At 38.9% G+C, this 72,089-nt stretch overlaps 1 protein-coding gene and 1 pseudogene across 5 annotated transcripts; one reads left to right on the forward strand and one right to left on the reverse strand.

Moving 5' to 3' along the window:
• Positions 1 to 8,875: 8,875 nt before the first annotated feature.
• LOC141634232 (protein REDUCED CHLOROPLAST COVERAGE 1-like) lies at positions 8,876 to 11,186 on the reverse strand. 5 transcript variants are annotated; one of them, XM_074446468.1, is made up of 5 exons: positions 10,743 to 11,180; positions 10,331 to 10,375; positions 10,049 to 10,123; positions 9,355 to 9,467; positions 8,897 to 9,179 (listed from the first exon to the last, which is right to left on the reverse strand). In XM_074446468.1, exons 2-5 carry the CDS (start codon positions 10,337 to 10,339, stop codon positions 9,080 to 9,082), a joined length of 297 nt encoding a protein of 98 aa, XP_074302569.1. In that variant the 5' UTR covers positions 10,340 to 10,375; positions 10,743 to 11,180; the 3' UTR covers positions 8,897 to 9,079. The 5 variants fall into 5 exon arrangements, 1 of the variants encoding a protein (XP_074302569.1); XR_012538983.1 differs by having other exon boundaries at positions 8,876 to 9,179; positions 9,355 to 10,123; positions 10,336 to 10,375; positions 10,743 to 11,186; XR_012538985.1 differs by lacking the exon at positions 10,331 to 10,375 and having other exon boundaries at positions 9,355 to 9,673; positions 10,743 to 11,182.
• Positions 11,187 to 27,219: 16,033 nt separating this feature from the next.
• Positions 27,220 to 27,319, forward strand: LOC141636788 (small nucleolar RNA R71; annotated as a pseudogene).
• The last annotated feature ends 44,770 nt before the right edge of the window (positions 27,320 to 72,089 follow it).

Raw genomic sequence — 72,089 nt, forward strand, 5'->3', positions numbered from 1 at the left:
CGGTCACCCGAGGTAGTAGATCAAATAAACAATAAAAGAAAATTCATAATTAATTACTTTAACACTTTAAAATCACGGTATAAAACTGAATACAAGTGATAATTATGACTGCTAAAGAACTCATGCGTCAGAACACCTATGTCGGTAGCGTGGTGACTCGATTCCCTCCATGACCAACAACAACAACCAACTGTACCTGCTAAGCCAACTGCTCACCATCCCCAAATGGATCACCACAGTTTTAAAAACATAACACGGGGTCAGTTACTTAGCAATTAAGATAAGACAAGTACGATAAGTAACCAGCTAGTCATCCTCCAACCCCGGTCTCCCGATCTCACACAGTAACCGACTACACACCGAGGTGTGTAGCCCTGCCAGACTACCCATCGCAACAGGTAGCCCACGCTGCCAGTGGGGGACCGCAGCCAATCCCCACCAAAATCCCGCTCATCAACGAGCGATAAACCTGTCCCTTAATGTGCACATCCCCTCCCGTGACGGGTTCTTCGGAGGGCGAACTAGGGCGTGAAGCCACTCCCGCAAGTGACTCCACCACAACCATTAGAAAACCATCCCAACCACCACCACACCAACACTCTGATGATCAGCAGACAACAATCATACACGATACAATCACAATCTTAAATCAATTAACAGTAAACTGAGTAGGGAAAGCCTTCCTTATCGCCAACCATGAAAATACATCAACAAACAGCCAAGCAAGACTCCGAGATACATCCTACAATGATGACCACATCCTATTATACAACTACTCCTAACAATCTAATGAAGGAAACAATAAAACAGCGACTTACCTAATAACGTGGACCGACGGTGACACGGACGACGACCACGCACACATCCTTCCTATGCAAACCCCGTCCTTTACATGGTTGAGGTGTAGGCTACATATAAGAGAGTGTATGGAGGTAGGGGTGATAGGTGAGAGAGGTAGGCTAGGGTTAGAGGAAGAGGAACTGTCGAAAAATGAGAAAATGAAATGAATCTTGCGAAATTGCGTTTTTATATCGACGCGTCAACAGCAGCCTTACTCGGTCGAGTACTACCATACTCGGCCGAGTAGGCTCTACTCGGTCGAGTACACACAATACTTGGCTGAGTAGTCCCTGCTAGGTCGAGCAAACACTCTCGTAAAGCACATATCCTAACCTAGTCCCCCACCTATCTCTTCCTAAGGTCTTTCCTAGTCAAAGGGTCGGTCAAAAGAGTCCTTAAACATCATGGGTATTACAGTCTTCCCCTTAAAAGGAACTTCGTCCCCGAAGTTCAGCCCACACATCTTAACAACGAGGTTAACCACCTCAACCACCGCAAGACAATACAACGTATACCACCACTAGACACTCAATTCCAACTACCACGATTACGAAACTCACGATCCTATTGGGCACACATATATGTATATATCATTCAATTCTAATTTTCTTGTCAATTATCGTCAATTTTTTTCTTTTAACTCATTACGCAACGTCGGAAAGATGAACATAGAAGATAGGCATATAAGTAAAGAAGGCTAAGCACTCAAAACCTTGTTTTAACTTTTGTACTTTTGTTTATATGGACTTTTGTATCTCGATATGTTATCTACCCCTCTAAAAAGGAACTTCGTCCCTGAAGTTCAGTGCACCCAACGACAATAATTACCCGTAGTTGGACACTATTACAGATCATACATTTAGTATACAACTCAACACAAACTCTACTCATAATCCACAACTATCCTACGACTACTAAGCAAGAGAAGATGTATACATACATTCTACTAAAAGAGCTACACAAGCATGAAAAGTCATGATACCACTGTCATCTCAACCCAAGCACAAGACGTAATAACGTTACCGCTACACCTGAACAAGGTACTCCACGCGGGGACGTGAAGATACAAGCAAGTTAACATAGTACACACATGAGTAAAGAACTAAACATAAGAAACTAAACGAATTACATTACCATATCACACAATACCCTGATACTCGGCCGAGTATGAGAGATCACTCGGTCGATTAAGCTTTACTCGGTCGAGTATAAGAGTCTACTCGGTCGAATATTCTTTATACTCGGTCGAGTTTTCACGGGCAGAGAGCGATTTCAGCAATGAACCACAATTCCACCCACAACCTAACCTGTAACAAGTCACGAGTGCCATACTGAAAGGCATGTCCAAGTCTGCCAAATCACCACCATAGTTTACGAAAACGAGTAATGGCCTTAAGGCCAAGTACAGTCATCCGAAATAAAAGTTTACAACAAGAAACGATAAATATCCATCCACAACTGAAACAAGTCTAGACAAAACAAGAAAATCACTGATATGTACCCCCATCCATCTCATCATCGCCGCCTGCACCTGAAGCTCCGGCTCCCGAAGTACTAGATCCCTGATAACCTGCCGCTGAGTAATCTCCTCCTCCTATATGGCTGCCATAGTTAGCTCCCCACGGTCCCGCGAGGCAGCCAAACTCGGTCTCCTCAGGTGGCCTCTAAAAGCCGGGGTCAACTTCATAGCTGTGGAAGACACCCGTGTCTACTCCGGGTCCTCTCCACCAGACGGGTTATGCTAGCTCAGTCCCTATACCCTGATTATGGGTCATCTCATGCATGTTGCGGAGCACCAAGGTTGTGGAGATCTGCTTAGTCAAGTCGATAACCTGCATCCTAGTGTCATGCACTGTGGAGTAGGGCGAGTATTGCTGTGGGTAGTAGCTCGGCATGGAGTAAGAGGGCTCAGTCTCAACTGGGTCCACTCTAGGCTGTCTAACTTTATGGCGCTCACGAGGTGGGGGAGAAGCCTGATGTCCCTCAGATGCCGCTGAAGCCTCAGGTAAGTCCAGGAGAATGGTGGGGTCGATTAAATAATACTGAGGTCCTGGTCTAGGTATCCCACCCACGGGCTCCCACTCAGCTAAGTGGTCAACCACAGGGAAGCGTGCGGGGTCAGGAAGTGCCATCCACAATGATCCCCTCACCCTCCAGGCATAAGACCCATCATCCATCTTCCGCAACCACCTATTGTTACTAGGGCTGTTAATGAGATGAGACAGCTCGCGAGCAATTCGAGCTCGGCTCGGTCAAAGCTCGATTAAAGCTCGGCTCGTGTGAGTTCGGCTCGGGCTCGGGCTCGGCTCGAGAGCTTAACGAGTCAAGCCAAGCAAACGTTGGCTCGGCTCCAAAAGCTCGTGAGCGGCTCGAACTTATTTAATTAGTCGAGATATTACTCATATTTTATAAAAATATTTTGTCATAGTTATATATTTGTATCACACTTATCAAAAATGTCTTATTAATTTTCCAATATTTGTATATAAAACTTTCGAGCCTTGTTATTAAACATATCGAGAGAGAAAAAACGACAATTCAACAATTATATATAGGCTCGAGTTGAGCTCGAGTTTGGCTCGAGCTCGCATTAAAGCTCGCAAGCTTGATAACGAACATAATTTTTTCAAGCTCGGGTAAACTCGAGATCGGCTCGAACTCGAGTTTTACTTTATGAGCACAAGCCGAGCAAGGCCAAACTCGAGCTCGGCTCGGCTCGTTAACAACCCTAGTTGTTACACCAATATTTGGCGCTCATGGTCGGCACGGCCTCAAATAGCTCATCCCCCGATGGAGGTGGAGCCTCAAAGTCAGTCAGGCGCTGGGCTAAGCGGATCACTATGGCCCTGCAATCAATGTGTCGGTTCGGGGACTGTGCTATATGTTCCAAGCTAGCACAAACCACCCCCGGAGCGCTATAATAAAAGGGCTTCCTACGGTGCAGGTTCAGGTAAGACATCAACAGCATAACCTCATGAGAATTAAGTTTCCTCATATCATCTCTCGAGTACAATAGAAAGGTCATCATCCTAAGGAACATACGGAGGGACACGTGCTGAACATCATTAATCGGCATAGCACTAGCACTAGGAGCAGGTCGGCCAGTCAAGAAAGGAAGGTAAAGAGGTGCACCACTATTCTTAGCTATATCATTCAGATACCCCGTCCCCTCTGCCTCTAGGCCCAGGTGGCCAGCAAACTCATCCAAAGTCAACTCATGGTCTTCGTTCATGAGGCGAAAAGAGACCGTCTTCTCCTTTGCATCATAAACAAATGAGATCAAAAACTCCAGGGTCAAATGAGGGTAGGACTTCTTTCTCAGGTGATACAACCCCTCCATTCCCAAGGTCTCAAAGATATGGGTTATGTCTTCCTTAATCCTGAAGGTCTCCAAAATCTCGGGGTTCACACACCGAGTAGGTCGAAAAGAACGACTCATCAAAGCTATGAAGGCCTTACGCTGCTTGAAATCGAAAAAGATTATCGATGGATAAGCCTCCACCTGTGGAACAACAGGTTCTTGGCTAGATTGACCCGTCTCAAATTGAACATTGGCACGGGTTCTCTTGTTTGTGTTGGCCCTTGTTTTCGGCATACTGCAAAATGATAGGTTTTAACAAAGATACCTCACACAAAATTTTGCCATAGATGGACTGTTTTTCATAATGTATACAATTTTGAGACGAAATTTTCTCACAAAACACAAAGTATTTTACTCAAAGGAGTCATTCTTATCATCAAGAAGCTTTGAAAGAGCATCTTAAAACAAGCTAAAGGACCAAAATTTTAGACTTAAGCAAAACCCTATAAAATTCAAGAAGCTATTTAAGCCATGGAATTGCTCTAGGGACGGCATAGACGATGTTTATAGGCAATTAAATCCAAATTATCAGAGGAAGAAGCTTAATTTAAGTTACACGTGATAGGGATTCGAAGTTTGAGCAATAGCATACCATAACTTTAAGAAAAAAGGAAAGAAATTGATTTAAAACCATACCTTGAATGAAGTTTTGGCAAGAAAAGAGGGAACAATCCACCAACAACCACCTAGAAATCACCCAAGGGTTTGAGAGAGAAGTGATATGGAGTTTTAGAGAATGAAAGAAAAGGATGTTGGAGGCGGAAATGAGAAAGAAAGGAGGAATATAGGGTTTTTAGAACAACCCGGCCGAGTCACGATAAAACCGTACTCGGTCGAGTATTGGGCATACTCGCCCGAGTATGTACTACTCGGTCGAGTATTTAGAATACTCGGCCGAGTGTTCGAGATCAGTAGCGATTCGTAATCTGACAAAATGGGCACTCGATCGAGTGCTAGTATACTCCACCGAGTGTAGCTTACTCGGTCGAGTATGCTTCTATACTCGGTCGAGTGTCAGAGAACAGGAACGGAATTCGAAATTATTGAGCCTGCAAAACAAGTAAAAATGTTCGGAGTTCCGTGCAATCGGGCTCGTCACCGTTAGAACGTATTTCTACCACATAAACACGTATCGTACACGAATTACACATAACCATTACCCAATCAACCAACATTTCACCTAAGTTCCTTACCTCAACCACTGTAACAATTATGTCACAATCCAACCATGGATAATATAAAGGTTACAAGTCTAAACTAGCTATATACCTGCAAAGGTCGGTTTATAATGCTACAACATCACAATTTCCACAATTCATCCTATACTCCCACTAATCAAGACATTCATGTAACATTAACCACCGTATGATGCCACAATTATCAAACAAGCCATTCAACTTAACCTCGCCATACACAAAAGAGTTCCACATTTCATCAATCATAATTTCTACTCACCACTCAGCAACCATTCTAACCAATTCAAGACTTCATCATTACCATCTTTACTGCATGCAAGACTCACATTGGTACATGTGATACGATTAACAAACATACTTAGCAAACACTCTTCAAGCAACTACTCATATCGACTACCCTTTCCCAGTGGCTGGCTTAAGCACGATGGGGCCGTGATTTTGAAATGAGGGCTCCTACTCACCCAAAATCAAGCATCTACTGGGGCTCCCAACGCACATACACCAGGTTCATTTTAATATTGACGACTTATATTCATTTGGTTCATTGCTTGAGGTTCCAAAATAGTCGGCTCTGATACCACTTTGTAACACCCCCGCACACCAGGACGCCTTACCAAGGACCATCCCAGTGTATGACGGTGCTACCATCTCGGTCACCCGGGGTAGTAGATCAAATAGACAATAAAAGAACATTCATAATAAATTAATTTAACACTTTACAACCACGGTATAAAACTGAATACAAGTGATAACTATGACTGATTAAGAACTCATGCGTCTGAACATCTATGCCGGTAGCGTGGTGACTTGATTCCCTACATGACCAACAAAGAACAACCAACTCAGACTCGCTTAAGCCAATCGCTCACCATCCCCGAATGGATCACCACAGTTTTTAAAACATAACACGGGGTCAGTTACTGAGCAATTAAGATAAGACAAGTACGATAAGTAACCAGCTGATCATCCTCCAACCCCGGTCAACCGATCTCACACAGTAACCGACTACACACCGAGGTGTGTAGCCCTGCCAGACTACCCATCGCAATAGGTACCCCACGCCACCAGTGGGGGACCGCAGCCAATCCCCACCAAAATCCCGCTCATCAACGAGCGATAACCCTGTCCCTTAATGTGCACATCCCCTCCCGTGACGGGTTCCACGGAGGGCGAACTTGGGCTTGAAGCCACTCCCGCAAGTGACTCCACCACAATCATCAAAACACCATCCCAACCACCACCACACAACACTCCGATGACAGCAGACAACAATCATACACAATACAATCACAATCTTAAATCAATTAACATTAAACTGAGTAGGGAAACCCTACCTTATCGCCAACCATGAAAATGCATCCACAAACAGCCAAGCAAGACTCCGAGATGCATCCTACAACGATAAACAAATTCTATTGTACAACTAGTCCCAACAATCTACTGAAGGAGACAATAAAACAGCGACTTACCTAATAACGTGGACCGACGGTGACACGGACGACGACCACGCACACATCCTTCCTATGCAAACCCCGTCCTTCACATGGTTGAGGTGTAGACTACATATAAGAGAGTGTATGGAGGTAGGGTTGATAGGTGAGAGAGGTAGGCTAGGGTTAGAGGAAAAGGAACTGTCGGAAAATGAGAAAATGAAATGAATCTTGCGAACATGCGTGTTTATATCTACGCGTCAACAACAGCCTTACTCGGTCGAGTACTACCATACTCGGCCGAGTAGGCTCTACTCGGTCGAGTACACATAATAAAATTTTACGATTCTCAAATTTAGTTTTTTTTCGAAATAAAATTTTGAAATTAAACTTGATCAGCAGGCCCTGACATGCATTCGAGTTCTTCAAATAAAATTTTCTGAACTTGCCTTTTTGCGAAATAAAATTTTGCAATTTTCAAATCAATTGGTCGACAAGCCCTGGCATGCATCTGAGTTCTTAAAATAAAACTTTCTGAACTTGCCTTTTTACGAAATAAAATTTTGCAATTTTCAAATCCATTGGTCGGCAGACCCTGACATGCATTTGATTTCTTAAAATAAAATTTTCTAAACTTGCCTTTTTGTGAAATAAAATTTTGCACCATAGTTTGTGAAATCAGATTATACATTCTAATCCCTTTTCAAAATAAAATTTTGAATTTCTCAGTCGGCAGGACCTAACTCGTATTTAAGCTTGTGAAATCAGATTTGCAGGTTCACTCTTAAGCAAAACAAAGTTTTGCTTTACCATATTCCAGACCAGCTAAACAAAGTTTGGCTATTCCAGATTCCAGTTACAAGATTCCTGACCGGCGTAATAAAGTTTTGTCATGCCAATTTCCAGATTGGTGAAACAAAGTTTTAGCAGCTTCATTCCAGATTAGTGAAACAAAGTTTTGCTAAGTCAGTCTCAGATTTCAGCTACTCCAGACAGGTAATAAAAGAGGCTCAGGTACATTTTATATCTTTTATCAGTCCCGATCGGACTACTTTGACCTTCGTCTTACTCAGACTCGGTCAAACTGGGGGCTTCTGTAGACATCTCAAAGTTGTCTACTAGCCTTACGGGTACCCGATGATGAAGCTAAAATTTCATGACTAAATGAAAATTGACAATGTTAAAATTAATGGTTATTTACGCTTATTTCCTAGTAAATCTTTCAAAATGACCGAAAACCATCTATCAGCCTTCACTTATACAACCCATGTCTATTACTCTTTGGAATAGATTACGTAAGTTAAAGCATTTTGGATGACAACGCATTCCATCGAAACCAAGGTAAGAATATGCATATTTGGGCCTAACACCTCTGCTTAGTTTGATGTACCAAAATATGATTAGGAAAGGAACCCATCCCAGATTCTCGGGTACAAGAACACGACGAAATATGTCCACAGCGTGGTCCGGGTGCGAGTAAGAGACTTAGATTGCCTTATCTATCTATAATTTTATAATTAGTGTACGTCTAAGCAACTACAATATGAAAAGAAAAGAAACAATAAAAAAAGAGAGAAAAAAAACATGTGAAACGAGAAGGACGTGTTGTACAATGAATGGGATTAGAGCATCTTTTGTTTTCATTATTATAATGAGAGTTTTCATTGTCCTAGTAAACTTCCGCCACTCACTACTACAAAACTTGTGATGGACATCGGACTTTTCGCTATATGGACATCGGATACACAACTAATGTAGAGTTTGGTCATGTCCATTGTGGATTAATGGACATCAGATTTTAAACCGATGTCCATTAAAATTTGCACATCGGGTTTTTAGGAAAACCGATGTCTATTTGATCAATGGACATTGGATTTTTAGGAAAACTGATGTCTATTTGATCAATGGGCATCGAATTTTTAGGAAAACCGATGTCTATTTGATCAATGGACATCAGTTTTTTTGCAAAAATCCGATGTCTATAATTATTATTTTTTATAAAAAAAAAAATATTACGCTGTTGCCCATATTAGTCGTACACATGATGACAATGCAAAATGATTCCATAATCAACAAAAAATATCTGTATACAATCAATCGGTTATCCAAAGCCAATTACAAAAAATTTCATCTACATAATGTGTCAAATTTACTTAGACGACTAACCTATACAAAAATATAAACCGATATGTAAACTATACAAAAAAAATTCATCACATAATGTGTCAAATTATTTATAGATCTTCAACTACTTAGTATACCTTCGCCAGATAGCTTTTCCTCTTGGCTATCATTGAATTTCTTCCTTTTGTATCGGTATTTGAATTTATGTAAGCAAGCAAGTCTGATACACTGGCAATATAGAATGAAGATAGAATATTAATCACAAGGCATACCCAGTATCCACATTCAACAAAATTGCAACAAAAGGTACAGGTTCACGTTCTACCTAGTAAATGGAGTAATGGACAAAAGGTCACACCGCTTATGACAAATGACCTATTTAAGTTGAGGTTTTTGGAAATACCTCAGGTGACCTTTGCTGGCAATGGATGCATCAGGTTTTCGAGTCCCATTTCTGGCAGCTTCTTGTTGTTCAAAGGCCTTGGATTCAAAATACTCAAGCCAAGCAGCAGCATCCTGCAGTGAAGATCCAAAACATGAAGCAACATTCACAAGGCTTTTTCAAAAAATCATTGGAAGAGTTAAGCTTAAGAGAGATAATCAAAGCATCTTCATGGAAATTGGTGTTAAACTGTCCGATGAACTCCTTGAAGTGCATTAAAATTTGCAGACCACTGGCTGAATTATGGCAGCAATGGCACAGTAAGCCTTGTTTAGCTTCACTTTTAAACAAACAGGGAAAAAAAATCAATATAATCAGAGACGAACCCAATACAACTAGAATGACTGAATTAATAAAATGAGAGATGAACCCAATAAAAAAGACCCCAATGAGACTAGGGAATATTTGCCTACCGGGTCAGCATAAAGCTCATATATTTTCCCCACTGAACTATGGAACTGAGAAATATGAAGAGAACTTGTAGCTATTTAGTAACCTTCAAGAAATTATTGCTCAAATGATCCTAGGTTGATGAATATTTAAGATGGCTCTTGAACTTTTCTATGTCTCCAAGGACACTTTTTTAGACCACACAATCAACATGCATTTCGTTAAATATTTCACAATTATTTTCATTCAGTATTTCAGCCACTACCTCTTTTTGCTCATCTTCTGCCTTCTGACTGTCGCTTGAAGTGGCATCAATTAGCGTAGCGACACCAAAATACACCTGAGGCATTCACAAAAGAAAACTCATCATATGTAATACTGAATTGTCATATGATCTGTACTAGGAACTTAAGGCTCGACTTTAACTCAGTGGATTTCAAAAGGTAAAATGGCTTAACTTGATAACTACTCAAAGTTTCATATAATACAGATAGGGCCACAATAATCAACAAGGCAAAATATGTCCTTATAGTAATAGACTAAATACCTTACCCATCAAACGAAATGTCTCAGTATCGGTATATAGCTCAATCTGAAAAATCCCAAATTACAAATAAATGAAATGCTGCGAAAAAGCAAAATGCTGACGCTTCAATAAACTTCATCTTATTCAAAATTAAACTACTTTGCATAGAGAGCAACAGGGAAGGGACTTGCGACAAAGCTTATAATAACTGAGAACAATGAGGACTGATTTCACAGTTCACACCTTCATGCCTACCCACCAATCAAAAAGCCAAACAACTTCCAACCATAATAGTTCTGCTATCTCTTTGTTAAATCTTCTTTGCATACTCTTCGAAAATGGACGAACTGTTATAGGCTACTATCCTAGGATAATTAACATAATTTAAACTAAGATTAATAATTTAAAAAGGTAACTAGTAAGAGGAGGTTACCTAATTAACTAAAAGTGAAAATGAGACGGTCACGGTGCAGGCGTGGTGGCAGACCGGTGGTGCAGTCGTGTAGGCATGGTCGGAGGCACCACAAAAGGAAAAGAGAAAAAAGAGCACCAAAGGAAAGAGGAAAGGAGAAGGAGAAGGGCGTGGTCGGAGGCAGGCCTCTTGCGGCAGGCCGGTGGTGGTGGTGGCAGGCCGGTAGTGGTGGTGGTGGTGATGGGCGATGTGGTGGGCGATTTTAGGTTTTAAGTGTGATTGAAATTGATTTGGGGGAAATGAATGAGTATCACGATATTTTTTTCAGAATAAAGAAGCATGTGACGGTCTATCCGTCACAAGTCCGTCACATTTGGGTTGAGGACGAGGTTGGTAGCCGGAGGGAGGGAGAGTGAGTACGGGGTTTTGAGGGTTAGGGTTTGGGAGTGAGAGTGAGGGAGAGGATTTGGGGAAGAATGTATGTAGTCGAAATTATAAGTGTAACACCCCGTAAATTTGAAGACCTTTATTATATTTTAAAAGTAATATTTTAATCTATTTTAATTTAATATTAATTTATTTGAAATAAAATTTATTTGATAAAATATAATCTTATTTTATTTTGAAGAAATGTAATTATTTTTGATAGTTTAGAAATGTTTAAAAGTGATTTAAACTATATTTAAACCTTTTCCTTTGATAAAATAGATTTCGGATAAAAGTCGTAAAATTGGGATTTTCCCATTTCTTACGGTCGTTGGGTAAACGAGTTTGGATATTGGGCATATGAGTACTTAATCTTTTAGTAAAATCGTGTTTAAGAACTTTAATATTCCTGGAAATCGCGTTTGATGAATATTTCTAATTACCGTCGAAGCAAACCCCAAAACGTAAACAAATGATCCATCTCCCCATGCCTTTTGGCTGGCCACCTACCCTCCATTGTCCCCTCTTTCAATTTTCATTTCCTCCATAATTCACTCTCTCTCTTCCTTTCACCAAACACCAAATTCATCTAAAAAATCTTCCTTACAATCCCTAAATCCACCATAAATCCTTCATTTCTCCACCAAATCTCATAAAAATTATATATTTGGAATCCTCTCTTCAATCCTCTTCTACTAGTAAGTTTTATTTTCATTTCCCCCAATTTTTTTTTAAGACTCATCTTTTAGGGTTTTCGAATTTAAGCTTAATAATTGTGTTTTTGTTGTTCTTATAGGTGAAGAATATGAAGATGAGTTAGGAGACTCATATATTGTGGAAGATGATGCATAATTTTGGGTTTTAGAAGCTTTCTCAAATTATTACTTGTCTCTTTGCTAGCTTAAGGTAACTATTCCGAGTTACTCGACGAATTAATGTCACATTAGTAGTTGTATTTGTTGTTTGTTGTTGCTTGTTGTTGTTTGTTGTTGTTTGTTGTCGTTTGTTGTTGTTTGTTGTTGTTTGTTGTTGTTTGAGACGATCTTGTTGATAAATGAATGAATGGAGTAAGATGAGTATGCTTATGTTTAATTTATGTTACCCATTTGTATATTATTGTTTGGAACAAATTTGGATGAGAAATTATGTGTTGTGACAAGTCCGTGTTTTGGCTGGAACGCGTCAGTACCGGACCGAGACGGTTTTCAATGTTTCAAAAAATATGACAGATTGAACGGCATCGAAAAATTAGGTGGTTTAGCCACTTGAATCACTCAATTCGGAGTCCGTATGAGTAAATGGCGTCGTTTTCTCGATTAAAATTTATAGAAAAGTTTACCCTTGTGTGAGACGGTTATTTATGCTATTTTATTATGCGAGAATTTTGGCGAATTAGTTATTTTGTAAGTTGGAATGTTTTCTTTATGTTGATAGTGTTCACATGATAGAAATTGGAATATTGCATGAGAATGATATTGTAATGAATTTTGTGATTTGGGCCAAAGTAGGCCAAGACTCTGAGCTGGGCCAGATTGACCGAACGAGTTTGGTCAAACTAGGTTTAAACCGGTCAGCCTCGATTTGACCGATGACCCGTCGTGGGACTAGGGTCGAGGATTTGTCTTTGAGTATGATTGTCTTTTCATATGTTGGTTGTTGGATGAATTGGTTGCCTTATACTTGAGTCTTGTTGCCTCTTTGCCATTTTAGCTTGTTCTCATGGATTATGGTACTGTTGGTTAGCTGTAATTTGGATTATTATTGATATTGGAGATATTATTGGATTGTCGGCTGAATATGCTCTTGCGTAGCCTATCATATTCTAGGGTGTGTATGATCATTTGTGTGTGAAAGTTTGGACTCTTTGCCCCTCTTATGGTTAATTGGGTGTCCTACTTGTCTTGTGTGGCGTGGGGTAAAGTATTCAAGCTGGGACTAGGTCCTAGGTTAGTATTTCGGCCTTCGTCATAGATAGGCCATAATAGTCTTTGACGAGTATATGTTCATCGCTTAATAGCCTTTGTGTCTTACCTTGGTGGATTTATATCCAAGTTAGGGCATGACTTCCTGACGTACTCTTAGAAGTATGTAGTCAGCTTAAGTACTAGCCAACCCTTTGGTGGACTCCTTAAGGGTACTCATGTGTTGTTATCATGGGTCTTCGATGCGGTAGTTTTCCGCATGTCGCTAGGTCTGCGCAGGTTTAGGACTAGGGTGTTTACCTTACCTCGTGGTATAGACTCGAGTTACAGAGTGATTATTGACGGTACTAGGAACTTATGCCTGTCTCTAGATATATTGTCCTTTCTTGTTTGATGATTCTATGAATCATAGAAGGTGAGATGCAAGCCGGCTATGGTTGATAGAGTTTGGATTCCCGGATGTTATGTGATTCACATGATAGTGTAGTATGAGTCGGTCTAGTATTCACATGCTAGGACTATGTGTTGATATATTGTTGTTCACATGATAAGCACGATTGTTTAGCATCTATATGCTAAGGCTATGTGTTATTCATATTCATACTCTTATATTTACATGTTATATTAATTATGACATCTCGTGGCTGGGAGAACTCGGAGTTACTCCCCACTGACTGTGGCTTTTTTATTTGTATAAAATGCGATTGACAGGTAGGTGATGCATATATGGGGTACATGGACGAGCTAGCGAGTAAAGTAACCTTGGGACCTAGATTGGCTTTATTTTATTGTGACCCTTAAACACTTTTTATGTTATATACTTTTTAGGGACATATGTCTCCCTTTTTCATATTTGGGTTGTATAACTTTGTTTCACGACTTTAGCGATGTTTTATTTATGAGATTTATTTTAGACCTTGCATGTTTGACACCTTCCCATTTGGATATTTTTATAACAGGTTCAGGTTTTAAAAATTACAGGTTTTTACCCAAATGAACCTATTACAAACATATCCATGCAGTTTTTATCTAGAATTATGTGTTTACTTTTCCGCAATGAATGAGGGTGTCACAGTTGGTATTAGAGCATATTTGCTCCCGACGCACGTTTGTGCACCCCAATATAAATAACTTGACCTTAAAATAATAAACTTGAGAGACGGGTAGGATGGGTAGACTTAGGACCTTATGTGGTAGTCTCTTTGTGATTGTTATTTGTTAGGTGCTAACCAATGTTCTCTTTTGCAAGATGGCTCCTCCATGATCCGTAGATAATACAATCTTGCTAGCTCTTACTCAGATTCTTCAGAATCAGCAAAACCAACCAGCTCCTCCTCCCCCTCCTCAGTTTCCAGAAGGTGATAGACTCGGTTCTTACACTTGGGTGGCAAGTCAATTGACTCGAAACAAGACTCAAACTTATGGTGGTGAAGTAGACCCGGTGGCACTCACCGAATGGTTTCGTGAATTGGAGAAAAGGTTTGCCTTGTATGATGTTCGTGAAGAAGACAAAGTGAAATTGGCTTCTCATTTCCTTGTGAAAGAAGCTGATAGATGGTGGACCATGACTAGTCCTACTTCCACTCTTGAGCCTGGTTTTGGTTGGGATCGCTTTAAGGATCCAGTTGAGGCTAGGTTCTATCCAAAAGAGCTGAAACAACAAAGGCTTAAAGAGTTCATGGATTTGAAGCAGGGAAGTCTTTCTGTTCAAGCCTTTACCGATAAATTCAATGAATTTTCTCACTATGCTTCTAGACTTGTCAAAAATGAAGATGAAAAAGCTTTCTTTTACCTTGACAAGCTTACTACAAAGCTTAAGAGCATGATTCGTAGAGATTCTACATCCTTTCTCTCAATCTATGATGATGCATTATGGGCTGAGAGCTCTATTCGGGCTATTGATGAAGAGGCTCGTGCTTCTCGTTCTTCCCTTGGCAAGAGGCCACTCTACTCCACTTCTAGGCCTTATGTTGCTCCTTCTAGACCCTTTGTGCCTACTTCTTCCCCCTCTTATCCTAACAAAAAGAGGTTTGTTCCGAGTGGACAAGCAAATCAAGGTGCTCGTGTTCTATCTCCTAGCAACGACAAAAATCCTAAGGGTCGTATGTGCTATCATTGTAAGAAGCATTTGCATCCCGGAATTGGTTGCTTTGATAAGCAAATTGTGTGTTTCTCCTGCAACAAGCCTGGATACAAGGCTAATGAGTGTCCTGAGAAGAAGACTACTACTACTCCTGCTGTTCCTGAGAGGCCGAGAGGTCGCATCTTTGTGATGAGCCGTGCTGAGGCTGAGGCACACCCTGACATAGTCACTGGTACGTTCTTAATATTTGATGTCCCTTGTTTGGTTTTATTTGATACCGGTGCTTCTTTGTCATTTATATCGATGAAATTCTCCGACAAGTTACCTCTTGAACCTTCACTTTGAGATAGTACATCAATATCTTTACCCTCCGGCGACATCTTCTCTTGTTCTTATTTTTATTCGGATGTCCCTATATCGATAGCGGGATCTATTTTCCCGGCTAATCTCCTTCGATTTCCACTTGAGGAGTTTTATGTTATTTTGGGCATGGATTGGTTATCTACCTATCATGCTCGATTTGAATGTCGAGATCAAAAGATTGTTCTTAAAAGCCCTTTGGGTACTCGCGTATCTTATCAAGGGGTTAGAAAGCAAACAGGTGTTAAGTTGATCTCAGCTATGAAGATGGTGAATGCTTTGAAGAAGGGTCATCAAGCATTCCTATGTGTCGTGACTACTTCTAATTCTCCTTCTCTTCCTCCCTTGAAGGATGTTCCCATTGTTTGTGAATTTCCGGATGTATTTCCCAATGAATTACCCGGGATTCCTCCTGAAAGGGATGTTGAATTTTCTATTGACCTAGTTCCCGGAACCGGTCCTATTGCTAAAGCTCCTTATCGTATGGCACCTTCCGAATTGAAGGAGTTGAGAGTTCAACTTGATGACTTGATTGAGAAAGGCTTTATTAGGCCTAGTGCTTCTCCTTGGGGTTCCCCCGTCCTCTTTGTGAAGAAAAAAGGATGGATCTATGCGACTTTGCATTGATTATCGTGAACTCAATCGTGTGACAATCAAGAACAAGTATCCTCTTCCACGAATTGATGATCTCTTTGACCAATTACGTGGTGCTTCTACTTTTTCCAAGATTGACCTCCGATCGGGTTATCATCAAATTCCGGTGCGTGAGTCCGATATTCCTAAGACTGCTTTCAGCACGAGATATGGTCATTTCGAATTTAAAGTGATGCCTTTCGGATTGACTAATGCTCCGGCTATCTTCATGGATGAAATGAATCGTACCTTTAGTGAGTACCTCGATAAGTGTTTGGTGGTGTTCATTGATGATATCTTGATTTTCTCAAAGAATGATGAAGAACATGCCCTACACCTCCGTATCATCTTAGATATTCTACGTCATCAAAAGTGGTATGCTAAGTTCTCGAAATGTGAATTTTGGTTGCATCAAGTAACTTTTCTTGGACATGTCATATCCGAAGATGGTGTTATGGTAGATCCTTCTAACATTGAGGCCGTTATTGATTGGAAGAGTCCGAAAAATGTGACTGAGATTCGAAGCTTTCTCGGTTTGGCGGGTTATTACCGTCGATTCGTGAAAGATTTCTCTAAGTTAGCTAGATCGATGACTCAATTGTTGAAGAAGGAGTCTAAGTATGTGTGGACCGATGAGTGTGAGAATGCCTTCTTAGAGTTGAAGACTAGGTTGACTACCGCTCCGGTGTTGACCTTACCTGAGGATGGTGTGGACTACGATGTTTATTGTGATGCTTCAAAGCATGGCCTAGGTTGTGTCTTGATGCAAAACCGAAGGGTTATTGCTTATGCTTCTCGACAACTGAGGGTTCACGAGGTGAACTATCCGACTCATGATCTTGAATTAGCCGCCGTGGTACATGCCTTGAAGACATGGAGGCATTACCTTATTAGAGTTCATTGCCGCATTTATACCGATCATAAGAGTTTGAGGTGTATCTTTACCCAGAAAGAATTTAATATGAGGTAAAGAAGATGGCTAGAGTTGGTGAATGATTATGATGCCGAGTTGATTTATCATGAAGGGAAAGCAAATGTGGTGGCCGATGCTTTGAGTAGGAAGACTAGTCACTCTTTGAGCACTATCCGTGTGTTACCTGATGAACTTACCACGGAATTTCAAAAGTTAGGGATAAGCCTTGTTGGGATGGGCTTTGATTATCTTAGTGCCTTGAGTGCAGAACCCGACTTTTACCGTGAGATCCGTACGTGCCTACCTGAGGATGCTACTTTCAAGTCCATTCAAGCAAAAATCCAACTTGGGCAAGCTAAGGATTGTGTGGTGGATAGTGATGGATACCTTCATTACCAAGGTAGGATGTATGTTCCGAGAGTAGCCGAGTTGAGGAAGAAGATCCTTGATGAAGCTCACCTTTCTCCTTACTCTATTCATCCTGGTGGTGATAAGATGTATAAAGACTTGAGATTACAGTTTTGGTGGCCTAGGATGAAGATTGATGTCCTAGAGTATGTTAGCAAGTGTCTTACCTGTCAGAAAGTGAAGATTGAGCATCAGAAACCCGGAGGTTTGCTACAACCTTTGGATGTTCCTCTTTGGAAGTGGGAGTCCATTTCCATGTACTTTGTGATGGCTTTACCTAAGACTGCGAGTGGAAAAGATGTTGTTTGGGTGGTTGTAGATCGATTGACCAAGTGTGCTAGATTTATACCTATCAAGGAGACATGGAACTTAGTTGTCCTAGTTGGTGCCTACGTGAAGGAGATAGTACGCTGCCATGGAGTGCCTAAGGATATAGTTTCAGATCGTGACCCGAGATTCTGTTCCCGTTTCTGGACTGCTTTGCAAGAAGCCATGGGTAGTAAGCTACTGATGAGTACCGCTTTTCATGCCGCTACAGATGGACAGACTGAGAGGACTATACAGACTTTAGAGGACCTCCTCCGTGCTTGTGCTTTAGACTTTCACACTTCTTGGGAGAAGTGCTTACCTCTTGTTGAATTCTCCTACAACAATAGCTATCATACTTCTATCAAGATGTCAGCTTATGAAGCTTTGTATGGTAGGAAGTGCCGTAGTCCTGTTTGTTGGGATCAAGTCCAAGATGCTCATGTGTTGGGACCCGATTTGGTGACTGAGACCATCGATCAGGTTCAGATCATTCGAGAGCGTATGAAAGCCGCTCAAGACCGACAGAAATCTTATGCCGATGTCCGTCGTCGACCACTTGCCTTTGAGGTTGATGATCGAGTATTCCTTAAGGTGTCACCTATGAAAGGGGTGAAACGTTTTGGTGTGAAAGGAAAGCTGAGTCCCAAATACATTGGACATTTCCGTGTGCTTGAGAAGATTGGTCCCGTTGCTTACCATTTAGAGTTGCCCCCGAATTTGAGCAAGGTTCATAATGTCTTCCATGTATCTCAGTTGAGGAAGTACATTAACACGTCTGTCGTGTACCTGTCAAAAATAAACTAACTAAACTAACTATATAGCTAGGGAAGTCAGATCGATCTCCACAGGGAGGCAAGATATTTGTAGTAGTCCGTCTATTTGGTCACAAATGGGGGGGTTGTTTGAATTGTTATCTAAACTATGAGTTTTAAAGGAAAGAGAAATGAAGGGCAAGAGCAGTAAAGGCAAGAAATAAGGATAAAACTATCAGATAGAGAAGGACATGTCAGGATTTCGGTTCACTACGGTAGTCCAATGACTCAGCTGTAAATGACTCAGACGAATTAATGTAAGACGGATGTTGAAAGGTCCTTTCGGTCCACTTTATATCCTAAAATACCACTAACTTAACTTTCATTCTCGTCAGGGTAGTCTACTGTTCATAGGAGGCCTATTTAGTCCAATCTTTCGATCTAGGATTAATTTTAGCCAGATTAAAGGATGACTCAGAAGTGTGCACTCAACTAAGTCGATAAATACAATTAAATTGCTATGGTGACAGAGTCTTATAATTAATTCATCTAATTCATTCACTACATCGTCACATTCCTACCGCAGATCCCCTAATCCCAACATGAAGGGGTTTAGCTACTCATGTCGCTAATTAAACTAACAATGAGATAAATTCCCAAAGAAAACATTATGAAATAACAATAAAATTGCATAAAAGAGAAATTAGGGCAGAAGAAATAACGAAGTAAACAAGCAATTAAAGCAAACAATGATTAATTATTATTAAGAGAAGAGGAAAGGAATTACAATCAAGCGAATCCGGCGTAAGGAACACAAAATCCGAGTGCAAACAATCCGAGAGCAAGGTTACAGTGAAGGGAAATAAGCAACGCAGTAAGGTTTACAGTAGAAAGTTTAGATAATCAAAAGATCGATCCTCATGACCTAGTAAAGCGTGCTTAAAAAGCAAAGTAATTAAGTTTGGCGAAATAAACATAACACGGGCTGTTTTAAAGCCCATAACAGCGAAACCACTCGATTGAGTGGATTAAAACCACTCGATCGAGCAAATCTTCAGTAGCATCTACTCGATCGAGTAACCCATCTTTCAGCAAGCTAAGGATCGAGTGGAAAACCACTCGATCGACCATCCTGGGACGTAAAAACCACTTGATCGAGTGGTAAAACTGCTCGATCGAGTACTTTGACTTCAAATCAGCTCGAGTCCTCGCCTAAATGCCTCGTAATCCGTGTCATGACACTTCCCAATACAGTATCTCACTCTGGAAAATCCCGTCTCCTCTAAATGCATGCAAAAAGGACGAAAAAGAGTATGATTCCACTTCTTCCGCGTTCATTTCTACAAAATAGACAAAACGAACCAAAGTAGCCAATTCGGGGCAAAATACTATAAAAACAGTATAAAAATGCATAGAAATACGTGCTGAAATAGGCTAAAAAGACTATATAAAAAGCACGTATCAAATATCCCCAAACCGAACCTTTACTCGTCCTCGAGTAAACTAAAATGTAACTAATGGAACGGAAATGATAACTCAGAGCTAGCTTAACTTGTCTACTTAAACCAATTTAATGCAACAAAAACCAACAGTTAAAGCTAAGCAGTCAATACGCAAACGAGTTATAAGCTGTTCAAAACTATAGCTAACCTATCGACCTTGCAAGACCAACAAAATCGGACTCTCTCGTGGTCACTCTTCTCTCATGAAGCAAAGGGTGAATGTTATGTGTAAAAGAGAGAAGAAAACACAGTCACTCACCTAACTGCGACTAAGCCGAGGTCTTATAAATAATTTGGGAATAGTGAGGTTCAGGTGAGAAAGGCAAAACATGTTATGGAAATGTGGAGGTAAAAGCGTCAAGTTAGTTCCTAACAGGACCATAGTAAACCATCTGAATCTCAACTGACTAAAAATCTAAGTACAAGTGCCCTTCATTTGGCACAAAGCTCACTAAACTCAAATACAATCTCCTCAAAAATATAGAATAAGAATGGAGGAGTCAGACGGTCACAAACTTTCCTTTTTCAAACACCGTCTGAAATAACTAACTGAGACAAATCAATTTTTTTCAAACTTTCTTTCTTTTCTCCTGTTCACGTTCAGCTTTTCTTTTTTTTTTCTTTTTCTTTTTTTTTCACTTTCACGTCTTTCTCTTTTTTTTTTCTTTTTCAATTCTTTTTCTTTTATTTTCCCTCCTTCCTCTATTTTCCAACAACTCCAAACATGGAAATACGGGCCAAAATGCAATCGGAAAACTCATACCCAAAAGAACATACTAACTAGCTTGACTAGGCAGGCTTAATTTGGAATGTAGCTAATGGGTCAAAAAGGCAAATTTGGCTAATGTGGAGCTAAATGGGTGAAAAATATAAAGAAAGGGAAATTTGCAAGCACCTCCCTGCATGTGACACCAACCACGAACCCGAATATGTGCATTTGACAAGAAATTGAATGTCATAAAAGTGCAAAAAAAGATGAACATGCTATGCAAGGAGTACTACTCTCAATTCCTAATGAACTGGTCATGAATGTCACCAGTTATAGGGCTCTAAAACTCAGAATTTTTCAAGTAGTTTGCCAATTTTTCAGGTCAAGTCTAAACAGTCAGCTATATTTGAACAGAAACTCGTAGACTATGCGTATGACAAAGCTAATAACTATCAAAAGAAGTGCAAGGCTCAAGCAAAAATTCAAGTTATAGTGCATTATCATCATGGAAATCTACCGTTCCGACTCAACCTATATGCAAAAGTAAACGTGAATTTTTTCATTTTTTTGAAATTTTCTAATTTTTTTTTATTTTTTATTTTTTTAATGAAATAAACAACAATGCAAGCTTAAAAATAAACGTGAATGCAAAACAAATGCAAATGCAGACTCAAAAGGATGCAATACCCTCCCCAAACCAAAACGGACAACGCCCTCGTTGTCCTCCAGCATACACCAGCAGATATATACAGGGGAACGGGAATATACAACCAATAAGAAAATAAAAACAATAAATAAAAGGAGACAAAATAAAAGAGTAAGAGATACATACAAAATACGAACTTCCCCAAACCAGCCAGAAAACTGGGGAAGTGAGTAGACCAGTAGCTACTCATCGTCGTCGTCGCCGTCACTGTCACGGACGTCCTCCACCCTGAACTCCAGGTCTCTCTCCTCCTCTCTCCTCCTCTGCTCCTCAGCGCGAGCTCTCTTCACAGCCACCTCAGGGTCCTCGTCCTCGTCCTCCTCCTCCTCAGACACCGAGTACCCCTCAGGTGGGTACCTGTAGAAGGAAGGGTGTGGCCAACCCTCTGGGATCGGACGGCGTTGCCGTAAGTGGTACTCGTACAGAGGATGCAAGGCTAGAGCCAAGTCCCTCTCCATACGAGCCTGACGCTCTGCAACCTCAAGCAACAGACCAGAAACGGCGCCCCCTTGGTCCAGGACCGCGGGCGCCACAAAGGGAGGAGGTGGTACGAAAGTAGCCGCTAGGTCCCGAGTCCGTGTCTTGTCAGTGGGAGTGGGAGTAGGAGTGGTAGTAGTAGTGGGAGTAGGGGTCGGTACAGGAGTAGCCGTGGAAGGCTGGGTACTCCCTGAAGGTGTAGACCCCTCTCCGGTCTCAAGACGCCGCTTCTTGGCGCCGGGTGCAGTGGGAGGTGTTCGGCGTGGAAGGTGAAGGTCAGGCAGTGGTGGCAGGCGAGCGCCCCTAGCAACAGTAGGAAGGGGCTCTAGACGGGGGAGAGTCTCACAAGGTAAGTCAACAGACAGGAAGCCGTCAATCTTCCATGTCCGTAGTCCTGGGTCGATCAATCTTTGAGAAAGCATGGCATCCAGACTCAGTAGCCTCTCTCCCTGGAGGTACTGCAAGTCACGAGGCCAAACGGGGATGAGGGAATGGGCAAGATTGGTGGCTATGCCCCCCGCAGGCAATGGTTCCCGTCTCCTTCTTCCCCTGGCTCTGAAGGTACTGGGCGGTCAAGTAGGCTATGTTGAGGGTAAAAGGACCCTCACAGTCGATGTTCAGGTAACCGCCTAGGATGGAGAGCTCGGTGTTTGTGATGTTGTTCGGCTCCTTTCGGCCGAAAATAGTGCTCCCATCAGTCTAAGGAAACAACAGACAGCGGGGAGGTGGACCTGTTGGAGCTTTCGCTCCTGAAAAGTGGTGTGGGCCAGGGTCCTCCAAAGCTGACGGAAGACCCTCCTAGGGGCGGCAATCGCGCCCGTAGAGGTAAGGCCAAGTAACCTACCAAACTCCCCTAAGGTCATCGGAAAGGTCCGGTCAAACAACCGGAAGGACACTGAAGAACTAGTAGGGTCAGCATCGTGTGCCCATGAGGAGAAGGCAAAGGAGCTGAGAAACTCGAGGCTCAGCTCCAGAAAAGTGTGGCCGCCCATAGTGATGAGCCCGGCCATCCCCGTGCCCCGTAGTAAGTCACAAACCGACTCGTAAATGCCGAGTCTCACAAGTGTCGATTTCTCTAGAAATCGGGAAGGAACATGCACACAGCCTAGCAGGTCATAAAATTTCTTACGATGTAAGGCGTTAACAAAATGTACCTGCGGATAATCTGGGTGGGAGTCGAAGGAAGTGTCCCCTCGGACTGTGACTGTGCCAGAAGTAGAAGCAGCAGCTGAAGCAGAAGCATTTGAAGTAGAGGTGGTTGGGGCTGGCGCAGAACGAGACTATCTATGACCCCGGCCTCTGGAACCCGAAGTAGTTGCCCGTGCAGTGACGGAGTGAGGGACTAGGGCTGCTCTGAAAGCAGCTGCGGCTGCTGGCGAGTCCACCACAGGAGTAAAAGCAGTGGTTGGTGTAGGAGTAGTGGCTGCTATGGCCACCACTGAAGAGGAACTAGCAGCAGTGCTAGCAGTGGTGGTGACTGTAGAGGAAGTGGCAGCCTGAACTAAGCTAGCAGAAGAGCTAGCTGGGACAAAAATTGTACCTGCAGCTGAAACTAGGAACACTAGGGCTGCAGTAGTCACTAAAGTGGAGACAGTGGCAACAGCAGGGGCCACTGTCTCAGACAGAGACGGACTAGAGGACGAACTAGTAGAGGGTAGAGAGCTAGAATCCATCCTGTATACAAAGGGTAAGGGATATGATAAGAAACAGCGGCTAATAGTGGCTAAAATCAAAGACGAAAAACCAAATAAACAACATGTGGAGCCCCTACCAGTCGAAAATTTCGACTTACAAAGATACAATTCCCAACGGTTCCTCAAAATTTCGAAAAACACCGTGTAAACAGCAGAGGGGACGGGATAGCAGGTAATAACAAAGAACAATTAACAACAACGAGGTTAATTAAATCATGGCACTTATAAACCCGTCGACGATCGAAAAACTCGATTTGAAACAAATTTTTATCGCGAAATCTCGCGCAAAATTTGAACTAAGCATGCAACAACAGCGAGGAATGGGGATAGACCATCAAGTAAGACAAGTAAGGGCAAATAAAGACAAGTAAGGTCGAAAAATTCGACCAATAATGGATATTCAAACCCTAATTCCAATTTTTCTCATAAAATTCAAAATAATCGAAATTAAAATGCATAGAGTATGAAGGAATCACTTACTTGATGATAAAAATTCTACAAAAGCAATTAATCTTCAAAGAAAAAGCACGAAAAGGCGATTTGTCGATCGAAAAACGGCAAACCCTAGACCCTCTTTAAAACCGTGAAAATGAGCACAAATTAAGGGCAAATTAGGGGGCTTTGAAAGATTAATAAGCAAGAAATAGATTGTAGGAGGCGGATTTGGTAATTAGGCAAGAAAAATTGGGATTTGGGGGAGCTTTCAATCGTAATTAGGGAAGGGGTTAGACGAAAATTAGGAAAAATGAATTAGAAAACAAAATAATAGAGTTTAAGGAATAACTCCCTGCGTCTTTTGCATTTTCACTCGATCGAGTGGTTTTAAACCACTCTATCGAGGACTTTTGATGATCCAGTTACTCGATCGAGTAGAATTCTACTCGATCGAGAAGTCCCACTTATTGCTTTACTCGATCGACCATAAGAAGCATTCGATCGACCAATTTTTCACTCGATCGAGTACAAAAAGTACTCGATCGAGTTCTTTTCTCGCGTAAGCTCTTGAATTTCGTCTATTCTTCCCTTGGAATGCGTAAAACTTCCCAGAACCTGCATAAGAATACGCGCAAAAATATCCCAACATACCAAATACGCATATAAACAGTCTATAGTCTTAAATCTACACTAAAAACAGTCTATAAACTAATTGTCCTAATAAAAGCATTAAAAAAAATTCAACAGAAAATTCAAAAATTATCTATTACAAAGTGTTACACGGGGCATTTCCCCGCTCAATTCCTAATGCAATTCAGTAGCCCCTGGGAGGGCTCCTGACTGGAGGACGTCATCTCAGCAACGTTGATTGTCCTCTTCAACTTCCATGAGCATGAATTATCATTTGAAACGGTAGGAGGGGAGTAGTTCACATCCACATAAGCGCGAACTTTCCTCGTCCTTGCTCCTCTATCACCATCTTTGGCATTCTTACTCCCAATTTGATTGACAGCAGTTGCACAACATCCTATGACAGCTCCTTCATTGCCTTCATCTGTACCTGCAGCAAGGAAAATAGACGAACTTTCCTCCTTTTTGCTCTCAGTCTGAGGCGGAGGGGTAACAATTGCAGCACAATACTCCAAATTTTCAATTGGAGTGTCAATAATAGGGTCAATAGAAGAGAGAGCATTGCAAGGCTGAGCTTGCATGGGAGCCCTCCGGGACTTAGACTGATGAAAAATTAGCTCTTCATTCCCTACCTGAAAGGTCAAAGTCTTCCCCCCGACGTCTATAACTGCACGGGCTTTAGACAAAAATGGTCTCCCTAAAATAATAGGGGTGTGTGCATCTTCGGGGATGTCTAAGACAACGAAATCAATGGGAATAAAGAACCTCCCGATCCTCACAGGTACGTCTTCTACTATACCTAGTGGCCGTGATATACTACGGTCGGCCATCTGGACTGTCATGTTAGTGCAACTCAGCTTTGTCAAACCAAGTCTCTTAGCCAGAGACAACGGTAAGACACTCACGCTAGCGCCTAAATCGCATAGCGCGTTATCAATCAAATAGTTACCGATATGACACGGAATGGAAAAACTACCCGGGTCCGACTGCTTAGAAGGTAACTTATTTTGAAATAGGGCTGACCCCACCTAAGTCAAAGCTACGGTCTCACTATCACTAATACTCCTCTTACGCGATAAAAATTCTTTCATAAACTTAAGGTAAGAGGGTACCTTTGTCAGCAACTTAGTGAACGGCACAGTGACTTCCAAGCTTTTCAGAAGTTCGACAAATTTGCCGAATTGTTGATTGGCCTTAGTGTTCTGCAGACGCCTTGGGAAGGGAACCGTGATAGGTATCTCGAGTCCCTTGTTTCTCTCTTCCAATGTATCTTCCGGAGCAAGTTCTGTATCCTTTGGACGCTTCTTACCTCTCGAACGAGGTCTTTCCGGTGATTTATCGCTTAAACGAGCACTAGCAGGCTCTCGAATAAGCTTCCCGTCATCAAAACTACTTGATCGACCAATATACCCATTCGATCGAGTAGAATCTTCATCAATATCACTCGATCGAGTGAAATTGTCACTCGATCGAGCAACTCCATTTTGCTATTCACTCGATCGAGTAGAAAAACTACTCGATCGGCCAGTCTGCTCTTCCTGTTCACTCGATCGAGTAGAAAAACCACTCGATCGAGCACTTTCTTCACTAAATCTGCTCGATCGACCACCTGAAACCAGTCGATCGAGCACTTGCTTTGCCGTGAGCTCATTTTCTTCGACAGAACACTGTCCATCATCAGTTACAGCTCTCCTCGGGCCTGATTTTTGTATTTCCGGTCCCTCATAAGAACGACCGCTTCTCAGATTTATCAAGTTTACCCTCTCGTGTGGATTCTTCTCATTTTTAGTCGGTAATTGACCCTGCTTTCTTGAGGATTGATTCATGGCTAGTTGGGCAACTTGAGTTTCAAGTGCCTTTATGGACGCATCTTTCTGTTGATCACTCAGCTGAAACTGCTTTGTAAAAGCTTGCAACATAGACTTAAGCTCACCAATTTCACTCACCCCACCGGAAGATGATGCACCATGGTTAGGAGGAGTAAAGGAAGAAGGCTTCTGAAAGCCTTGTTGATTCTTGTGTGGAGGAACATAAGGCTGCTGCTGGTGCAAAGGAGGTGTAGGATTGAGCACATTTTGACTAGTTCACCTCAAATTAGGATGGAGTGCTCCTTGATTATTGTAATAGGAACCTCCTCCTTGCCTATATTGCTGAAAGGCAAGGACTTGTTCCTTCTCTACAAGACAGCCAACAGCGGTGTGGCCATCATTACCCCCACATCTCTCACATGAAACGGTCTCTCCTCTAGTAAGAACATGGACCGTCTGAGGCTCCCCAGCAGCTTGTAGCTCCAACCTGTCAAATCTAGCATTCATGGTCTCCAGCTGAGCTAAAACCTGCTTATCAACTGCATGAACTGTTCTAATCCCATCCCTCGGGTTACCATACTTAGCACTGTGATTTGCCATCCCCAATAAGGGACCATCCCTTATCATCATCGGTGTTTTCCTGGAATCTTCCACTAGATGCCGCATCAAGTATGGCTCTGTGGTCGTCATACAGCCCATTGTAGAACTGATTAGCTAGAAACCATGGGTCAAAACAATGGTGAGGAATAGACCTCGCCAACTTCTTGAATCGCGACCATGCCTCATAGAAACTTTCATTGGGAGCCTGTCTGAAACTAGTAATCTTGGCCCTCAACAGATTGATGCGTTGTGGAGGGAAATATCTCTTGTAAAATGCAAGAGCAAGAGACTCCCAATCAGAACCCCAAAGAGTATGCGGTCCATGTCGATCGACCACTCCTTGGTGAATCACCAAAGAGAAAGGAAATAGAACTTCCTTAATCTTGTCCTGAGTTACCCCCTTAGTGGCGGGGATAGTAGAACAGTAATCAGTAAAGGTCTCCATGTGCTTCCTCGGGTGTTCACCAGCCACACCTCTGTAGATATTCCTCTCCACCAGATTGATATAATAAGGACGGATGTCGAATGTATTCCCATCCACAGTCTAGAGATTGAAATCCTTCGGAATAGAGGATGCTTTAGGCACTGAATGACTGGAAAGCTTAGGCATCTTTACTGTAGAAATCGGACTGTCTTCGAAAAGAGAGTGATGTAGCTCTGGCTCGAAAGTACTCAAGTCTTCCTTTCGTGATTTTCTCTGCAGACGGAGTCTATGCCTGAATAGTCTCTCTGGCTCTGAATCAGCTAAAACTAATTCAAACCTGTCTGACTCGGGCATAAACAACACTGAAAGAAAATGAATAAGAATTGCCTCAAGGAATAAAAATTCCCTGAGACGGATAAAATAAACGGAACAAAACAAATAGGGCAATTGCCTCCCCGGCAACGGCGCCAAAATTTGACACGTCTGTCGTGTACCTGTCAAAAATAAACTAACTAAACTAACTATATAGCTAGGGAAGTCAGATCGATCTCCACAGGGAGGCAAAATATTTGTAGTAGTCCGTCTATTTGGTCACAAATGGGGGGTTGTTTGAATTGTTATCTAAACTACGAGTTTTAAAGGAAAGAGAAATAAAGGGCAAGAGCAGTAAAGGCAAGAAATAAGGATAAAACTATCATATAGAGAAGGACATGTCAGGATTTCGGTTCACTACGGTAGTCCAATGACTCAGCTGTAAATGACTCAGACGAATTAATGTAAGACGGATGTTGAAAGGTCCTTTCGGTCCACTTTCTATCCTAAAATACCACTAACTTAACTTTCATTCTCGTCAGGGTAGTCTACTGTTCATAGCAGGCCTATTTAGTTCAATCTTTCGATCTAGGATTAATTTTAGCCAGATTAAAGGATGACTCAGAAGTGTGCACTCAAGTCGATAAATACAATTAAATTTCTATAGTGACAGAGTCTTGTAATTAATTCATCTAATTCATTCACTACATCGTCACATTCCTACCGCAGATCCCCTAATCCCAACATGAAGGGGTTTAGCTACTCATGTCGCTAATTAAACTAACAGCAGATAAATTTCCAGCAGTAAACATTATGAAATAACAATAAAATTGCATAAAAGAGAAATTAGGGCAGAAGAAATAACAAAGTAAACAAGCAATTAAAGCAAACAATGATTAATTATTATTAAGAGAAGAGGAAAGGAATTACAATCAAGCGAATCCGGCGTAAAGAACACAAAATCCGAGTGCAAACAATCCGAGAGAAAGGTTACAGTGAAGGGAAATAAGCAACGCAGTAAGGTTTACAGTAGAAAGTTTAGATAATCAAAAGATCGATCCTCATGACCTAGTAAAGCGTGCTTAAATAGCAAAGTAATTAAGTTTGGCGAAATAAACATAACACGGGCTGTTTTAAAACCCATAACAGCAAAACCACTCGATCGAGTGGATTAAAACCACTCGATCGAGCAAATCTTCAGCAGCATCTACTCGATCGAGTAAATAGTTACTCAATCGAGTAACCCATCTTTCAGCAAGCTAAGGATCGAGTGGAAAACCACTCGATCGACCATCCTGGGACGTAAAAACCACTCGATCGAGTGGTAAAACTGATCGATCGAGTACTTTGACTTCAAATCAGCTCGAGTCCTCGCCTGAATGCCTCGTAATCCGTGCCATGACGCTTCCCAATGCAATATCTCACTCTGGAAAATCCCGTCTCCTCTAAATGCATGCAAAAAGGACGAAAAAGAGTACGATTCCACTACTTCCGCGTTCATTTCTACAAAATAGACAAAACGAACCAAAGTAGCCAATTCGGGGCAAAATACTATAAAAATAGTATAAAAATGCATAGAAATACGTGCTGAAATAGGCTAAAAAGACTATATAAAAAGCACGTATCATACATTAGTAATCCGAGCCTTGTTATTCAAGAAGAAATCCCAGGTTTGGAACCTAACTTGGCTTTGGAAGAAAGGCCAATCCGAATCCTCGAAAGAGCAAACAAGCAACTTAGAAACAAAGTGGTGCCCCTAGTTCGTATCCTTTGGCGTTGTGGAAATGTCGAAGAAGAAACTTGGGAGCCTGAATCTTCTATGTTAGCTAAATATCCCGAACTTTTCTCGTGAGGTAATTCTCTTTCCCTTATCTAATTCTTGTGAGTTTTAGCTATCCTTTCGAGTGTTCCTCTCCTTCTCTTAAATACTCTCCGCGTTAGTAGTCCTTACTTAGTTGTGTAAAAGTCGTAGTTAGAGTTTGGTCATAGCTAGTGGAGTTATTATCCTTTTTATAGAGTTTCGAACTAAAGATTTTTGAAAATGTTTTAATGTTTTCCACTGGTTTTAACGTCAATGAGTGGCAAAGCTCGTTATTGGAGACTTCCGATAATTGGTTTTCTCATTTGTTGGTGTAAAAATATATATTTTTATGTCTTTGATTTGGAATGTTGATGTTCTTGATTTGCCGACGAGAATATTCCGTTCCATTGAAAAGACACTTATATTTCATACGTTCATATTTTGAAGATTTTGTTTACTTGATTTTAAAGAGATAGACCTACCTATATACAATGTTCCTTCTTCTAAGTTTCGGGGACGAAACTTCTTAAAAGGAGGATGATTGTAACACCCCGTAAATTTGAAGACCTTTATTATATTTTAAAAGTAATATTTTAATCTATTTTAATTTAATATTAATTTATTTGAAATAAAATTTATTTGATAAAATATAATCTTATTTTATTTTGAAGAAATGTAATTATTTTTGATAGTTTAGAAATGTTTAAAAGTGATTTAAACTATATTTAAACTTTTTCCTTTGATAAAATAGATTTCGGATAAAGGTCGTAAAATTGAGATTTTTCCATTTCTTATGGTCGTTGGGTAAACGAGTTTGGATATTGGGATCTGAGTACTTAATCTTTTAGTAAAATCGTGTTTAAGAACTTTAATATTCTCGGAAATCGCGTTCGACGAATATTTCTAATTACCGTCGAAGCAAACCCCAAAACGTAATCAAATGACCCATCTCCCCATGCCTTTTGGCTGGCCACCTACCCTCCATTGTCCCCTCTTTCTATTTTCATTTCCTCCATAATTCACTCTCTCTCTTCCTTTCACCAAACACCAAATTCATCTCAAAAATCCTTCTTACAATCCCTAAATCCACCATAAATCCTTCATTTCTCCACCAAATCTCATAAAAATTATATATTTGGAATCCTCTCTTCAATCCTCATCTACTAGTAAGTTTTATTTTCATTTCCCCCAATTTTGTTTTAAGACTCATCTTTTAGGGTTTTCGAATTTAAGTTTAATAATTGTGTTTTTGTTGTTCTTATAGGTGAAGAATATGAAGATGAGTTAGGAGACTCATATATTGTGGAAGATGATGCATAATTTTTGGGTTTTAGAAGTTTTCTCAAGTTATTACTTGTCTCTTTGCTAGCTTAAGGTAACTATTCCGAGTTACTCGACAAATTAATGTCACATTAGTAGTTGTATTTGTTGTTTGTTGTTGTTTGTTGTTGTTTGTTGTTGTTTGTTGTCATTTGTTGTTGTTTGAGACGATCTTGTTGATAAATGAATGAATGGAGTAAGATGAGTATGCTTATGTTTAATTTATGTTACCTATTTGTAAATTATTGTTTGGAACAAATTTGGATGAGAAATTATGTGTTGTGACAAGTCCGTGTTTTGGATGGAACGCGTCAGTACCGAACCGAGACGGTTTCCAATGTTTCCAAAAATATGACAGATTGAACGGCAGCGAAAAATTAGGTGGTTTAGCCACTTGAATCACTCAATTCGGAGTCCGTATGAGTAAATGGCGTCGTTTTATCGATTAAAATTTATAGAAAAGTTTACCCATGTGTGAGACGGTTATTTATGCTATTTTATTATGCGAGAATTTTGGGGAATTAGTTATTTTGTAAGTTGGAATGTTTACTTTATGTTGATAGTGTTCACATGATAGAAATTGGAATATTGCATGAGAATGATATTGTAATGAATTTTGTGATTTGGGCCAAAGTAGGCCAAGACTCTGAGCTGGCCCAGATTGACCGAACGAGTTTGGTCAAACTAGGTTTAAACCGCTCAGCCTCGATTTGACCGATGACCCGTCACGGGACTAGGGTCGAGGATTTGTCTTTGAGTATGATTGTCTTTTCATATGTTGGTTGTTGGATGAATTGGTTGCCTTATACTTGAGTCTTGTTGCCTCTTTGCCATTTTAGCTTGTTCTCATGGATTATGGTACTATTGGTTAGCTGGAATTTGGATTATTATTGATATTGGAGATATTGTTGGATTGTCAGCTGAATATGCTCTTGCGTAGCCTATCATATGCTAGGGTGTGTATGATCATTTGTGTGTGCAAGTTTGGATTTTTTGCCCCTCTTATTGTTAATTGGGTGTCCTACTTGTCTTGTGTGGCGTGGACTAAAGTATTCATGCTGGGACTAGGTCCTAGGTGAGTATTTCGGCCTTCGTCATAGATAGGCCATTATAGTCTTTGACGAGTATATGTTCATCGCTTAATAGCCTTTGTGTCTTAGCTTGGTGGGTTTATATCCAAGTTAGGGCATGACTTCCTGACGTACTCTTAGAAGTATGTAGTCAGCTTAAGTACTAGCCAACCCTTTGGTGGACTCCTTAGGGGTACTCATGTGTTGTTATCATGGGTCTTGGATGCGGTAGTTTTCCGCATGTCGCTAGGTCTGCGCAGGTTTAGAACTAGGGTGTTTACCTTACCTCGTGGTATAGACTCGAGTTACAGAGTGACTATTGACGATACTAGGAATTTATGCATGTCTCTAGATATATTGTCCTTTCTTGTTTGATGATTCTATGAATCATAGAAGGTGAGATGCAAGCCGGCTATGGTTGATAGAGTTTGGATTCTCGGATGTTATGTGATTCACATGATAGTGTAGTATAAGTCGGTCTAGTATTCACATGCTAGGACTATGTGTTGATATATTGTTGTTCACATGATAAGCACGATTGTTTAGCATCTATATGCTAAGTCTATGTGTTATTCATATTCATACTCTTATGTTTACATGTTATATTAATTATGACATTTCGTGGCTGGGAGAACTCGGAGTTACTCCCCACTGACTGTGGCTTTCGTATTTGTATAAAATGCGATTGACAGGTAGGTGATGCATATATGGGGTATATGGACGAGCTAGCAAGCAAAGTAATCTTGGGACCTAGATTGGCTTTATTTTATTGTGACCCTTAAACACTTTTTATGTTATATACTTTTTAGGGACATATGTCTCCCTTTTTCATATTTGGGTTGTATAACTTTGTTTCGCGACTTTAGCGATGTTTTATTTATGAGATTTATTTTAGACCTTGCATGTTTGACAACTTCTCATTTGGATATTTTTATAACAGGTTCAGGTTTTAAAAATTACAGGTTTTTACCCAAATGAACCTATTACAAACATATCCATGCAGTTTTTATCTAGAATTATGTGTTTACTTTTCCGCAATGAATGAGGGTGTCACAATAAGTGATGGCGGTGAGGCAAATATTTTTGCCGCCTATAATTTTCACTTTAGATGTACATCGGTTAAATGCAATGTCCCATGTCCATGACTTTTATACAGACATGGGTTTTATTAAATATCACATGTCCTTTAAAATCATAAATAATGGACATGTGTTTTTTAACGCAATCGATGTACATATAATTATATGCACATCAGTTTTTTTTGCAAACAACCGATGTGCATGTTATGTTCATCGGTTTTCCTGATAATCCGATGTCCATCGACTAATGTCCATAACGAGTTTTGTAGTGATGACTAGACTATAAATACAAGTCATATGATACCTTTGCAAGGGGAACACACATAGAGGACTTGAAGGGTAAATAACCAGAGAGATCTAATACCAAATCCAGGTATTCAGCACTCACACAAATCAACCGTCTCAAATATTCTATCCCAGTTTCAAATCAAATCATACACATAAATTGTCCCACTTCAGATAAGCGCATAAGAGTCGTTATTTTACGACAAAGTCGAAATTCATTAATAGTCAACATCCAGATAGGCCTGAGGGTACCAAAATTGAATTAGTTTTCTTTACTCTCTTTATTTCATTCTTTTATTTATTTTCTTTATTTATCGTATAATTTGTATATAATAATCTAACTAGTTAACTTGCGTTGTATATAATTATATCGTCTTGTAAATATAATTGTATAACTAACCTTTTTACCGTCAATTTTTGTCAAATATATAATATTATAAATAAATAGTAGAGGTCGTCAGTTTGATGGGCGGTCCCGGTGCCTAACACCTTTCCTGACCGTACTTTTACCCCCGAATCCGCAATCTTTGGTTCAGACCGGAGTGACGGATCAGTCTCCATTCCAGGGATCAAAAGGGGCTTTTTCCGTTAAACTTGTTTTTGTATGTTTTTTTATAAAACCTACTGGCGACTCCTCGATATATTTATTTCCTTGATTTTTTCACGGATCTCACACACTTAAGAGTCAAAATCCACAGAGAGCGAATGAAATACTAGTCTATTTCAATTGTAATGTTTAGCTAAATCGATAGAAGTTTGAGTTTGGTTTCATCTAATTAACTAGGCTAACTAATATGGAATACAAACTAACTAGAAATGAGCAAGGAAATGATAAGGTTGTAATTCAATGGATTAAAGGCCTAAGACCCAACTTCTCAGCCGACATTCGCGTCTACTAGTTTAATTTCCGTTAAGTAGTCATTAGGGTGTGGTTATGGAGGAAGACGGCTTTAGATCGCCAAACACCTCCCTTTCGATCCCGTGTTTGGACACTAGCTATTCCTACCAACCTTCCTTTCGGGTACAAAGGTTGGACTCCTAAATATGATTCCCGACTCCCTCAAAATCATGCATAAAATTAAAGGTAGCCTAAAATTAATTTAGATCATTAATACTACGTCGTATTTCCGAGTCATCCCACTCCCTCTCTCGAGTGTCAATTTCAAGCCCTAAATTGAATGTATTCTCCCAAGGTTCTCCCTTTCGGTCTCGACCTAGGTTAACAAATAGACTAGCTAAAATACCCGATTTCCAACCTAATCGGCTCTCGCCAATGGTCAAGGGTCTAGAATCAAAAGTGACCTCTAACAAGTCTAATCCACAAGTTAAGTCCTTCAATTCACCCTTACAACCACCTAAATGACCAATTAAATGGGTCTTAATCAAGTAGAATGCTCATGACGGAGATAATCAAGCCCTAGTAAAAGGACTATTCACTAATCATGTTGATTAGGCTAAAACAAGTGATAAAAATTGACACTTTATCATTTGACATTTTATAAAATTGGTTTCTACAAATAATCATGCAATTAATGATAAGGAATATGCTAATTACTAATAAAACATGCTAACTACTAATAAAACTAAAGGAGAGATGAAATCCAGCATAAAAATGATAACTTTAATAACAAGCGACTAATTATTCAAAACATGATGAAATAAACTAAGCAAAACAATAATCAAAATCAACAATAACAAAATAAAAAGGGAAAATAGAAATTACCAACTAAAATTTTAGAAGAATAATGAAGGATTGGATTAATAACTTGAAGGAGAAGAAGAACAATTTAGATATCCAATTACTAGCTACAATTTGAATCAAAACCTAAATCCTGCTCTAATGAAGTGTGTGCGCTACAATAATACGGTTCAGCTATTTATACTAGAGGCCCAAAATACAATTACAAGAGTCAAAAACTGATTAAGGCCAATAGGCGGCTTGGTCCGGCGCATCAATACACCGGTTGTGTGCCTTTTACGCCTGATGGGGACCGGTTATGCTCAACTGCTGGAGATACGCCCACAAGAGTAAAGGTTTACACCATACGAGCTTGAGATGCACCTTGTCAGATCTTGATACACCCAAAGGGCTTCAAAGAGGTTTCAACACTTCACTTTTTTTCTTGTAATTAGTCCCGTCACTCGACATTCCAAATCACCTAAAAATGCGTGAAACACTACAAATATCTAGCAAATACGTGAGAAAGGTTCACAAACGCTTTCGCCTATAATAAGAGCATTTTACGTGAAGTGTGTCAAAATTAGGATAAGGAGAAGGGTGTTTGGCACATGTGAGGACGATAACATAGTTATCATAAAGACACAAAATAACTAAAAGATAAGGAAATATAATTTCCCTAAAATTCGGCTACATTAAAATATAGAAATATAATATTTTTTCAAATTTTGAAAAGATATAAAATATCTAAAATGATAAAGAAATATAATTAGATAAGGAAACTAAACTCTTTCTATATTTTGTTAAAAGATTCTCATATATATATATATATATATATATATATATATATATATATATATATATATATATATATATATATATATATATATATATATATATATATATATATATATATATGAGGCGGACCTTGAGTTTGCCACTTTTCGTGAGTTACCCCTACATATATATAGGCTTTGTTTGGTAAAACAAACTGAAAAGGTAGCTGAACCTGAAAAGGTACCTGAAAACTTAAAAGCTACCTGAAACCTGAAAAGGTAGCTTATAAGGTAACTGAAAATTAGGAGCTGATAAGGTGACTGATTATATAAAAAATTGTTTGGCAAATTAACTTAAAAGGTAGCTTATTTTGGTAAAATGACGTAAAAAGGTATAATAATTATTTAATATATTATAAATTGAAAGGATATAAAGGTAATATTACCAAGAATCAGGTACCTGAAATGTGAAATGCTACTCTAGGTAGCATTTCATTTCAGGTAGCTTATTTGGGCAAATAAGCTATTTGCCAAACACTTCCAGAAAAATAAGTTACCTGGAATTTTTCTCAAAAAAGCTACTTCAGTCAAAACAGGTACCTGAAATGTCTTGCCAAACGGAGCCATAGAATTGACCAAATAAAACAAATTACTCATAATCATACGTAACACAAACAAACTAACCCACTCTCTCTCCTCTCTTTCTCTACTTTCTATCAAAACTACTGCTACTCTATTACGATCGACAAATCGCACAAAAAATCTTCTAAATTGATCAGCAAATCATCGATTCTTCATATTGTTTTTTTTGTAAATTCCAGAAGTTTACCCAAATTTCATTCACAATTTCGATTAATCCAATTGAAACTATCATTTTTTCTTAATACTCAGAGTTTGGAAAACCCTAATTAACTCTTCAAATCAAGAAGATGGTATGAATATTTATTACAAACACATAAATCGGTATGAATATTTCTTACGATTTCATATTTTTTACTTGAATAACTGCAGTATTTGAATCAAATAACAAATTCTTATGATTTATGTGTTTTTGTCATGTTTAATAACATTAGTATTTCGATTAATTGTATATTTTTTGGTGATGCAGGTGGAATGACGTTGAACATGGATAATCGATGCTTAATGAAATAATTGACGTCGTGTAATAGAATAACTGATGTTGTATGAAAGAATAACTAAGTTTTTGTAATAAAATAACTTGTTTATTAATAATAACGTTCTCTGGTATGTATAGTTATTTTAATGTAGAAACTCAGTTATTGTAATGTAGAAACTCAGGTATTGTAATATAGAAACTCTGATATTTGTAATTATTGTAATGCGAAAACTCTGTTATTGTAATGAATAAAGTCAGTTATTCTATATGTGATTCAGTTATTCACTCGTGAGTTATAGTTATTTTACACTCCATTTATTTTACAATCCAGTTATTTCTTGGGTGTTCCGTTAAGTTATATTCTGCTTTTTGGTGATTTGCAGGTTGAGTCACGATATACGCGGATAATTGACGTTCAATGGAAAAATTGATGTATATACTTGGTCATTTTTTGTTAGCTTTCATCTTGTTTATTTGATTAACTTAGTTGTTGTAATGTAGAGAAACTCAGTTATTGTAATGTGGAAACTCTGATATTTGTAGTTATTCCAATGTAGAAACTCAATTATTGTAATGTAGAAACTCAGTTATTATAATGTAAAACTTTGGTATTTGTAATTATTGTAATGCAGAAACTCGGTTATTGTAATGAGTAAATCGTGTTATTGTATTGAGATGAAACTTAAATATAATCAAATTTTTATCTTGTGTTTGTTTTCATGTTGTTTAATTGAATAACTAGTTATTTTCATTCAATCAATAATTGAGATTGGTTAATGCAATAGCAAAATCAGAAAAATGAAATAATAATATATAACAAGGTTAAAAAAGACACTTACTTTCATTATATAACTTTACAACACATTACATTTAAACATCTCCAACAAATTATATCTAAGCATCATTATCATTACATCTAAGCGTTTCAAATAATACATCTAACATTGGTAACATCAATAATATTACATATATTTATCTCCGATACTACGTCTAAAAGTATTTCTTCCAACGAAAATCGCGTCTTGTCGTTGTTTTCACCATTTTTCCACCAAAAGATTTCTTCCCGTGAGAATCATGTTTTGCCTATGATGAGGACCGAATCCATGAAAAACAAAAGCTCACTGAAAGATCTAAAAGCAAAAAAAGGGGGTAAGTTATAAATAATTATGCAACTATAAGCAAATTATATAAGACCACAACAATAACTCCAAATTGAAATAACTAAGTTAAAATAATACAATAATTGATATGTAATATTACTATAACCAACTTAAACAAATTATATTAAAAGGAATCATCTTACAACAACTCTAATTTGAAATAAGTAAGTTAAAACAATACAATAACTAAGTTTGAATAATAGAATAACTCGGTTAAAGCTATACAATAACTATTATTAACAGAATATATTCTAACATATATAGCAAACAAGAAATAATTAGAAAATATAATAACTGAATTAGAGTAATACAATAACTCGGTTAAAGTAATACAATAACTGTTATTTACAGATTAACACAATAAACAAGAAATAACTACAAAATACAATAACTAAGTTTGAATAATACAATAACTCGGTCAAAACAATACAATAACTAACACCAATAGACAAAATTCGACAGTTTGATGCTTGAGACATCCTGATTGTTGTACAAAGTGAGTTTCTTACTTTTTGAAGTCTCAAACAGTGAGACGGACTAAATATCATACATAAATACAAATGAAAATACAACGAATCAACGAAAATGAAGCGGATAATAAATAAGAACGATAATGAGAACGCACAAATCAGATCTAGAAAAACAAAATTAGTACTTACCTATAGTGAAATTGAAGAGAAATACTAAGATGAAGCGAAAGCGACAACGAATCTCCTTAATTAATGACAAATTTGAACGAGGATGATGAAGATTGAGGATGAAGATTGAGTTTGTAGCCTGCAATATGAAGGAATTTGATGAAAATTGAATTTGACGCAGTTGAACGATGTCGTCGTCGTTCTTCTTCTTCTTCTTCTTCTTTTTTTTTGTTCTGGCTTTTTAGAGGGAAAAAGAGGAGAAAGAGTGTGATTTTACTAATAATGAGGGATATGGAGAGAAAAGTAATTATTTGTAAGTCAAGCAAGATTTAATCTCAACCATCCATCTTAGATTAGATTACTGGTTCAGATTCAGAGGGGTAACTCACCAAAAAAACCAAACTCATATGATCCTATATATATATATATATATATATATATATATATATATATATATATATATATATATATATATATATATATATATATATATAATTAGGATTACATGAGTCCACCCTATCTTTTTGAGTCCGGGAGTCCATGATACAATATCACACGTTATGCTACACAATATCACAACTTACATAAAAAAAAAAAAACTTTTTCGAAAAAATATATTTGAAAAAAAAAATTCGAAAAAAAAATTGTGATATTGTTTTGTAATACAATATCACGCGTTATACTAAACAATATCAAAGCTTACTTAAAAAAAAAAAAAAAAAAAAAAAAAAAAAAAAAACAAACTTTTTCGAAAAAAAAAAATTAGAAAAAAAAATTTCAAAAAAAAATTTCGAAAAAAAAAATTGAAAAAAAAAATCTTGAAAAAAAAAATCGTGATATTATTTTGTATAGTGCCTGATATTTATATATATATATATATATATATATATATATATATATATATATATATATATATATATAGAGAGAGAGAGAGAGAGAGAGAGAGAGAGAGAGAGATAAGATCTTGTGAGTTAGGTTTCTTATAGTGAGTTGTGAGTTTGTGCTTTGAAATCTCAGCCACTATAGATTATATTAGAGATGAATGACCAAGATCTAATCTTACCTGTCATATAAACATCTGTCATTTACTTATTTTCTCTTGTTTTTTTTACTTTAATTTTTTTATCTTTTTTTTTTCCTTTTGTTATTATGCTGTTATTGTGCTTTTCTTTTTTACGACTTTGATTTTTTTTTTTCTCTTATGTTTTTCTCTAATTTTCTCATTATGTTACCTTTTTTTCTTTTTCTTTTTGTACCAATTTTTTTTTTTACTTTAATTTTTTTTACTCTTATTTTTTTTACCTCGTATTATTATGCTGTTATTGCGTGTTTTTTTTTTTACTTTGATTTTTTTACTACTTTGATTTTTTTTCTCTTTTTTTTTATCACGTGTTATTGTGCTGTTATTGTTACTCCGTTGTTATTGTGATGTCATTCTGTTGTCATTTTGATTTTTTTTTCTTTTTTTTACCACGTGTTATTGTGTTGTTATTGTTACTCCGCTGTTATTGTGATGTTATTCTGCTGTCACTTTGATTTTTTTTGCGACTTTGATTTTTTTTTCTTTTTTTTACCACGTGTTATTGTGCTGTTATTCTATTATTATTCTGTTGTTATTGTGATGTTATTCCGGTGTCACTTTGATTTTTTTTACTACTTTTATTTTTTTCTCTTTTTTTAATGCATGTTATTGTGCTGTTATTCTGGTGTTATTGTGATGTTATTCCTGTGTCACTTTGATTTTTTTTACTACTTTGATTTTTTACTTTTTTTTTACCACGTGTTATTGTGTTGTTATTCTGGTGATATTGTTATTCTGGTGTTATTGTAATGTTATTTCAGTGTTACTTTGATTTTTTTACTCTTTTTTACCACATGTTATTGTGTCATTCTAGTGTTATTGTTATTCTGGTGTTATTGTGGTGTTATTCTACTGTTAATGCAGTGTTATTGTGGTATTATTCTATTATTAATGCAATTTTCTATCTAAGAGAGGCCAAAAATTTCATCCCTTATGTTACTCAATAGATAACATGTCAGGATTTGATTACATACATAATGAAAAACCGTCCGGAAAGTTAAAACTTCTGTTGCAACCAATTAACTTGGATTGAAAGTGTAACACCCCGGCCCAAACCGGGTCGGGAGCGGTTACTTATGATAGCTCACTAGGCTGTGTACATGGCCCACAGATCAACACGGGTCTTTTACAGAGCATTTTGTCCTCACTCATGCGCATCCCGGAAATCTTCCCAGGAGGTCACCCATCCTAAGACTACTCCCAGTCAAGCACGCTTAACTTTGGAGTTCTTTCGCATTGATGATCATAAAAGAAAGTGCACTTTGTTAATATGAGTAGTACTTCCAATCCTTTTAAGCACTAGTCATTTAAGTCTATCACTGGACCTCTTCAATTACCGTGGGGTGTTACAGAAAGAGTTTACTACGGAGTATATGTTACTTCACAATAAAAGACGTGCAACTGTATTACGAGGCAATTACTAGGCAATTCAATTTAGTCATCAAGGGAGTTCTTTTGTTTCAAGAGAAGCAATCTCCTGCATGACTTGGGCCTTGTCTGAATCAAATTGTTCATCCTCTGCAATATCATCCGAGTTTCTCAGAGAACAGGCAAGCGAGATGACATAGGAAAGAGCCAACAATAATGTTTTTTTTAGACAAAAAAAAGAAAAGAAAAAAAGAGCGAACAATAATGTTGATTGTTGAGCTACTGATTCCAGACGTGACCAATTAATTATATGCAATTGTAAAAGCTACTGATTCCAAAAACTTACCTTTGTCAGTCTTTAGATCTCCTAGCAATCGAAGAAGCTTGCTCTTATTTGCAACTAGGATGTTTGATATGTCTGTTGGCTTATTTTGATTCGCAGCAAACAACTGTTTATAGATTTAATATACAGGAATTACAAACAAGATAGGGACACTAATCATTTGAAGTTCGAACCATATTTTTGACTAAACCTCACCTTGAAAACGTGAAAAGCTTCTATCTGAATGGTCTTGCTTGACTCCTACATTTGGTACAACAATAATATTTAAATGTCAAAAACTAAATAATGGTATTCATTTCCAGCTTTTTAAGATTCTAACAAGAAATATTCATGAAGCAAACTTATGATAGAGCTTTTCTCTAACTGTTTATGCAGCAACAAGGTATCAGACTATTATCTATGGTGTACAATATCCGAGTTCATGAAAACAAGTTATCTTACTCTTAAAAGTTCATAAGTATCCTTAAGGGTCCGTTTGGATTGAAGGAATTGGAGAGAAGGGGAGGGGAGGGAAAGGGAGGGATTAAATTTTCTTTGTTTGGATAAAAAATATGGGAGAAAGGAAATGGAAGGGGAGAGAAATGAGAGGACTTATTTTCCCTCCTATAGAACAAACTATAATCTTTCCAAGGGTGGCAAGATTTGGAAAGAAAACATTATTTGGACTCTAATTATACCACCAACATCCTTCAATCCTCCATCCATTCTTCATCTCCCTCCTTCCTCCCCTTCCATTTCCCTTTATAATTTTTGTTATCCAAACACCCACATCCCATTTGCCCTCCCCTTCTCTCCCCTCCCTTCACCTCCCCTCACTCCCTCTCCCCTCCCATTCCCTCCTAAAATTGTATCCAAACGGACCCTAAGGGTGTGTTTGGATAGTAAAAGTGGAGGAAAAGGGAGGGGAGGGGGAAGGAGGGAAGGGAAAGGGAGAGAAGGGAAGGGGAGGGGGAATGAGGTGTGGTTGTTTGAATACAATTTCCCTCCAAATCTTGCCCATTGTGAAGAGATTTTGATTAGCTTTGGAAGAGGGAAATTGGATCCCTCCAAATCTCTCCCCCTCCATTTCCCTCCACCCTCATTTACTATCCAAATAAGGAATTTTAAATCCCTTACTCTCCCTTACTTTCTTTTCTCTCCAAATCAGTCAATCCAAACACACCCTAAGTTTTCCCTGGAGCTCACATACTTCGTCATGGTTGCAGATTACTACGATCCAGCAACATATCTCCCAAGAGCTGCAGCAATAAGTATAAGCATAAGCCACAATCTGTTTAGTAATAAAGAAAAATAAGATTAAGACAGCCAGTTTGACAGTACAATAGTAACTGATTAGCAATTACTGAATAGAAAAACTGAAAATATTTACCATACTGAGGTCCAAAATGTTAGCAGTAAGTCAATTATCATGCCTCGTTTTCGAAAGTCTACACTATCCTACTTACTGCAATTTATCATAGCATATTTTCTTCGAATTGCAGACTCACTCGACCTAAGATTGTAAATATATCCAAAAGCATAATTCAAATCATCACCAATAAAAAAAAAAAAAAAACTGAATTACACTAACCTCAAACAATTACGACAAATCGACACTATATCCTATTTTCTGAAATTTGTCGAAGAACATTTTCGTAGAATTGTACACTAATTCAACCTAAAATTTTATACCAAAAACCCTAATTCGATTTATCACCGTTGAATTTGAAATCCTGAACTTCACTAACCACAAAAAATTCCAGCAAATACTTAACTCCAATTAAAACAATCCGCTCAAGCATCCTTCATGAGCGGCCAGCATCTCCCTTCAATCATCGAGCAACCCAGAATTCAACCGCTAAACCATATCAAATCGAAATCTGACGCAATTTCAAGCACCAAAATTGATGAATTGAGATGATATCAATACTATGGCATCGAAATCAAGCCATTAAATTGGTGAAATTGAGATGATAACAATGTTGAGATGAACATCTTGTTACCTATTCGAATTTTTATGATAAAAGTACTGCAAAATCATATGATTGACGAAGATAATCATGAAAACGACGACGCAAAAGCAAGGGACGACTGTTGAGATGAGGTTGATCGGTGTCAAGAACGAGAAATTGAGCGAGGGAAAGTGAAGGTAAGAGGAGAAAAAAAGTTGAAGAATGTGAGTTTTGATCGGTGGGTTTGTTGAAGCACAAAATCTCATTGAAGACGAGAGTGACGGATATCATTTCCTCTCACAAATGACCCAAATAGAGGAGAGAGGGAAGCACATGGGGTACCCACCTTGTCCCCCCATCCGTTTTGTGAGTGACATTATCTGTCACTTGCTCCGACCCATCTTCAACAAGACTAACTGTTGTTGAAGAAAGTGAATTTTATGAGTTGAAGTTGATCGGTGTATCGGGATTTCTTTTTTTGTTTATTTTTGAGTTTTGATATGTGCAGTTGATTTATCTTGATCCTAACACAAACTCACAACTCAGCGTAAGAATCAAACTCACGAGATCCCGCCTGACGAGCGAGTTGAATCCCCTCCTACTATAACTTTTTGTGCATAATTCTAAAATCATTCTTTACGAATATGAAGTCATAATCTTTACTTGAGGACTTCACGACAACTTCAATAGTGTCTTCCTTTGACTTTAGTATCCTTATGCTTCCTTTAATTCCGAGCGTTGATACCTAATAATCATAAAACACAAAACCACCGACCAAGCTCAGGAAAGCATAAATTTGACGTTTACGAGGGTGGAGTTAATGGGCTTAAACGTGAATTAATTATGACTAAGGTGCGACTCTTCCCTCGACTTATTATCTAAACGATCTCTCAAGTGGTCATTAATTTGTTGAAATCGGATGATAGCATCCCTTCTCCCGAGCTCATTTGGTACAAACATGTAAGTGTTTTCTGAATGACCAACCAAGGAATTAAGGTCGAAGTCCATCGTGTCGATAAGGAAGCAAATGTGTGTGGATTGGTTAGCAAACCAAGGGGTGGCTCAATCACAATAACTAGTCATTTGAAAACCAGGAAATACCCAGAACCATCTGTTTCGGCTAATGCAACAGGATGTTGGTGGAGTGTCATGGCTTAGGATCGTTATTCCTTTTTATACATTTTAGTTTATTGTGTTGTTTTTAAGTTCTCGTTTTTGGGTAATCCCGCTTCTTATAACAAAAAAAAAAACAATTTCAATAGGCTTTGATGTGAAACATACATCTCCCTGCATTGCGGGGACATGACATTTTGTCAAATTAGGGTTAAATTCCTTTGCAAGTCAAAATAAACAACTGACAATATAATGATCAGCAACAAATTCGACATGGATGATTCGAATTCTGGCCTAGGCCTGACCATGGATTTTCATTTCCGGACCTAAATTTAGGTGTCGTGTTTCCATGTCCCAAGCTCCGTATTAAGTATTCTTGATTGTGGCATATAATTGTTTGAAGGGTTTTTAGATAACTACTACCACATATAATCCAATTTTTACCAACTACTACTAAACAATTTTTTTTTTAAAAACTGATTCCAATATAGTTGGTTTGGATTAAAAATCACTACCACATGACAACGAATCTCCTATTTGTGCTTGAGAAGGCAAGAATACCCCTATATTTACACTCCCCTCACTCATACCTTCACTTTATCCAAACATATCCCTCTTTAAACCTAAATTTTTATCTTCACTCATCAATCTATATATCTATATATCTATATATAATATAATAATACAGAAACCAAAAACATTTATTTCCCGCTTAAGCAACACACGCCCATCTACACATGCACTGCCAAACTATAATTCCTCAATATAGTACTCCTAATTTGTAGTGCCAGCAAAGATAGTCAACATTTCAACAGTACTATTTTTTTTTTTTTTTTTTGACAACGATAAACTTTGATAAATAAATAAAACTAGTACATATTGTGCATCTAACATACAAACAAAGGGGGATTAGAGACCCCTGAACTACTTGATGTAACCGAAGTAAAGGAACTTAAAGACGTAACAGAAGAGAAAATACGACATTTTTTAAACGGAGGATGATAATGGATGTCAAACTCGATCGAGTGAAACTCCTTTCGCTTGGCCCTTGCAACCATTGTGGTAGAGTGAGCAGCTCTAGTAAAAGAAGCTGAAACATCAACAGAAACGAACGATCGCTTCTTCGAAATAATAGAAGACCTAGGCCTTTACGAAAGCGTTCCATATGACCGACTTCTATTGCATCCCCATGTGTTAATCAATTGATTCCCAACCGCTGCAAACTTGAACGTAGTCACCGAAACCTTGGCGACACGGGAAGAAAAAGCGAAGAGAGCGTTTCTTCTTTGCTACTTGGACAATTACATCCTCATGGACCAGTGCAACACACTCAGCTTTCACGACGTCAAATTGAGTATCAAAGTTCTCCGTAATAGGAGAAGAAATGGGAACTTCTGCTATCCCTGAAATATCTTCGAGGGGAGTTCCCGTCTGGATAGTTTTTGAGATGAGGGGACGAACCCTCAAGATAGACATAGACCTAGGGTGGAAAAATTCCAAATTTTTGTCACACATTAAATTTTCATAGGCTTGAGATGATAGATTAAGCTTGTTATGAGGCTTTTTCTTGTTGATAAAGTTTGAAAGTGGACGGTTTTGAGCTAGGCGAGGAGACGGTATCATCAACGACGGGCTCATTCACGGCGCGCAAGGGCGGGGGCTACACTCGGACTCCATAGGCACCTCGCCACTCTCTCAAAATCCATAGGCACATCATGAGACATCTCGGTAAACGACAGGGACGCAATCAGCAAGCGAAGGGACGCAATCATCAAGCAAAGCCGAGATAATAAGGGCTTCTTCCCTTTCCTTTCAGTGGCCAGGGGATCATTTCGGGAAGATCCTCGTTTTCCATTGGAATTGATAGCTAAACGGTCGTGCACAGCTCGTAGCTCTCTGGAAGTATCCTTGTTATGAGGATTAATTTTGAGAGCACATTCAAAATCAACAGCGGCCTTCGGTAGGAGATTCAAATGTGTAAAAGCTAACCCCCTTCGGTACAGAGCTTTAACGTTTGAAGGATCAACGTACAAAACAAAAGTGCAATACCAAAGAAACTTGTTCGTAATCGGTGTCTTCGGATCACAAGTCGCCAAGTTCAAAAAAGGGAGAGGGCAAGAGATGTCGCAGAAAGTTCATCATAATTAGAAGGGGAACCCAAAAGCAGGAGAAATTTAAGAGCCAGTTTATAATAAAAGAAAGCCAAAGGGACAACACCCATTTTGAAGAACATGTTTCCCTTATCCTTAAGAAGGCCGACACTCTTAAACGATGGTACACCACATTCCTTAACGACATCACCAAGGAGCTCTTCCATGTCGGAACAATCATCCCCGTGAAACATATCCTTAAGACCGGCAAAGATTAAACGATTCGCCATAAACAAAGCAAGACTTAACAAAGAAGGTAAAAGCAAAAGAAAAATTAAAGACTTAAGAAATAAGATAAGAGAAACGTATGGAAGAAGGATTTAGTTAAAGAAAACTTAACAAGTAGGAGAGAAAAAGTCCACTACAAGCCAACTCTTCCCTACACCACCGACATAAGCCAACCACCGACAGTACTATTAAACCTAAAATACTCTTATCTATCTTCCGTAGTCAACTACTCAACTCCTTCGATAATCAACTCAACAACTCTTCCACATCCATGGTGATATATTAATTTTTAATGGTAATTTCTAAGATGTTTTACTCATTCGTTAGTAGACCCAAACTTTCATATTCCTTCATTCTCTTATCACCTACAAGTGTGACTCTTATCATATTCTCCCACGTTTGATCAAATCCGTGAAGAACCTTGCCTGACAATGATCAAGACGAACTTCTGCATTTCTTCTTCCCCAAAATCTGCATTTTCTATGAGGTTAGATTACTCTGAAATGTTCTCATTTGCCCGGATAATTGCACTCCCTCCGTCCCATATATTTATTTACCTTTTATATTCCATATGACTGTTATTTTAATCAAAAGATAAATAAATCCGTCCCATATAGAGCTTATTTTTTATTTTAAAATAAATGTGTGAAGTCACGGTTTATTTTCATTCAAAATCCGTCATTGTTAAGGATAGTCAGTATCAACAGTCATGTCAAATAGTGAGAGTTGCAAGAAGGAAACAACCTACTCACTCCATTCAACTCCACAAGGCGCTTTTCTTTTTTCACGTTTGGCAACGCGTGTTTTATGCGGTAAATATCGTTAGCTACAAATTTGCAAAAATTATAAAAGTTAGATATCTTTAATATACTCGTAAAGACGAATCAAACAAGATCCCACATGAATATATTTTCACTCACGTATTGAGAGAAAATTGATAGTGAAATCTCACTTGTGAATAATGTGTAAAATAGAAAAGGGCGTTGTGGAGTTGAATGGAGGGAGTATGATTTTGTTTAGTTAGACCATCCCCAAGCAAGGTCAATTGCTTGGTCATGACCTTGCTTGGTCATGGTTAGTAACATAATTAGCAATGTTAATGTGTGACCAAAGGTGGTCAATTTGTGACCAAAAACAAGAAATGGTCAATTTGTGACCAAGGTTGATCAAAAAAGATGTCAAATTGACCTCCTTATGTGTCAATTTCTTATTTGTTGAACAATTATAAAACAATAAAAAAAAAGTACTCTACTCTATTTGTACTTCCCCTGCTAGTTTCAACTCAACAACTCCACTGCTTCTCTTCAATTCTACACTGCTCTTTCCACTGCTCTTCTTCAATTCACAGTTAAACTTCTACTCTTCATTTACTTCTCAAATTTCCAAATCCAAACCTACCAACAATAAAAGCACATTAATCAACTTTTATTTTTGAAATTAAAACAAGTCTATAAAAAGAGAACTTGTGCAAAAATCAAAATTTACACAAATAAAATTTTTGACTCACAAAAAATTTATTTACTGTAAAAAAATTCCACATCTTGAAATTTTCCAAAGTTTTTTACTAACAAAAACATTAATCACAGCACAAAAAAATTACAAACACATCTCAAATTTTCCAAAAAAAGTTATGGATTTAAATGAATATGATATTTCAAATTATGGCACCGATGATTATTTATCTCCAAACAATTCAATTTTCGATTTAAACCAAAGTACTCCATCTTTTACCGAATTATTATCGTGTAGCCAGTCAAGCCAAAAACTTGATATTTTTGGAAATCCGATGTTGTTGTCTCGACTCTCGACTAGCGATTTTGTAGCGGAAACCCCTCTTTATTGTGCAACTAAATCCAAAAAATCACCATCCAAAAAAAATCACACCAATTTTAAAAATGTCGGAAAAAATTGGACCGATAAAGAGGACGAAGCTCTTATGTCCGCTTGGATTTTATCTAGCACCCACTCAATAGTGGGCAAAAACCAAAAATATATCACAATGTGGAATTCGGTTTATGAATTATATGAACAAACTCGTAAGGAATATCATAATGATGCTGAAATTGGCATTAGGAGTCTTGAGGGAATGAGAAATCGTTATAAACGACTCAATTTTCTAGTCAACAAATTGGGTGGTTGCTACTCTAAGGTTGTTAATCGTCCACCGGCAAGCGGTACTAACATAGAAGACGACATACAATTAGCTCAAAAATTGTTTCGTAGTGAGAATAGAAACAAAGAATTTGTTGAGTTTCATGTTTACAATACAATCATGAGTAGGCATGCAAAATGGAAGTTACAAAAAAATCCAATCGATGTTGGTGAGAACATTAGTTGGTCGGGTTCAAAAAGGTCAAGGCCGGAAATGGATTCTAGCCCAGCAAGCATCAATGTCCCTACACCGTCTGGTGTTAATGTCCCGACCCCATCTAGTTTAAATGTCGAGGGTTACGAACGACCCGAAGGAAGGGAGGCAGCGAAGAAGAAAAGGTAGGGTAAATCTTAACAACACAAAACAATTAATCTACGGATAAACAACGAGATCGTGTCCATACCAGCATGTTGGGCAAACAGAATGTATAGATCGTCTGTGGAGATCGTAGATGGAGATTAATCGTGTATAGATCGCCTGTGAAGATCGTCTATGGAGATTAATCGTGTATAGAAGGAGAACATAATATACATCGATAATATAGAAGATTAATCGAGCAGATTAATCGTGTATAGAAGGAGGAGATTAATCGTGTATGAAGGAGACGCAGATTAATCGTATATGAAGGAGGAGTTTAATCGTGTATGAAGGAGATTAATTGTGTATAGAAGGTTGAGATTTGATATTGAAGATCGGCTGTTTTGAAGAGAATATTGATGATATTTTGAGATTGAAGAGAATATCCGTCTGTGGAAAAGATAGAGATTGAAGATAAGATAAGATATGATCGTCTGTGAAAATGACTCGATTTTTATTAATTGGTTACTCGGAATTAGACAAGCTACTCGGTTGTTATTAATTAGTTACTCGGAATTAGACAAGTTACTCGGTTGTTATTAATTAGTTACTCGGAATTAGACAAGTTAATCGGTTTTTATTACTCAGTTTTTATTAATTGGTTTTTATTTTAATTATATTTCAAAATAATTATATTGTAGCATTTGGATTTAATATTTCAAAATAAAACTTTCAATTAATTATAACCGTTAGATCAAAATATAGCCGTTGGAATAATGATAACCGTTGGATCGAATATAGCCGTTGGATCGAATATAACCGTTGGATCGAATATAGCCGTTGGGATTAATTATAACTGTTAGATCAAAATATAGCCGTTGCACCTAATTCTTATATATACTCTCCTAATTGTTGAACAAAATCAATCTCACAATATCCTTCTTCCAATTAATCCTCAATATCATACAATTACCTAAAAAATAAAAACACTCTTATAATGTCCGACTCTACAAATAACAATATTGTTGATCAAAATAGGCTTTCCGATGAAGAATGGGATGCCGAAGCCGATGAGCGATATGAGTCTATACAAAACCTTATAACCCAACGTATTTATGAATACGTCAATAGAAGAGTACGTCAACCAACTCCTTCCGCAAGACGTCCTCGGAGAAACATCGAGAGGAATCGCGAAGAAGGTCACAACCAGTTGTACAACGACTACTTTATGAACCCGGTCTATCCACCTGAGCTATTTCGCCGCAGATTTCGCATGCGCAAGCATGTATTCATGCAATTAGTTGATGCTCTATCATCCAGTGATCGTGTTTTCCAACAAAGACAAGGTGGTAATGGGAGGCCTAGTTTCTCACCATTACAGAGATGCACGACTGCTATAAGAGTTCTAGCATATGGTACGTCAACTGATTCATTAGATGAATATTTGCGTATGAGCGATACAGCTATAAGAGATTCTCTCAATTCGTTCGTAGAAGGTGTGATACTCAACTTTGGGAACGAGTATCTACGTAGACCCAATCCTGACGACTTAACTAGATTACTCCATATGGGCCAGGTACGTAGATTTCCTGGTATGTTGGGTGGCATTGATTGCATGCATTGGGAATGGAAAAACTGTCCAACAACATTAGCAGGACAATATGTTGGGAGAAGCGGGAAGCCAACAATTGTTTTGGAAGTTGTCGCATCGTATGATTTATGGATATGGCATGCTTTCTTCGGTACACCAGGTTCGCTCAATGATATTAACGTTCTTCAACGTTCTCCATTATTTAATGAATTGTTAGAAGAATCTGCGCCAGCTGTTAATTTCACAGTTAATGGTACGGAGTATAATATGGGATATTATCTTGCTGATGGTATATATCCGGGTTGGGCAACATTTGTTAAATCAATTAATGCTCCTCAAATTCAAAAGCATCGGTTATTTGCAGCTCGACAAGAGAGTTGTCGAAAAGATGTGGAGCGTGCTTTCGGTGTCCTACAAGCTCGATTTGCGTTTATCAAATGCCATTGTCTTCTTTGGGATCCAGTTATGATGGGGAAGGTTCTCATGGCTTGTATTATTATGCATAATATGATAGTTGAAGATGAACGAGAAACTTATCTTAACTATGAAAGCATCATCGAATAATTTAAGGAAGATAATCTGAGTTCAGCTACTGATGACCAGTATGAATATCATCGTCGTAGAAGGTCGACGCAAGAACGATTCGTAGAAATTCATGGCGAGATTCGTGATCATGCCACTCATAACGCTTTGAAAAATGATCTTATTGAGCATATTTGGGAAAACTTTCGTAACTAGAATTTGCTTTTAATGCATTTTATAATTTCGTAGTATTTAATGTTTTTTAATTTAATGTTTTTTTTTAAATTATGTATGCGGTATTTATATGTTGAATCATGTTTTTCAATTTTATTTTTTTTAATTGTTAATGAGATCGTCTATTCACTTTTCAAAATTATAACGTTATTTAATTATTATTTTTTTTCGTAAAGTGTTAGGATAAATAATGTGGAAAATGATATTCACAATAATAGATAAATAATATATTTATAAATAATAGATAAATAATATATTTATAAAATGTTAGGATAAATAATTGTAAAAGTAAGAGAGAGAAAAGTGGGGTAGAGAATGTGGAAAATGATTGGGAATGTTGTAAAATGGATAATGATTGGGTTGATGACCTAGGTCGCGACTTTCTGCTTGGGAGGGTGAAAATGGGTCAAGGTTAATAATGTGGGATTAAGAGTAAAATCGGGTCGTGATCTAATTAGCGTGACCTTTGCTTGGGGATGGTCTTTATGAGACTAATCAGAGAATTCGAAAATTTAACTAAAATTCACATCTTATCCCAATGTCAATCCAAGAAGAAATGCAACGATCCCTATTGCACACTTCATGCAATTGATTTCCACCTTTGACATAATATGAGCTGTGAAGGTTATGGGTATCTCAAAACATCGAGTTTGATTTTGTGTTTTCTTTTCAATTTTAGAACGCTAATAAAATCTCTATTCAGTTGTGTTTTAATACCGTTCTCGGAAAGCCAATTCTCAAATTTGCTTCCTCGGGCATATATTAATAATACATAGACGTTTAGGCCAGCTTGGGGAATGAAGAATTACCCATATTATGGCTATTGTTGACAAAGAAGCTCTTGCAAGTCAATCTCTTATACCTGATATTCTTAACTCAGGGGCGACTGTCGTTAGGATCAATTGTGCCCCTGGAAATAAAACTATATGGAGTGAAATCATACGTAACTATGTAGGGTAAGACAGAGCTCCACAGATGCTAGAGAAGCCATGTTAGATACTCATGGATTCGGCGGGACTCAAACGTTAACTATAAATTTCATGTAGATATCTATCTCTTTTATAAAAATGATGTTTTTTTATTTTATTTTTTTACTTTGATGGCTTGATGCTAAAAAGAAATTAGGAAGATTTTAATAAACGGAAAGGTGTAGAAGTTCTTCATAAGGACAAGTAACCAAATTATTTTTTATATCACAAAAGCACAAACTTAATACTTAAAGTTACCATGTAAGATAAGATATCTTTATAGGTCATATATTTCTACTAATCGTTCACTAGCTGAAAAGCTACCTAAAACCTAAAAAGGTAGCTAAAAAGCTAGTTAATATTTGGTCAAATGACGTAAAAAGACATGACATAAATGAAACGGTTCTGAGTTTTCTTATTTCCAAAATAATTAAAAGGCAAAAAGGGTAAGTAAAATAAAAACAAGTACCTTAATTTCAGGTAGATTATTTGGGCAAATATAAAATACTTGCCAAACAGTACTAAATGAATAAGCTACCTGAATTTTTTGACAAAAAACTACTTTCATCAAAACAAGTACCTTAAAAGGCATGCCAAACATAACCATATATGTAAATATTTTCTATTGAATTTCCATTATAATTTTGTCATATAATTTTTGTAATAAATATATACGGTAAGCCAGTCATTTGTAATAAATGTTATAAATAAATAATCTTAATAGAATAATATTTGATAATACATTCTTTAAATGTTCTTATATATGCCTGTGCAACTTTGCACGAGTTTTAAACTAGTTGTTCCTAAATCTAATTACTTCCAATTAAATTGGGGAGTCAGACAATCATCCCACTCTTTAAACTTCTAACCCAAACTTAGTGTCATAGTAGGTTTTGCATTTAATCTCAATCCCCAAATAACTTCCAATCCCATATGCGTTTTCTTCATTGACTTGTATTTATTTCTTCTTTTTCAGTTAATCATTTTAAATTTGGCTTTAAGTATTAATTATCTTCTCAGAATAATCCCAACTTCACTAAATCTCAAGAGAAACGACACTACTAGCCTCCTCTTCTCGTAACAGACTCGACTAATTTACAACCTGCTATCAACCTCATATCACAGGTAAAGAGTGATGTGGCATGTAAAAATAAAGAATTAAATAATAATACTAATAATAATAATCCAAAATCACTTGGTCCTTTTAAAACACCACTCCTTCTTCCCCAAATTCACATGCACCATTAAAACACCTATTTCTTTCCCCATATCCACCACCCAAACTTCTCTTCTCCACTACCTCATCCATGACCTCTTCGACTACTCTGACATCGCCCTTTTGACGGTCTCTTGCTGAGCCATTGTTATGGGTAGAATCTAATTGATCAAGGGCAGTTCTGGGTTTTCCCCAAATGCATTTACCAATGGATATACTTTCTGGGTTTTTACATGAATTCTGCAAACATAATACCAAGATAAATGTCCACTAATGTGTATTGCCAACTCAAAAACATTACACAACCCATCATAAAAAAAATTCCACCTAAATCTCAAAAACCAACCAACCAACACAAAATTTATCAAAAACCAATCATCATCATTATATATATTAAAGAACATCCTTACAATGCTGATGTAGCGCTATGAGATTTCAAGAAAACCATTTTGGAGCTCTCTCCTTAATTTGGGTAAAATTGTCCACAAAATTATATAGTTCATTATACAGTCTAGGACAATGGGGTAAATTTGTCAATTACGTTATACTACTATTCTCGAAAACAGGCGTGCTGAACAATTTATTAAAGGGACGCTCCTATGATGCACCTGGTAGTACAAGGAATATTACAGCTCATACAATGAGGCCAGAGGAGCACATGGGCATCCCACCTGAAGTACAACAAATTAATTAATCCTTTGGGATATTGAGATAATTACCAATGCATTATTAGCTATTATTTTGTCTTTTATTCCTTGATCTTATCCTAATTCAATGCTTGTCTCCCAAGGCATTGGCTTATTAATAGGGAGGAGGATTAGTAGTTTGCTTATGCTAAGTTTTATAATTGATCTCTCTGAATTATCAGCTTTTGGAACCTAGGTGATTTCTATCACTACGTTCTACATTTTGTAGCCTATCAATATTAATTGAACAGCTGCATTTATCCCTATTTTATCAAATCTTCCTTTATTTTCGTGCAAGTCATAACATTTGGTTATCAGAGCAACATTCCTCCCGACCTGTGAAAACTATAAACTTCAAAAATTAGAGAAAATTTAAGAAAAAATCCTAAGAAAAACACAAAAATATTTAATTCCTCTTTTCTCCTTTATACAACAAAACCAAAAATCACAAAAAATAAACCAGTAGCAAGAATCTACACCATGGGAGATGCTGAACATAAAAGTGATGTGCAACAACTAAAGGCTTAGATGGAAACTATGACCCAAAGCTTGGCAAATCTAGCAAACCAGGGGCTCACTAATGGTAATTCTTCCAATAACCTTTTTAGATCTCCTACAATCAAATTTCCTGTGTTTAATGGGGATGATATTGAGGGATGGTTATTTAAATGTGATCAGTTTTTTTCTGTTACTGATGTGGATTCAATTCAAAAGGTCACGTATGTGTCTATGCATTTAGAATCTAAAGCTCTAGCTTGGCACCAAGCTTACACAAAGAACAGAACCTCTATAGTACCATTGAGGCGGGATGAGTATAAAGTAGCCATCATTGCTAGGTTTGGGAACACCCATGACGACCCCATGGCTGATCTGCTAAACCTTAAGCAGACTGAGACAGTACATGCCTATCATGACAAATTTGATGCGCTAATCAACAAACTTAACCTTTTACCTGCTTATGCTTTGAGTTGTTTCATAGAAGGACTGAATGACAATATCTCTGTAATGGTTAAGATGCTCAAGCCAAAAACCATCCAAGATGCTTACGGTCTGGCTAAGCTTCAGCAGACTGCCCTTAAAATCAACCCGAAACCCAACAGAAACACTTCCTATTCATCTCCCACACACAGTAAACCATTTTTTCCCTCCACTGTAAAACAGTTTCCCATAAAAAATTCCCCACCGACAAAATCAACCCCCACCTTTACCTACCCTTCCAAACTCAAACCTGCGGATTCAGAAGCTGAGGAAAAAATAGCAAAAGGGTTGTGTTTCTACTGTGATGAGAAGTACACACCCTTACATGTTTGTAAAAACAGGAAAAGGCAATTATTTTCTATTGAACAAGAAGAACAAGAGGAGGAGGGTGAGAGTGATAAGGAGGAGGGGGAGAAGCTTGAGCCTGAGCTAGGAGAGGTGGCTTTGATCTCTATCTATGGCTTGGCTGGACAACAATAGTGCCAAACCATGAGGATACCTGGCCAAGTTGGTAAAAAACCCCTAAGCATTCTAATAGACAGTGGGAGCTCTCACAACTTTATAGATGCTGGGGTGGCTAGCAAATTGGGGTTAAACTTGCAGACGATCACTCCATTCAATATTTCTGTGGCTAATAGGAGTAGACTAGCATGTTCCCAGATGATTAAAGGGTTTAAGTGGAGGATAAGAAACAGATTTCTTTGCCGATTTCTTTGCACTGCCCTTAGGAAGTTGTGATGCTGTCCTAGGCATTCAATGGTTAGAAACTCTTGGGCCTATTACCTGGGACTTTAAGCTGCTCACCATGAAGTTCAATTTCGAAGGAAAGCATCATGTTCTCAAGGGGACTCAAACCCCAGTCACTAAGGTAAAAACCCTTAAGAACATGGAAAAAACTATGGAGAACGGGGCTCAGTTAGCTATGTTACACCCTATTCCAAACTCAGGTGCAGAATTCTTTGCAATTCAGGAAACCACTTGGGAAGGATTACAGGAAGAAGTCCAACACCTCATCAATCAGTTCCCTGATGTCTTCGAGGAGCCTAAGGGACTACCTCCATTAAGAGAGGGGCATAATCATCACATTAACTTAGTAACATGAGCTGAACCTATTAACATCAGGCCATATAGATACCCAACGCTGCAAAAAGATGAAATTGAGGCAATGACCCAAGAGCTGATGGAAAACGGAGTAATCAGGCATAGTACCAGTCCATATGCCTCTCCAGTTGTTCTTGTCAAGAAAAAAGATGGATCATGGAGGTTGTGTGTTGACTATAGGGAGCTGAACAAGCAAACCATAAAGGATAAATTTCCTATTCCCTTGATTGAAGAGTTATTAGATGAATTACATGGATCTCAATTTTTCACAAAAATTGATTTGAGATCAGGCTTTCACCAAATAAGAATGGAGTCAAGTGATATCTATAAAACTGGTTTTAGGACTCATAATGGTCATTATGAATACCTGGTCATGCCCTTTGGGTTGACCAACGCCCCTTGAACCTTTCAAAATCTCATGAATCAAGTGTTCCAACCTTTTCTCAGAAAATTTGTCCTGGTTTTTTTGATGATATTCTAATTTATAGTCCTAGTTGGGAGTTACATCTAGATCATATACAACAGGATTTGCAAGTCATGAGGACAAACACTCTTTATGCCAAGCCTAACAAATGTTCTTTTGGAGCAATCCAGCTGGAATATCTAGGGCATATCATCTCAAGGCAAGGGGTGGCTACTGAACCCTCAAAGGTGGCAGCAGTGGCTCAATGGCCCACACCTAAAAACATCAAGCAGCTAAGGGGGTTTTTGGGTTTGACTGGATACTAGAGAAGGTTTATACAAGGCTATGGAGTTATCAGTAAGCCTCTTACTAACTTTCTAAGAAAGAATTCTTTTGGTTGGAATCTTGAGGCTGCGCAAGCATTTGCAAATCTTAAGAAGGTCATGACCACTGCCCCTGTTCTGGCCCTTCCCGACTTGAGCAAAACATTTACAATTGAAACTGATGCCTCGGGAGGTGGAATTGGAGCAGTCCTTATGCAGGAAGGACACCCCATAGCATATATAAGTAAGTCACTGTCCTTAAAACACCAAGCCATGTCCATCTATGAAAGGGAACTGCTGGCCATCATCCATGCTGTAACCAAGTGGAGTCAGTACTTGGTAAGCAGCAAGTTTGTTATCAAAACTGACCATCAAAGCTTGAAATTTCTCCTAGAGCAGAGAATGAATAATCCTTTACAACAAAAATGGTTGGCTAGATTACTTGGAAATTATTATGAAATTCTGTACAAGATGGGGAAAGAAAATGTGGCAGCAGGCGCTCTTTTTAGGGTGCAAAGTTCAGAATTGTACCAAATGTTCATCAGTTCTATCAGTACTGATCTCTACTCTCAACTGCAAAGGGGATGGAAAGAGGATAAAAATTTGAGTGACATGATAAGGGACTTGGCCAAAGATCCGCAATCTCACAAGAATTACAGTTGGGTGGGTGATCAGCTCAAAAGGAAAGGGAAACTAGTGGTGGGGAATGTGGATAATTTACAGTCCACCATAATTTCCTTGATGCATGACACCTTACAAGCTGGTCATTCCGGAGTAGAGGCTACATATCAAAGGCTCAAACAAAAATTTTATTGGAAGGGCATGAAGAAGCAGATTCAAGAATATATTCACAAATGCTCTATTTGCCAACAGTGTAAATATGATGCAGCTGCCTACCTAGGACAACTTCAGCCATTGCCAATACCAGCTTCCATTTGGTCAGAAGTTAGTATGGATTTTATTGATGGTCTCCCCAAGTCTATGGGAATGGATTCCATCTTTGTGGTGATTGATAGGCTAAGCAAGTCAGCGCACTTCATGCCCTTGAGTGTAATACTCCGTATTTATAAGTCTTTAGGTACTCTATCGAGTAGCCCTTACTCTGTCGAGTATGGGCAAGTTGCGGAATAAAATAGTTTCTGACCTGTTGGGTACTCGATCGAGTAGTCAGCACTCGATCGAGTAGGGGGTACTCGATCGAGTGCCTTGGGTACTCGATCGAGTGTCCGGTTTTACGGGGGAGTTTTCTCGGGTTTTGTTAATTACGCGATTAAGGTATTTAAACATATTCGTCATTGTTTTAAATCACTTTTTACAAAACCTAAAACCTGTTTAAGAGAGAAAGCAACTAGTTCTTCTTCCTAATCGCGTTCTTGACAATTCCCGGAGTTCAGACGGTCGGTTCGTATCGTAGTTCGTGTCGTTGGATTCCTTGCGTCGAGGGTAAGCTTTTAATATAATTTCTATAATGTTTTGTTAAGATTGATGAAACCCTAATTTAGGAATTGGGGGTTTTTATGAGTAGTATTTGAATGGTAGCATCTATGTGTTGTATGATAGGAGGAGAATTCGTAGAGGAGCCGTTTTGATACAGCTGTAGATACCGTCTGCGTGTTGTGCTTTCCAGGTAGGATTTCCTACTCAGTATTAGTCCCATAATGGGATATTGGTGATGTGCTGTAGTTAGTTGTTTGATATGATGATTGTGATTGTGGTTGTGTTTGTTGATGGTTCTCGAGATGCGTTCTCGGCTGAGTGGGGTCACTTGCGGGAGTGATCTCACGCCCTAGTTTCGCCCTTCGTGGAACCCGCCACGAAAAGGGATGTGCACATTAATGGGACGGGGTTATCGCTCGTATGATGAGCGGGGCTTAGGTGGGAACGGCTGCGGTCCCCCATCGGCGGGGTCCAAAGGACGATCGATATTGAGATGATGGGAATTGGTTGGTGGTGTGTGTGTGTGTGTGATGATTCAAATTTGTCTGTTTATCTTATTGTTGATGTATATTGAGTTGTGTGATTAGTATCGACCCGTTTAAATGTTTTAAAAACTGTGGTGATCCATTCGGGGTGGTGAGCGATTTACTTAGCGGTATATCTTGGATACGCGTGGGATCTAGGCTGGGATGGAGTCATCACATATCAGAGTCTTAGTCTTCCGCTGTGTTTGTTAGGACAGTTCCTTTCAGTTGGTTTATAGTTTGAGAACAGTTGTATTTTGCTTACAGTTGGTTTTGTAATGTAATCACTTAAACTTATTTAATAAAGTATGTTTCTTCATTGTCTTATGATTATCATGCCTCGGGTAACCGAGATGGTGGCATCCTTATACCTGAGTGGTCCTGGTAAGGCACTTGGAATATGGGGTGTTACAAATGGTATCAGAGCGACGATCCCGAAACCTCGTAACCAATGAACTTAATGAACATAGGGAGTCAATTAAAATGAACCCGGGGTAAAGGTTGTAGGAGCTAATGCAAAGACTTGGGAGACGTCCTAAAGTCGCGAACTCGCCCTACAATTTTAAACCGGTCACCATGGGATAAGTGTCGGGATCGTTATGTGCATATTGTGTCTTTGTGTGTATCTATGTAGTAGTATGTTGCATGAATTGATGATGATGACGTGAATTATATGTTGGTGGATTGTAAAGCATGAAAGTATAATGATTGATACATGTAATTTGGCATGTTATAGTTATGTAAGGGAAAAGTGTTTTGTCTATATATATATATAAAGCGATGTGTAAGTCTACATGTTGTTGTTGTCGTCTTGAGTAAAAGTACAGAAGGTTGGGAGTGTGAATTGAACATGTCTTTGAGTGAATATGTTGAACGAATATGGTGGATAAATATGTGGTATGATGGATGAATTAGTGGAAAAGATGAATCATCGTGGTAGTAACATGTGAATAGGGGACTTGATGTCATGTATTTGTGATTTTGTTTACGAAAAGTGATAGAATAAAAACATGTGGGTAAGTCATAATTGGCAAGTTAGATAAGTTATGTGCATGATGAATGTTGTTGTTTGGCTTTTGAAAATAGTAACATATGATTATGAATACTGGTTTTATGAGTTTTGGACTGGTTTTGCTTGCTTGGTTGTTGTTTAAGTTGTTTGGAAGTAAAATCAAGTAGTTGTGTTTTTCGATTATAAAGAGGTTGTCTTTAAACTGTTATAACTTGAGATTCATAAATGATTTTGATGTGATTCCAATTGGAGGTGATAGCTTGTCCTTTTACGATTCTAACGATAGGTCACACGCCCAAAACGACCAAGAAATGAGTGAGTTATGACTGTTTTACGAAAATTGGACAAAGTCTTGAGAATTGGGGTACTCGATCGAGTATCCTCGGTACTCGATCGAGTAAGGGGGCACTCGATCGAGTACGTTAGTTACTCGATCGAGTAGCCCTGATGATTTGTTTTACGTGCTTCTGATCTTGACCTACTCGATCGAGTAAGTCCCTTACTCGATCGAGTGGCCTGTACTCGATCTAGTGACCCTTGTTTTGGGTCATATGCTTATCTTTTGACTTCGTTGCATACTATGTTTAATTCAAAGTTATTATTTTGCTTCTTTATGGATTGTTTTACATGTATGTATGTTGGTCTTGACGCGTAAGTTACCCAATCTTGTGGTGTAGTGAGTGACACCTGTGGTGAGTATGAGTTCGGTGGGAGGACATGAGTTATACGTGGTTGTAATAGATAGTGGAAAAAGAAAAGGAAGATTGTTATGGCTTAATTGAGACATAGAGCATGTTTTCTGAGATGAAATGAGATGAGTGATATGAGTGTGTGTTGAGTAACGTAAAAGTAAGTGAATGTGGGCAATGGATGATGTGAGTCTAAGGAACGTGAGAACGAAAGGATTGAGAGTAAGGATATGGATAGTGACAACTTGAGATGTGTAAAGAATTATGGAGGGAGGTAGTTAAGAGCCGTGTGGGTTAAGAATATACATAATGAAAGTTCGTTTTAAAGGGGTTGAGAAGAGTGGTATATAGTGAACTTTGTGGAGTCATGTCGCGGGGTGGAGATTTGGCTTTTTAAGAGAGGAAACTACTGTGTGATTTCCTTGGGCAATTAATGGTACAAAAGGAATTCTGATTTCTAGAGAGGTACAAAGGAGATGCAATTGTTAGAACAGTGAACGTTGATTTTATGGATAAACTAGAGGCAAGGGTGATTAATGGCATAATAAAATAATATTTATGGTAAGAAAGAGTGAGATGATATCGATATGAAATAATGGGGTTTGAGTTTTGGAGCAATGAAAAGGTAATCGGAGCACTAAAGAGTTAGATAGAAGTAATAAGGAGGAGTCGAGAGCTATTAATGGTATTTTTGAGTATAACGAGAAAAGAAGGATAAAAGTAAGTTGAGAAAAAGTTCACCGGAGTTATGTGACATAAAGTAAGGAATCGTCGAGATGTATGATACTATCAAGGGTAAGTAAGTTAGTAGTTATACGAAGTTTCAGACAACATGATTAATCATGAGTTTCGAGGAATTAAGGGAGTACGAAGTTGGTGGAGTATTTGCACGATACGAGATTTTTGGTGGAGAATTAGATGATGATACAATTAAGGATAGTATTGGGAAGAATGTTGAGGTAATTTTGTTAATGGATTGGATGTTCGTTATTTGGGATGTCAACCAAAGATAGGAAACAAATCGTGATGTTTAGAGATGAGTGTAAGAGGTTTGATGCCCTGGACAGTAGTGTTATGGTTTGTGACTAGTGGTTAAGGGTAATGGTATATTAGAAAGGTAACAATTCTAAAGAGGTTGATTTTGCGAGACCGTTTGATAAGTACATTATGAAAGAGTATAAGATGTGGTTATATGAGGCGGTTGTTAGTAGTTGAGTATTAATTGTGTGGCTACATTTGGCAGAGGGTGATGGATATGCGAAAGGGAGAATATGTTATGAGGTGTATACGAGTTAAGCTCGGGCGACTGGTAACCTATGTTGAGTGGTAACTTACGTGATCAGGATTGACTAGTTGGTTGTGATTACGGGTCTATGATATGTGTAAATGTTTGGGTGAGGTTCTGACCTCACAAGAAGTGGTATGGTGTGATAATTATAAAGTTGTTTTATGAATGTTCTGTAATATATATGTTGGACACGGTAATTTAATTGAATGATATACAAAACGGTAATAATTTGATTAATTGACATGGCTAGTTATAATTTTATGTGTATTAATAACACATGTGTATTCCGTGAAATGGTAGAGATGATGCTCATGAGATGCTTATCTGTGTATCCATATAATATGTTGCGTGGTGACTTAATAAAGTAGATTTGAGTAAGTTTTTCTTGTCGAGAAGTTATCTTTGAGTCGGTGTTTATGGGATTGTGTGTGTTGTGATGTCTATCGATGTGGTTGTGGTGCCTCGGGTGGTGATCCAGGCACGATATTTAGTGTTGTGATGCGGGTATTTTCGCACTACGGTGTGCCTGTTGGTGGCGGTGTTGTGATGCCGTCACCGGTTGTGGTGGAGTCGGCGGGATGATTATGATACGAGTTTTCGAAAGTGCATACCATTATACATAGATTGTTGTTTTGTTTCTTTGTTGTTCTTTGTGAGTTTTGGTTGAACATATAGACAGGTTGTCTTGCTTATTGATGTTTTCTTTACCAGGTTAAGTTAAGAATGAGGTAGAGTATGATATGCAATAGAGTTGAATATGTTTTCGTTGTTGTCATGGTATAGTGATGTTCTATTGATGGGATACGGTTGTGAGAGGTTGTTACAAAGAATTTTGATCTTGTTCTAAATAAGGCTTTAGTAGACATGGTAATGGAAAATGATTCGTGGAACATGTGTTGTAATGATCCGAAGGCGGCGGGGAGTTCATAATCTTTTGTTGGGACAGTGAGTGTAGGGTGTTGGGGGAATTAGTGTCATATTAAGTTATGTATGAGTTTTGCGGTAATGAAGGAAAGAACTTGAGGGTCCTGAATGAGTGCACGTAACAAGTGTGGATCGTGAGTTATGCTTTTGATGACGGGAGTTTCATATAGTTTATATAGAGAGGTATGTCATGTTGCGGTAATGTGAAAAAGTTGAAGTTTTGGGTTAAGATAAAGATTTTGAGGTATAGGTTAGGTGGTGTGACGAGTGAATTGAAGTATGAGAATTGTTTAAGTAAGAGAGCCTTGGATACATGCATGGCGAGTGTTTAGAGTATAGGTGATTATCTATGACATGTGATGATGATGAGAATAATGAGAAGATATAACTAAGGATATAGTATTAGTAGGTTACGAGGACGTAACATTTATCTTAAGAGGAGTAGGATGCGATAAAAGAGATTTTGATGGTTGTTCATATGGTAGTATATTTGGAAGTAGAATGTTGGTGTAGCATAAGATATTGATTTGTATATGTTGTGGTTGATAGTGTTAAAAGGTCACGGACGTGCTTGTAGTAGTTTGATGTTAGGAATGCGAGAATACCTCGGTAGTGTTGACAGTTGGATGATGAGATTATGAGCGTGAGTAAACTTCGAGGACGAAGTTCCTTTTAAGGGTGGTAGAATGTAACATTCCGTTTGATGTCTATGAGTGTCTTGATTTTGGATTTGATAGTGGATGATATTATGGAGCTAGCAGCGTTAGAGGACGGTAGTTGGTTATGTATGGAGTTAGTGTCGTGAGAGATATACATGTGGTGGATACGATATCGTGAGTCATGTTAGGGAAGTAAACATAGTTGGTGGAGTGGGTGTTAAAAGTTCATGTTTTCTGTTTGATCGAGTTCTTGAGTTCTTAGTTATGTTGTTGTGTCTTGGTCGAGTTAGTATGGTTGTTTTTATGTATGGGTTGAACTTCGGGGACGAAGTTCTTTTTAAGGAGGGAAGACTGTAATACTCCGTATTTATAAGTCTTTGGGTACTCTATCGAGTAGCCCTTACTCCGTCGAGTATGGGCAAGTTGCGGAATAAAATAGTTTCGACTGTTGGGTACTCGATCGAGTAGCTGGGGCACTCGATCGAGTAGAGGGGTACTCGATCGAGTGCCTTGGGTACTCGATCGAGTGTCCTATTTTTACTGGGGAGTTTTCTCGGGTTTTGTTAATTACGCGATTAAGGTATTTAAACATATTCGTCATTGTTTTAAATCACTTTTTACAAAACCTAAAACTTGTTTAAGAGAGAAAGCAACTAGTTCTTCTTCCTAATCGCGTTCTTGACAATTCCGGAGTTCGAGACGGTCGGTTCGTATCGTAGTTCGTGTCGTTGGATTCCTTGCGTCGAGGGTAAGCTTTAATATAATTTCTATAATGTTTTGTTAAGATTGATGAAACCCTAATTTAGGAATTGGGGTTTTTATGAGTAGTATTTGAATGGTAGCATCTATGTGTTGTATGATAGGAGGAGAATTCGTAGAGGAGCCGTTTTGATACAAAATTGTAGATACCGTCTGCGTGTTGTGCTTTCCGGTAGGATTTCCTACTCGATTAGTCCCATAATGGGATATTGGTGATGTCTTTGTAGTTAGTTGTTTGATATGATGATTGTGATTGTGGTTGTGTTTGTTGATGGTTCTCGAGATGCGTTCTCGGCTGAGTGGGGTCACTTGCGGGAGTGATCTCACGCCCTAGTTTCGCCCTTCGTGGAACCCGCCACGAAAGGGGATGTGCACATTAATGGACAGGGTTATCGCTCGTATGATGAGCGGGGCTTAGGTGGGAACGGCCGCGGTCCCCCATCGCGGCTGGTCCAGTGGGGACGGTCGGATTGAGATGATGGGAATTGGTTGGTGGTGTGTGTGTGTGTGTGTGACATTCAAATTTGTCTGTTTATCTTATTGTTGATGTATATTGAGTTGTGTGATTAGTACTCGACCCGTTTAAATGTTTTAAAAACTGCGTGGTGATCCATTCGGGGTGGTGAGCGATTTGCTTGGCGGTATATCTTGGATACGCGTGGGATCTAGTCAGGGGATGGAGTCATCACATATCGTAGTCTTAGTCTTCCGTTTGTGTTTGTTAGGACAGTTCCTTTCAGTTGGTTTATAGTTTGAGAACAGTTGTATTTTGCTTACAGTTGGTTTTGTAATGTAATCACTTAAACTTATTTAATAAAGTATGTTTCTTCATTGTCTTATGATTATCATGCCTCGGGTAACCGAGATGGTGGCATCCTTATACCTGAGTGGTCCTGGTAAGGCACTTGGAGTATGGGGGTGTTACATTGAGACACCCTTATACCGCTGCTGAAGTAGCACAAGCCTATTTTGATAATGTCTACAAGCTTCATGGCATGCCAATCAGTATAGTTTCTGATATTTCTCAGTAACTTTTGGCAAGAATTGTTTAATGTTCATGGGGTGAACCTGAACTTATCATCAGCATACCACCCTCAAAGTGATGGTCAGACAGAGGTGTTGAATAGGTGTTTGGAAACCTATCTTAGATGTTTCTGCAATGAAACACCCACTGACTGGTGTAAATGGTTACCCTCTGCTGAATTCTGGTATAACACCTCATATCATAGCTCCTTACAAGCCTCTCCCTTTGAAGTTATATACTGGCAACCACCTCCTGTCCACCTGCCCTACCTTCCCGGTGAAAGTAAGGTTGAGGCGGTAGATAGGACACTAATAGCGAGGGAGGAAGCTCTTGACAGGATCAAGCTTCACTTGTCTAGAGCCAGAAACAGAATGAAGCAAAATGCTGATAAGAAGAGAAGTGATAGGGAATTTAAGCCCGGTGACATGGTATACCTTAAGTTACAACCTTACAGGCAGCATTTTGTGACAGGGAGAGGAAATCAGAAGCTTTCCAAGAGTTACTATGGGCCCTATAAAATCCTCAAAAGAATAGGTCAAGTGGCATACAAGTTAGAACTTCCCCCAACTGCCAAGGTTCATCACACATTCCATGTGTTCCTACTGAAGAAATGTTACGAAGTCCCTCCCATGCCAAGTGATTTCCCTGAACTACAACCCCAACTCAAAACTCCCAAGTTAATCATGGCCAAGAAGTCAGTGAAAAGAGGCAGGATACAAGCAACAAAAGTCCTAGTCAAGTGGTCACACTCTTCTATAGAGGATGCAACATGGGAGTTCCTTTATAATCTTCAACAAGAATATCCAAGCTTTGATCCTTTGGGGTCAAGGATCATTTGAAGGGGAGGGTATTGATGCACCTGGTAGTACAAGGAATATTATAGCTCATACAATGAGGCCAGAGGAGCACATGGGCATCCCACCTGAAGTACAACAAATTAATTAATCCGTTGGGATATTGAGATAATTACCAATGCATTATTAGATGTTATTTTGTCTTTTATTCCCTGATCTTATCCTAATTCAATGCTTGTCTCCCAAGGCATTGGCTTATAAATAGGGAGGAGGATTAGTAGTTTGCTTATGCTAAGGGGTTGTTTGGTTACCCATTAAATAACACAGGAATTCCAATTCATGTGAATTGCAAAATGGATAACTTGTTTGGTTACCCCAATTCACATGAAATACAATTACCTTGGAACTCTAATTCCTCCATGATGGAGGAAGTTGCTTACCTAGGTCCCTCTAGGTAAGTGGGAATGCCTACATGAATTGCATTTCCTTTATACAACCAAACAACTTTTCCTAATTCACATGAATTCTAAAATCATGTATTAACTTATCACTTCCTAGGCAATGCAACTTCCTACATGCAACCAAACGACCCCTAAGTTTTATAATTGATCTCTCTAATTATCAGCTTTTGGAACCTAGGTGATTTCCATCACTACAGTTCTACATTTTGTAGCCTATCAATATTAATTGAACAGCTGCATTTATCCCTATTTTATCAAATCTTTCTTTATTTCCGTGCAAGTCATAACATCTTATTCCCAAGATCAGGCGTATTGAGCAAAGCATATTATTATCTCTACAAAACAAAAGCTGTGATAATTTCTCCTCCCACCAATTATAATCTCCTTACTATACTCTTATCACTTCACCCTTCTTCACTTCCAGAAATCACAACTCATTAAAAAAAAAAAATTACAAACTCATTCAACTGAAAAACCCATAAAAGTATCATAAAGTGTAATTTAGGAATATCAAATCTTATAATATAGGTTTTGTGAAAATAATTTTAAAAATAACAAATTTTATAATAAGAGGGTCTTTTGTATAAAAAAAATCATTCTATAGCATCACAGATTTGTATCCCATATTTGAATTACCAAAGTTTTTGTCTTTTTACCAAAATTTGCGTTTTTTGAATTCGAAAATTCAGAAATGTGCACAACAGTAGATTTATTCGAAAATTAATAAAGAGAATTTCAAGATCTGCAAAAGAGTATTTTATAAAGAGTACAATTTGTCTCCCTTGTGACGGGTTACCATTTGTGACGGATATTTTTTGAGATAAAATGGTAACAAAATGGGTTAGTGGAGAAAGGGGACCACATGAATAGTATTGCAGATAGAGAAAAAGTGGGTACATTGTGAGGTAAAATGGTATCCGTTTTCAGCTTGTGACGGATATGTCATATCTTCAATGAGAATTTGTGTAAAGAGTATAATGGGTATGTATTTGGAATGGTGGGTCTTTGGGAGCGAGAGGCGGGTATTTAGAAATTGGAATAGTCGAGAATTTGTGATAGTAGTATTCATCACATGACCATCGTCATAAGGTGAGAAAATATATCACAAACCACTAGACCAACATAATTTATATACTCCTTTATCAATCAAATTTATATTTATTTTTGATAAAGGGGGTGGTGCGGGTGAATCCCCTGCACCCCCGTCATAACCGCCCCTGATCGTCAACGGTTATCAAAATAAAATTAAGTATTAACTCGACGACTCTTGTATAAAGTCACTAATTTCACAATTTTTTTTTGATAATTTAATATTTTATATTGATAGCTTACATACGTAGTATATAATAGTACACAAATTCTCACTTTAAACGGATACATTATCCGTCTAAAGTTGTAGACGGATAGTGTCTCTCTCACAAGACGAGAGTGTATAGTGCAAGTGGATGGGAAATGGATACCCCCACTTACTCTCCCACTTGCATTTTTTGAAAGGGTCACTATCCGTCTATAGCTTTAGAGTTTAGACGGATAGTGTTCGTCTACAATGAGATGGATTGATAATAGTATTCGTATCATTGGTTATCAAAATAAAATTAAAACATAAATAAAATAAAAAATTTTAGCTTCGGCTTTTTTCCTTTTGCGTTACTATTGGTGATCCGATACAAGAGTTGTTGCACTAATTTTTTTAAGGAAAATTATTCCAATGATTTCGGATCAGATTCGGATAATAAACACCCTAGCTAATGGAAAGATAATATGGTTATACTTATGTCCTGTTCTTTTGGATAGAAATTGTCTTAAATGAATTAATGGACATGAATTGAATTGATCTGAAATAATAATAACAATAATATTGAATTGAATTGAATGAAACTTAACTTAACTTAACTAAACTAAACTTAATTGACCTAAACTTAATTTTACTTATGATGGGGCATATTCTGCACCCGCTGACCGAGTCAACATATTGAGCAAGGTCAAAGATATCCACAGCAAGTCAACGTATTAGACAGCATAACCGACGCAGCCTATCGGCCTGTCACCTGGGTCCCGGCTGGGCAACTAGCCAGCCGGGAGGCATATCCGCGTACTCACATCCAAGACCCCTCGGCATGGAGTCAACCAGGCCAACCGGCCTTCCATGGGTCCCTCGACCGAGGGTAGATCAGTCTTTCCACCTGCTCTGCCACTTGGCCACTTGGCCACTACGTGACAAAAGGTGAAAGTCTATAAATACTCCACTTCTCTCATTGAGAAAAGGATCCGAAAATAATCGAATAATCCACAATTCATCTCACAATACACTAATCTGGTAAAAACTCCCTTATCTCTCTACAATATACTTTGCCAAGGAACACACAACTTAATCTCTTTAAGTTTACTGACTTGAGCGTCGGAGTGAGTTCGCTCGGTATCAAGCCGAGCCCTCAATTTGTTCATTGTCTCAGGAGAGGCCGAAAGGAAGAGTCAAGCAAAGTCATCACTCTACAAGCTTACGTGGTAACAAATCCTGCTCCGGAATTACACTCGAAACAATTGGCGCCGTCTGTGGGGAAAGGATACTAAAAGCTAGCCAAATCTATTACAAAAAAAAAACACAAAACAAAACCCACCCAGCAAGCTAAGAAGATGTCAAAACAACAAGAAATAATTGTGAGCGACGAAACTGCATTCTATCAGGATGACACAGTCCCTAATTCTGAGATTAGGCAGTCCCCAACCGGCCGAGTAATCCAACCGGCGTACGAGATGCCAATACTACCAGAAACACCGCTGCCTGCCGGCCACGTCACTGTCATGGGACATGTGGTCGATGCAGCCAAACTGAAGCTATTCCTGGACCTGATGGGTAATACGCCGATCACCCCCGCCGCAACGACGGTGAGGGCAGCACACCCGCAGGTGACCAGGGCCCATAAAGTGACCCCGAACAACTTGTCCGGGGCAATAAAAGGAGCCATGCATACTAGGACGCCGGCGGAGCCCGAGCTGCCAGTGGCAGACCAAAGTCCTTCCCCCACTCGCGGGAGGACAGTGTCGCCGCGGCAACAACGAGGCCCGCCCCGAAGAAATGAAGAAAGAAGTCCGACTATCCAAAGTCGGGCAACAAGAAGCCTTTCCCGCAACGGGGAGAGAAGCCGGACTAGGGGTGCGAGGAGCCGATCGCCACGTGTCGTTCGACACGTGGTCAGACAGCCCCTCAGTGCCTATGTCCTCGGCGTCTCCGTGCCGACCAAACTGAAGCTGTCGTCCCTATCATACAAAGGGGATAGCGACCCAACCGACCATGCCGAGGCTTTCGAGTCGTACATGTCGGTATGGGAGCAGCCCGATGAGGTATGGTGCCGAGTCTTCCCAACAACCCTGCATGGGATGGCCCAGAGTTGGTACAAGGGGCTACCTAATGGTTCGGTATACTGCTATGCCGACCTGAGAGACAACTTCATAGCCCAGTACGCTTGCAACAAAAGAAGGGCCGTGGAGACATCGGATCTCCTCACTATCCGACAGGGGGATGACGAGTCTCTACGAAGCTATGTGAAGAGGTTCGACGCAAAAAGCTCAATGCGGATCCGTGAGCGAACACCGAACCGGCGGCCTTCGCACCGATAAAAGGCCTCCCGAAAGGCGAGCTCAAAATGAGCCGATCAAGTGCGAAGTCCTCAACCCGGACTCCGCCAAAGATGGCCGACCGAGCCGTAAAGGTGGAGGACTACCACAAGACTTGGGTAGGCCACGGTGAAGCCGGGCACCCGAAAGGAAGAGCCGCGGAGAATGTCGATGAAGGTCGCCGTGACATGAATAGGTCACGACCGAAAGATCTAACAGAAATGCAGAGCTCGGCGGGCGCCGGGGAGTTCGGGACCATACACCCGTGCGGTACCACGGTCTCACCCCCCTGGTCAAATCACCGGCCGAGGTCTTTGCCCCGAGCAAGAATGAAGGGTAGAAGTGGGCAAGACCCCCAAGACGAGGGCGGAGGGCGACGCAAGCCAATTTTGCGATTACCACGGCCAGCCCCATAAGACCGACGACTGTCGGCATCAAGAACGCCATCGAGGAGCCGATCCGAAAGGGGGCCTCGCAAGTACGTAGTTGGGGCCCCGGAAACGAGCTCCGACGGGGCGAATAGGAAATCGTATTCCGTAGGATGGGAGTGATCCGTGGTTACCGGAGGAAACGAGAACGGAGGATCGACTAATGGGCACAAACGGCACCTAAATGAGCTTTACCAAGCCATCAACCGTGTGCCCACCACAAACGATCCCCGCTTCCACCGTCCTCGATATAACCATCGAAAAGAAAGACTACGAAGGAGTCGTAGCCCCGCACAATGACCACTACCGGTAGTCCACCCGACATATCCAACCACTTGGTTAAGAGGTGCCTAATTGATACAGCGCCTACACGAACATCATGTTCAGGAATGCTTCCTCAATCTCGGTCTCAAGATTGAGGACCGAGCCCCCGCACCAACCCACTATACGACTTCTGGGGCCGTCCTGGTACCCCTGGGGTCAATTAGGTTGCCGGTGATGTTCGGCCAGACGGATGCGGCCAAGAACGTTTTATCCGAGTTCGTGGTCATTGATGGTTCGTCCGCCTACAATGTTCGATAGGCCGGGTTACTTTGAGCGAGGCCGATCTCAGAATAATGTCCATCCGGGCCCGACATTGATGTATGTCTCGGACCGGGGGAGGTACAAAGCTCGTCTCAAAGGACGAGAGGGACGGAATTGTCAATGTCCAAATATCTGCCAGAGGGTGTAACATGCAATCCCTCAAAGTGGCGAAGAAATCAGAGAAGGGGAAGAGCCCATCCTTACGACAGGAGGGTGATCCGATGAGCACCAACAACGTCAGCATGGTCGAAGGAGCCGAGACCGAGCAAGTGGAAATTGACCCAGGACGCACCGTAACTGTCGGCCTGGAGCCAAAATTCAGAGCCGACCTCCTGGACCTGATGAGAAAGAACAAAGACGTCTTCGCGTACTCAGCCGCCGAGATGCCAGGCGTGAGCCGAGAGGTGATCGTTCACAAGCTGAATGTACTCTCCAACGCTCGCCCTGTCAAGCAGAA

This window comes from Silene latifolia, chromosome Y (genome assembly GCF_048544455.1).
Source record: "Silene latifolia isolate original U9 population chromosome Y, ASM4854445v1, whole genome shotgun sequence".
NCBI lineage: Eukaryota > Viridiplantae > Streptophyta > Magnoliopsida > Caryophyllales > Caryophyllaceae > Silene > Silene latifolia.

Bases quoted from the DNA above. Each gene is read 5' to 3' on its own strand.
- LOC141634232 (XM_074446468.1), bottom strand. The intron at 9,468-10,048 runs GTAGTGGCTGAA...TCTTCACTGCAG, and splicing joins CAGAAGATGAGCAAAAAGAG to GATGCTGCTGCTTGGCTTGA. The intron at 9,180-9,354 runs GTATTTCCAAAA...CTATATTGCCAG, and splicing joins GCCAGCAAAGGTCACCTGAG to TGTATCAGACTTGCTTGCTT.